This window comes from Phyllostomus discolor, chromosome 5 (assembly GCF_004126475.2).
Source record: "Phyllostomus discolor isolate MPI-MPIP mPhyDis1 chromosome 5, mPhyDis1.pri.v3, whole genome shotgun sequence".
Classification (NCBI taxonomy): Eukaryota; Metazoa; Chordata; class Mammalia; order Chiroptera; family Phyllostomidae; genus Phyllostomus; species Phyllostomus discolor.
In genome coordinates, this window is record NC_040907.2 from 136,433,920 (window position 1) to 136,506,008 (window position 72,089).

General features: G+C 41.5%; 1 protein-coding gene across 1 annotated transcript; it reads right to left on the bottom strand.

The window, feature by feature from the left end:
- Positions 1 to 6,504: 6,504 nt before the first annotated feature.
- LOC114497089 (60S ribosomal protein L7a-like) lies at positions 6,505 to 10,346 on the bottom strand. Its single transcript, XM_028512720.2, is given in 3 exon segments — positions 6,505 to 6,781; positions 6,784 to 7,026; positions 10,214 to 10,346. Coding segments are annotated over 3 exon segments (618 nt in total). The 3' UTR covers positions 6,505 to 6,539.
- Positions 10,347 to 72,089: the final 61,743 nt, after the last annotated feature.

Consider the following 72,089-nt stretch of genomic DNA (forward strand, 5'->3'; position numbering starts at 1 on the left):
TGCATCAATTGGAGAAGGAAAACTACTTGCATGCAAGGAACTGTTGAAAATTACCGGTAGCTGGTAAATTTCAGCAATTCTTCTGTGGGAAACAGAATGAGCAGGACAATATTCTTGATTCTCTAAATGTTTGAAATGCCTTAGCTGGTGGCATTACCTTAACTATGATTGGAAAAATAAATCAACGTTATTCTAACTTTTCCTCCACAAATCCTAAGTAGGAGTGTGTTTAGTGCTTGTCCCTGAAGTGGGTAAGTTTCCATTGGCTCCTGTGGTAGGCTGAGCAGTGAGCCCCTGAGATACCCAGGTTCTAATATCTGGAACATGTGGACTGTTAAAGGACTGTTGAGATGGGGCATTATCCTGCATTATCCAGGGGGACCCTAAAAGTCCACCAATATCTTTATAAGAGGAAGGCAGAGTGAATTTTATGATACTAGGAGAAAGTAATGTGACAATGGGCAGAGAGGAGTCTGACGCAGAGACAATGATGTGAAAATGGAAGCAGAGACAGATTTGAAGACACTGCTCGGCTGCCTTTGAAGATGGAGGAAGGGGTCTTGAACCAGGGAATGCAGCTCTAGAAGCTGGAAAAGGAATCAGATTTTCCTGTGGAGCCTGTGGAGGGAGTGATGCCCTGCCAGAGACTCACTCATTGTTGAAACTAATTTTGGACTTCCTGCCTCCAGAACTGTCCTCGAATACATTGTGTTTTAAGTCATCAAATTTGTGGTGATTTGTTATGGCAGGCATAGAAATCTAATACATTACATTACATTAACTCTTCCTCTTATGACAATGACTGGGGACATGGAGCAGAGGACCTGGCACTTGGGCCATGTAGCAGAAGCACATGAAGGTGAATTTATGGTTTGGCCAATGTGTTGCAGGCATGGGTTGTTCAACTGGATGAGAGGTCTGTTCTGTTGGTTCGCACCTTAACCACAGAGGCTGTTTATAGGCTCCATTTTGTTATTCGCCTGATTCTCTATTCTGCAAATCCTCTGGTTGTGAGAGAAGGATTTAGGGATTAGAGGGACGAACCAGGACTTCATTGAATGGTTCTAGTACAGCACTAGACTAGGGATCTAATACTTTGGACTATGCCTACTTGCCAATAAGTAGCTAGGAGAAGATTTTCAACTTTTTCTAATCTTGTAAAATGGGTTAAAGTTACATAATCTGCCTATGTCATAGTGTCTTTGAAGGCTTAAAGGAATGGAAAGGCCATTTCAAAGGCATAAGAAAAGCCCTTCTCCCTGAAGTTGTTAGATGATACTGAACACGTAGGCATCTGTTGGTGAGCCCTGGGGGCTCAGAGAAGGGTGTTGGGGACAAAGGCTGAGCAGACTGTCCATCTGGGTGGACGGAGGTGGTTGCTCACCATAGGTGTCGGAACCCGAGTGAGCAGAGGAGCGCAGCAGCACAAGTGTGGGTGTGGTGAGGACAGTATTAAAAGGTTGGTTACCGTTAGGGAATTGATCCATATATTAAGGTTAATGTAACCCAAATCTCTATTAAGGTATACATGTTTCTTTTTAAAAAATTTTATTTTTATTCCTTATTCTGTTATAGTTCCTGCTTTTCCTCTCTTTCTCCACCTTTTCTCAGCCCCACTCTCACCCCTCCCAAAGCAGCCCCCCACACTGTTGTCCGTGTCCATGGGTTATGCATAAATATTCCTTGGTTAATCCCTTCACCATCTCTCCTCCCATCTCCTCCAAGGTATCAATGTTTCCATTATCTCAGAAAGTTTCCTCATGCCCCTTCCTTGTTAGTTCCTGTCTCCACCCACCAGGGGGAACCAGTGATCTGAATTTTTTTCCACCATAATTCAGTTTTGCCAGTTTTAGAATTTATAAAGCATTTATATAAATGCATAAAACATAAATGAACAATTCTTTCTTTTAGGTCTCTTTCACTTAGCATTTTTTTGTATTTATCCATTTGTGTGTACATCACAACCCTTTTCCTTTTTATTGCATTGTTTACTGCAGAATTCTATTTTGTGACTATCTCATAATTTGTCCATTCTTCTGTTGATGGCTATTTAGTTTTCTTTCTATTCTCATTTGAATAAAGTTGCTATGAATAAAGTTTAAATAAAAGTCTTGTTTCTTTGAGTATATACCAAAGAGTGAAATTTCTGGGTCATGGAGAAGTGGTATATTTAGTACTGTATGAAGCTGCCAGACCATTTTTCAAAGTTGTATGAGAGTTTTCATTGCTGGGTATTCTTGCCAGCATTTTTTATCACCAGTCATAATTATTTTATTCTTTCTGGTGCGTGTTCAGTGCTTTCTCATCGTGGTTATGTCATTGAACAGCAAGTTGGGGCTCTGCTGCGCGCTGCCACCCTCCAGGTGACATTCCAGAGGCAAGTTTCAGTGAGAAAGGAAAGGGGTCTTTATTCAAACACTTCACAATTTGGAATAACAGCTTTCCATAAGAATTAGTCACTTAGGCCTATCACTTAAGGCTAACTCTAACACCTGAGTTCTCCTAGCATTCCCCCTGTTTTAGTTATCTTATTTCTATAGGGTTGGTTTACAAACTAAAACAACATATGATATAAAAGTTACACAATTCTGGAAGAATGGCAGGCTTCTGCCTCAGAGCTCCTCCCCTCTAGAACACCCAGAGAATAAGCCTACCACCCTCCACCAGCCGTCCGAATCTGAGGCTGTTCCTGGAGTTCCTTCCTGTCTCTAATACCAGCCGTTAAGAAATGCAAGCAGCTGCAAGCATGGTCATCCGAGCATCCTCTAGGACACAGGTGGCAAACACAAGGCCTGCGGGCCGAACGCTGCCCTCCACCTTGTTTTACCTGGTGCAGTGAGCTCTTGCTTAACCGTGGAGGAGTAGTTACATTTATACAGTCCTAAAATTACATTTGGCCCTTTGAAGGCGACTGTGAGGCTGCTGTGTTCCCCCCGCCCCGTGAAAATGAGTTTGACACCCTGGCCTTGGCCCTTCCTAAGTGTATCTTTCAACCTCCCTGAGCAGAAGCAAAAGACTGAGCTGTGTATAAAACAAGGACCACAAAAGTGGATAAAATAGGTAGTTTCTTTCCCCCGAAACATTATGTTTTATTTTCTCCCTAGAATAATATTAAGGGATAATTGAATTTTACCCCCACTGGCTTTTTAGCCACCAGCTGGCAAAGTGCCTGTCCTTCAATAATTTATACAGCAGTGCTGTGGGGACCACATCCATGGTTCACTCATGGTTAAGCTCCATGGGTATAACTTTGATATTTTCTCTTGGTTTCCAATCGACCTTCTCTGCACTTTTAAACCAAGATGATATAAAATGATGACATTATATGAAAAATTTACTTTCTTATTTGTGCAGAGAGGCAGGCTTCATTTTTTTCATAAATAGAAAAATTAGACATTATCAAACATACAGAAGTCCATGTGATACTAGACAGAGTAAGATGTGAGACTGAAGAGCTGATCATGTTTTGTTTCTCCCCTTTCCTGTAACTTTGTGGGAACAGACCAGCCTAAACTCTATGGTATCATGCCCTTGTACTGAATGTTTTCCTTTCTCTCTCTTTTTTAGAGTTTAGTAATTTACTTTTAGAGAGAGTGGAAGAGAAGGGAAAGAGAGGGAGAGAGACATCAAGGTATGGGAGATACATCAATCCATTGCCTCTCACATGCCCCTGACTGGGGACCTGGCCCACAACCCAGCCATGTGCCCTGACTGGGAATCAGACCAGCAACCTTTCTGTTTACAAGTCAGTGCTCAACCCACTGAGCCACAGCAGCCAGGGCTGAATGTTTTTCACGTGTAGGTGTTCCCAGATGAAGCAAGCTTCATGATATAACAGTGGCTGTGGCCTCGGTACGCTGAAACAGATTATCCAAAGACCCCCAAACATCACTGTTCAATGCTATCTTTATAATCACATTTAATTTAGCTTAACAAACTTTTTTTGTCCATGACATGAGTCTAATACTTGGCTAGTGCAGGATATGCAATAGTAGACATGACATAATTTGATATTCAAGAGTAAAGTTTCATAGCGTTCCATATGAATTATTATTATTTTTTTTGCACAGTTGGGGAATTTATTTTCAGTTGGACTCCAATTAGATTGTGACTGCCCACTAAGTACTGACATGCTAAAGAGCATGGAGAAAGTGGTGTTGAGTTTAAAGAACGTCAGCTTCCGACAGATAAATGCGTGCCATTCCCATACCAGTAAGTAAAGTAAGCAGGTCATGTTTACAGGGAATAATAGTGGAAGAAAACTATTTGTAAGGACTCTAGAGAGAATGTGATGTATTTGTAGGTTCAAAGTGTAAAAATTATATACAAAGAGAGTTACGGGGAATCTGAAATAAGAGAATGGCCTCTTCACACCAAATATCACTGGAGAAGACTTGGGGAATACCAAGGGTGATAAAATGAGGACATCAACTTGAAATTGATGTCATCATCATCATCATCATCACCACATTGACTTATTTAGTATTACTATGACTCAGGCTCCATCCTGATTTATGTGTTTTAGTTTACCTAATTTTTCAAGAACTATACAAGATAGGTCCCCTTATGCTGGTTTTATAGATGAGGAAACTGGAGAGGTTAAGTACTTTGCTCAAGATCACACAGCCAGAACGTAGTGGAGGCATTACTCAACCAGATTTTCTGCCTTAAGATCTTAATCATCATACTACCTGTGCTTGCCATTAAATACTCTATATCATATAATTTTCATTTCACCATCTGGGCTCATCCTTCCCCCAAAATCTGTGTGTTATCTTGTGTTTCAGAGTTAAATATGCCATTCAGGTATATTTGTATACAGATAATCATAATGAATGGATGATTTTACCCATTGGTTTCAGAATCCTGGTAAATAGAGTTGATACAAACAACCTCTTTTACAGGATGATGTGTTTACAAGACTTAATTCTTTCTGGACATGCTGGTATTATAGTCTATGGCAATAATTTGATGTCCTTTCCATTTGTAAAGGAAACTACAAAGGCAAGCATATAAAATCAACCACAAAACATCTCTTCTGTTGAAGCAATAGAAATGCCTTTTAAGGTGAGAATACATTGAAAATCTCCAACACTTTCTCTTTCCGTTTTTTTTTTTCCCAGCTGGTTTGAATTGTTATTCTAGTGTCTGGGGTCTCTGGAAAGAACTGCCTTGTATTAAATCAGCTTGATAGCAGTTTTCTTGTTTCACCAGCAATGCCGGCCTGCCAGAGTATTCTGTTCTGTGTAGAATGCTCTTGCTAGCTTTTTAATCATCATCTTCTAAAGATTATTCCCCCTCTAAATAAAAAAAATGAATCCTGTTTGTTTTGTCAGCATGATGTATTTTGAGTATGGTTTTGAATATGTCATTTAAATACGATTTTATTGAAGTGATTATCTTTGGGTTTTCCTTTCAGAACTAGTGATCCCTGTCTGACCATCTAGCTCTTTTGGCTACTCATTCTCCTTCCCCTCCTTTTAAAATTGTGATGTTGTGGCCTAAAAACAGCAAAGGAAAACATTTTTTACAGCATATTTTCCCTTTTGAGTTTTGGTTCCCACTGAAGGTTCAGGGACAAAATGATCCTCTTTTCTCTCTTTGTATTTTGTAAAAATTATGAAATAGTCATTTTTTCTTTTTATTTTGTCTTTTTAGCTTTTCATATCTAGAATTCATCTTATTGAAACAGGTAGGTAGCACTGCTTTTCTCTTAGGTATGTAGAATATTCTTCATTGTTTTGAAGGATAAGAGAGAGAAATAGAAAGGGAAATGTTTATCAGTGGGATCTGAGATCATGTCGAACGATTTTTATTTGTGGGTGAAGTTATCTGTAGCCTTCTCAAAGGCAAGAGTTCAGCTTGTCCCATTTAACACCAATGATTCTATAATATCTTATCCTGGCTTACATGTAGATATGTATATGCATTTTATTTTAGAGTACAATTTTGATAATTCGTTCTTAGCATTGTCTTCCTCTCTCTAGAAGACAGTTGTACTTATCCAGGGGCCATCTGATTACATTAGGAATATTTTAGGGGAATAACTAATCATGTGGTTCTAGTCAAAGTCTTTTGACTTTGAGAATTTGACAAACCTCCAAAGACATTTGACAAAAGGATACAGAAGCCTCACGGAAACAAAGTACCTAGAGATATTTCATACAAATTGTGAGGACAGCTATCCTCACAATTGGTAATGCCCTCCTTTACCAAGGCAGCCGCTCTTTCCTCTCACTCTCGAACCACAGGCTCTCACGTGTCTGCCTCCTTCTTTATATTGCTCTGGTCTGTTTGAATGCAGATTAGTATCATCTAGTTACACATGAGCCCACAGTCATGTGTTCTTTTAGTTCAGTTATATTCTATCTACTGAGTATGGCTGAGGCAGCTTTTGATTTAATTTCTTCTTTTCTTTTTCCTGAAGGAGAGTTTTTATTATTTTTACATACAGAAACTTCCACAGTGCACACTCAGCCCAGTTTGGTGGCCAGTTCCTTAGTCTTGTCCTTTTCCAGATTAGTGATGCGAGCCCCCAATTATGGACCCAGGGCACTGCCACCCCAGTGGCAGCAGATCCCATGGTATCTGTCCTTGTAATTGGTCTGGATAGCTTCCACCAGCTTAGCCAGGGCTCCTTTGTCTTCTGAGTTAACCTGTGTGAAGGCGCTGGTGGTGCAGGTCTTCCTGTGGACCAGACAGTGCAGCCCGACCTTCCCCGTGGTGACGCAGTAGGGAGCCCCCACCTTCTGACACAGGGTGGGCAGGAAGACAGCCAGCTGATGGGACCCATATCATGTGCCATTGCTGCCAGCTGGGCCTTCTTGTTCTCCACCAGGGTGGTGGCAGTGTTAACCCCTGCTCGAAAGACAGGTGGCCTCTTGGTAGGGACACTGCCTTTGTTGGCAGCTCTTTTCTCGGCCCAGACCAGCAATATCTGCTTCCTCTCTTGCTTTGTCTCTGGTTGGTACTTGTGGGCCAGCTTTTGATTTAATTTCTTAAAGAAGTATTTTGAATGGGTGCTGGCTAGGCAGTGGATTGCCAGGTCTTGGCCCTAGTGTGTACTATTGATCCAATCAATCATAGCAATTCTGCAATGGATAACTTGTGTACTTTAGACTCCTTCAGGGTCAAGGGCAGAGCAGGCATATTGACAAACTAGAAGAAGTACTGTGATAGGAACTGTAACTGGCTAAGGAGGTAGGTGGTCTTGAAAAAACCTGTTTTGTTTACAGACCAAATCACCACTCTTGTTTAATTTATAAATAAACACAGCTGTGTGTGTCAAGAAAAATACCTCATCATATCTTTAATCCACTTTCACTGACATTTTAGGCCCTTTGAATTATATTAAAAGCAATAGTCTAGGACCTTCCTTGCTTTGTTGCAAACATTGAAGGCCGGACAGGTTCATGGTATTTGCACAGAAGGAATAATATTCACAGAACTGTTGGGATGTCTGGCATGCTTTTATTCGTGGGTGGGTGAGCCATGCACACTGCAAGCTGTGTGTCTCCCAGCATGTCACATGTCATGGCCTTTGCTTCCCAGTGTGGCACCCATCATGGCACCTGTCCCCTTGCGTGTGTCTCATCATTGCACCCAGCAGGGAGTCCCTAGCTGTTTAAGTTCTAGAGGGGAACAAAGTCAGAAAATTGCCAGAACATTATATAACATAACATAATTCTGTGCCTGCAAGCCCACTTCATGTTATGGGAACAGTTTACCAGACCCAGTCTCAAGGCTATGAGAACACTGCTTATCAGGCCCCTGCAAGGTTATGGAAACACAGCTTCCCTTAGCTACCCAGACACCTGGGTGAGGAAGCCAGACAGCCTCCATCTACTGTGCACTTGCTTTCTTCCTATTTTATTCTTGGCTTTCTTTCTGCCTGGCTCCTGGCCTTCACCTTCTCTCTCCTGTAGATACCAGCGCAACCCCTGAGGCTATAAGGCAGATCTGCTGGTTTTTCTCAACCCTGACTCTTCCCTCTTCTGGTGCCTCAGGAAGGTTATCCCACTTTAAGTTTTTTCAACCCAAACTCCAGTACCAGATTATTGGTATTTGGACGCCCTTCTAGGTATTATTTGAATGTTTAGCTTACTTGTGTGATTCTCCAATGTTTTTATAAAAAGAGTGGTTTTAAACTTTTAACTGGCAGAGTAGATAGTTTCTTATAACTTTGTTGGTCATGTCTCAAAAGTAGGATATAAGTTATTTTCTGAAACATAAATGAAAACTAAGAAGTTAGAAACAAATAGAGCTGTTTTTTAAAAATTTTTTATTTTAATCTTTGTTCAAGTACAGTTTTTTCCCTTTTATTCCCATTCCAGCCCACCCACCCAACCCTCCACACTTCCCTCGCATTACAACCCTCCCCCTAGTTTTTGTCTATGTGTCCTTTAAATTTGTTCCTGTAATCCCTACCCATTCTCCCCTGAAATTCCCTCTTCTCTCCCCACAATAGGGCTGTTACCATGAGAAATCCAGATCAGCAAAGTCATCTTGTCGGAAGGGCATCCTAACCAGGAGGACCTCTTTCCAGGTTCAAGATATTAGTTATTTGCACTTGTAAATTCCTTGTGTTCAGGTTTTTGACTTTTTATCTTGGTTACCTCTTTTTAAAATTTTAATCCTCACCTGAGGACATGCTCATTGATTTTAGAGAGAGGGGAAAAGAGGGAGGGAGAGAAACATCTATCGATTTCCTCTTGTATGCACGCTGACTGGTGACTGAACTTGCAATCTAGGTATGTGCCCCGACTGGGAACTGAACCCACAACCTTCCAGTTTTCTGGAGGATGCTCCAACCATCTGAGCTACACCAGACAAGGCTATCTTGGCTACCTTTGAGGTCTATATGAGAGTTTTATTTGAAGTTCAGAGAAATCACTTCACAGTTATATTGTAGGTTTCTTGATAAATTCACTGTGGGCCTTTTTATCAAAGGAGGGTTTAATAATGAATCTGCATCTTTGAATGGCAATATCAAAGCACAGATGCTCTTCCTCTCCCACCCAAGATGCATGTAAACCTGACATGGGATATTGTGTTCCATCCTGGTCCCAGTACGCTGAGCAGTTCTCTGTACAGCCGCCTGACTGAATCACTTTGTCAGTCTTTACAGTCAGAGTTATGAGAAGAATTGCTCATGGAAGTTTCGGTGCTCAGCCATACTGCACAAAACGATTTAAACTGGAGTCAGAGGGCAAAGTTTGGGGACTGACATGAGCAATGATGGGGTGTCCTGCCTTCCTCAGGGAACTTGGCTAGAACACAGGAGGCTAGGTATGAGGAGGAACACATAGTGAAGTGCCTATGTCACTTCTGGTGACCATGTGGCCTCTTTGGAGCTCCATTTCCTCAGTAAAATTAAAATATTGGGTGGGATTAGCAGTTTCTGGCTCAGGCAGTGGGTTGCTCGGGTGTGTTGCAACTGGTTGCAAGTATGTCACAGGTAATTGGTTACAAGTTACATTGAAAATAGTGAGGTTTGGGAAATAATTTTGTTTTTAAAGAGTGAACTCAAGGCTGTTCCTATAAAATTATTCCAGCTTGCAGTAAGATATGCTTTCATAAGTCAAAGACTAGAGAAGTGTATTAGTTTTCTAGGGCTGTCATAACAAAGGTGGCTTAAAACAAGAAATATTTATTCTCTCACAGCTCTGGAGGCCAGAAGTCTCAAATCCAGGTGTTGGCAAGGTCATGCTCCCTCCAAAGCCAGTAGGCTGCAGCCTGATGAATCATGAATTCTAACAGCCAGTGGGGAACTGTCCAGGCACTTGTAAACAGTGAGCTAACTCAGTGTTTGCTTTCTTGGAGACACAGCTCTCTCTTGAGAAATTAGTGAAACATTCTCCCTAGTTGAGGGCATTAGCTCCTTCCACTTCTGGATTTCTTTGAGGGGAGTCCTTCACTTGGCTTTGTGGCCCAACTGTCAGAGCTGTTTAGAGGGATCTTACTGGAATGATCCTAGGTAACTGGGATTTATCCCATTTTCAAATTGCTCAGAGAATGCATTTTCCTTAAGATCCATTCCAATGCTCAGCACTCCCACTCTCAATAGTTTTTGTTCAGAATTTAATATTTGATGTGGTAGGCTAAGAGAGTTTTCCTCTGTTCTTGCTTAGAGGAAACAGTGATTTGCTCTTCACGCTCCTTATAATGAGCAACAAAATTCAATGCAGACTTCGTGTGGAGGGCCCACAGTTACCATAGGCAGTTAGCCAGGTGAGCTGGGATGGCAGTAGCGCCGGGCCAGGAGCAGAGACCCAACTTTCTTGGAAGACGGCCGCTGCAGTCTGTATGGGAACCAGTGCACATGGCCAGTGGAACCCGTGATCCATGGTCGTGATCCGTGGTTGTGCCCCTCTTCTCTGCCCTAAAGCCTTTTGCGAGACTTTTTGGCATGGCTGCTTTCTGAACAAGCTTGCTGGCCCTTGGTTGGTTGCGAGTTTTCCATGGACTCAGCCCAGTTGAAAGATGCAGCCCTTGCCCCTTGCTGACTGCACCCAGGCGCCCTCCCAGTTTGGTTTATCAGCCTTCGTGCAGTCACCTCTAACCACCAACAACCTGTACATCAGCAATGGTGTGGTTGCCAAGCACAAGCTCAAGCTTTTGTCCATCAGATCACCTCAGCTATCAAACCTCGGCAGAGGCGGAGAACACCTTCTACCAGGACAACCAGTACCTGGGAGTGACTATGGCCAACGCACTTCCTTCGCGCCTCTGTGACTTCCCGGGCCCCATGGCAGAGCGCACCCGCCATATGGAAATGAAGAAGGGCAACCCGTGCTGTGCTGCGCTTCCGTCTCTTCTCTGAGGCCTCGGGAAGCCCCAGCCGCCGCCCGCCTGGACCAAGCCAACCTGCTGTTGTGTCCCACCCAGCAACAGCTCCGGAGCAGCTTGTCCACTATGAGTTCAAGCTGTTTGGCAAGAATACTGTGCTCATGGTCAGCTGTCCATGGGTGTGATCCCTGATGTCTACAAGAAGGAGGTCGGTTTGATGGCAGCCAGATGGAAATCGATCCTGGTCATCACTGCTCCCATGGTCAGAGGTCCGGATCTGCAGTTGATCCTACACCGAGATCTGAGTCAGAACATTCTACTTTAGTTGATACAGAAAATCTGCTGATGGCTTTTATAAGGATAAGAAAAAAGGGAGGGTGATAGCAGTTTTTAACCGTATAATCCATATCTTTGAAGAATAAAAACTAAATGTGAGAGGTTTGTGAAAATAAGTTCCCTACCATGTGAGTGATGTCATAACCACTGGGGCCAGAGAGGAGATGGGTGGTGCACACTTAGTGCTCATGCGCGGGGCATGCCCCAAGCATGTCAGCCGGCATCCCACCCCATTCTTTGGAACCCCAAACCAGTGCCTTAGGTACCGTGCCACCTCCTGTACCTCACAAAGTAAGCGCCAACCTACTGGAGAAGGAGCCTCCCAGTGGTGCTCCAAGAGCCCTGGGAGCCTTAGGGCACCTTCTTCAACTTTAGTGACCCAACTCTGAGTTTATAGATGGGACTTAAGCATAAGAGAGTTTAGAAGGAAGTATTTCATTACGTAAAATAAAAAAAAATTTTTTTGAGCTATTCCAGATGGCAAAGTCTCAGACCTTTGATGAAAGATAGCATTAGCCCCTTTCTCTGGGGCACGTTCTGAGAGAGCAGGCCTGACGTGGGGCCTCCAGGGTTCCTGGAAGGTTGGAGCTGTGGTGGTGGTGGAGCGGTGGGCAGCTCTGTCATCTCCTATTCAGGTAACCTGGGACCCCTTGGAGGTTAAGGCAGTGACAGCCCTTCTCTCACAGGGTTGGTGTGAGGATTCAATAATCACCAGCAGTGTGCCTGATACATGGCATGTGCTTCAAGTAAAGGGCAGCTCTGGCTGTTACTGATACTCTCAGGTTCTGCTGGTCCATGGTTGGCACACTTATTCTCACCACAGCATCTGTGTGCAGCTTTTTATTTACAAAGTGCTCTTCCAAAGAGTTATGGTGTGGGGGAGAAAAAGTTTAAGGTCTTTTCAGGCCCTATGTCAGGGACGCCTAGACTTAGCAGACTTTTCAGAGTTCCCATTGTGTTTAGTTTATGTGTGTGTGTGTGTGTGTGTGTGTGTGTGTGTGCCGGCTGTGAAACAAGGAGCTGAAACAAGCAGCATCATTCCAGCTGCCCCTCAAATGCCTTGTTTAGGGTCACTAACCATTAGGACTGGTGCATCAGTCTTGCCTACCACTGAGACCCATGGGGGCACTTGCCCAAGGTACAAACCAGTTGTCCCTATGACTAGGCAGGCCTTAGAATCCTGACTGTTCAAACTCCCCATGCAGCTTTGGCAGAGTGGGGACTCCCACAGCCATTGTGCAGAGAGGATCATGCAGCTGTGGCAATAGAAAGGAGAGCCACAAGCCTTTGCCAAAGTGGGGACCCCTGCAGTTTTAGAAGGGGGGACCACCACCTGGCTTTAGCAGAGATCTCGGTGACACAGCTGAGGGTGTCCGGAGCCAAGGGAGGCCTACCAGCCTCCGCCAAGACGGATTACTGGGAAGAACTGGGGGGCTGCCTGAGCCACAGGCTTCTATTTCTTTTCCTGAGATACAGTACCCCAGACTGGGCAAAGGCGGGAGGAAGGACTGTGTGAGATTGTGGGTGTTTTAAGGGACTTTGGGATTTTGATGAAGGCATTAGGGCACTACTTTAAGTCTGTATAGCATTAAATAAACATTTCCTTTCCTTTTCATGAATCTCTGGCATTGAGAGATGTCTTTCCTCTGGCGGCAGACATAACGGACCTGGGGAGTTCCTTTTGGGTAATAGTATATTGTCCCAGGCCCCTCTTGGCCCCCCTGGTGTTCCGTAACACTTGCAGAGTGCTGAGAAATGTTTCATTAACAACCAGCTCTGGGGGAGAGGGTTGGTCCTAATGTGTAGCACGTGCCAAATTCCATGGTGTACATGCTCTCTCCATGACTAATTTCAGGCTATCAATGTAACTGCCCTTGGAGTTGAGGAAGAGGTGCTCACTAATGCACCACACAGATATAATAGCTGTAACTAACCTCAGGAGAACATAATAGTAAAATGTAGTCAAATAATTAGGAAGTGATGAGTTTTAAGTATATGTCACTTTGGTTTTAACTTATTTAACTGTAACTTTTTATAATTTAATTTTAATAATGGCTGCATAAACCTAGTGTGCAAAATTCCTGAAAATTTAACAGTCAGCTTTTGTATTAAATATGTTGGCACAGCTAGTACCGTGGACACTAGTGAGTCCAGGATTCATCTTTCACTCTGGCCACAACACCTAGGCAACATTATTTAATAATACAGAAATTATTTGTCTCACAGGAGCATCAGGGATTTTACTAACTAAAAGATATATCTTATCTTACTTGTGCTGAGTTGAATGGTAGCCCTTCCAAAAGATATGTCCAACTGGAACCAATGATTATGGTCTTATTTGGAAAAAGGGTCTTTGCTGATGGAACTAAGGATTTTAAAGTGAGATCACCTTGGATTATCTGGGTGGGCCCTAAATCCAATGACCAGTGTCTTTATGAGGGAAGACAGAGACAGAAGAAAATATGCAGACACAGGGAAGAAAGAGGCCATGGAAAGACAAAGTCAGAGATTGGAGTGATTCATCTGCAAGCGAAGGAATGCCAGGCGATGTCGGCAGCCACCAGAAGGCAGGAGAGAGGCACAGAATGGTTCTACCTCCAAGTCTCCAGAAGGAACCAACTTTGCGGAAATCTTGATTTTGGACATGTAGCCCCCAAACTCTGAGAGAATAAGTCTCTGTTGTTTGAAGCTACCAAGTTCGTGATAATTTATTACAACAGCCTTAAGAAATTAATATACTACTTCATGACAATCAGTCCTGGTCAAATTGGACTCCAAAAAAAAAGGCAGCTTTCAAAATTTTAAAAGCTATAAAATAGTACCTTGGAAAATTATATAACACTATAACCACATATAATCATAGTGTAGGAGGCAGGTGAAATTTAAAGGGAAGAGCAGTTTACTGCTGGTATTCTTCTTTATCCTAAAAAGTTATCTGGTATCTTAATATACCTTACAGGTTAGGCATGGCCAGACTCCCTGGTAACTTGGACACAACCTCAAAAGTGCCAATTGCCAGAGCCTATTTACCAAGTGGGGGAAACAGTTATTCTTAAATTTCTCAGCTACAGACTTCTTTTGTCTTCAGAGGGTATACTCCTATTTAACAGAATACTTATTCTATGAACTGGGAAAGTAAAGAATAAAGGGGTTAATAACTATGATATGTGAATATGCAAGATTGAGGAAAGGTGGCAGATTTGACATTTCCCATTGATTATGTTTATTAATCTGACTACATCATGTGTGGAGCTCCAAGACAGTTGCAGTAGAGTATTAAACTAAGCAGGGACCCTTCAAGATGCAGGGCCTTGTGCACCTGCATGGGTCACATACCCATGAGTCCAGCCCTATTAATGGAGTAGCTAGCATATATGCTGCTGGTAGGAAACTTTGATTCTTACCTCTACTATTCTGTTCTCAAAAAATTTTTCAGGGTTCTTAGTTCCATTTAGAAATGACCTGCCATATATTTAAAGGAAATAAATTCTAATATGCATTGATTTTTTACATAGATATCTATAGAAGTTTTATTCACATTCGCCAAAAAATGAAAACAACCCAAGTATCTTTCAGTGGGTGAATATAAAACAAACTGGTACATCCATACAACAGATATACACTGGGGAGAAAAATGGATGGGAACATCACCAAAAAGCAATACTATGGATGTACCTCAGAGATATTATGCCCAGTGAAAAAAGCCAGATCCCAGAGGTTACATCATGTGTAGGCAAATCCACAGAATTCTGAGTTTCTGCCAGAAACACTGTTTGGGGGACTCTGCCACACCTACCTTGGTATTCTGTGGGCTTGTTTTTCCTTCCATAGAATGACATTGTTACAGGGTGCAGCCAAGAGGGGGGACCCCAAATGGGCATTTGAAGTGGGGTCCAGAACTTAAGGTGTCCAGGAGATTTTAGGATGTCTTCACCCCCATTCCCCAGGTGTGGGTTGGGGGAAGGGACAAATGGAGCAGGGCCATTGAGAGCTGTTTTGCATAGCAACAGCTTTGTAGCTAACCTGTGGCGTGGTCATTTAACATATCTATAGCCTTTGGCTGGTTGCTTAGATATGTTAAATAGCTATGGCCAGGCTCAAGGCCAGAGGGATGGAAAGGGATCTTTCCAAGATGGGACTTGGGGGCAGGTCCCCCGAGTTACAGCACCTGCGTGGGAGCTTGGAGATGATTGGCTCCATGACATGGGGCCACACCTGCCCAGACTTATGATGGCAGTCCAGTAAAGCTGGAAGGATATGAGTTCTAGACAGAGTGGGGACTCTCCCTTCCCGCAGCCCTGAGACAGAGAACCACGCAGCCTTGACAGAGTGGGGACTCTCCCTTCCCGTTGCCCTGGGAGAGAGGACCACGTGCCTTGGCCAGAGTGGGGACCCCCACAGCTTTAGAAGGGGGAACCACCACCTGGTTTTAGCAGAGATCCCGGCGATTCAGCTGAGGGTGCCAGGAACCCAGGGAGGTCTCCCAGTCGAGATGGAGTTCTAACTGGGAAGAACCAGAGGACTGCCTGAGCCATGGACTTCTATTTCCTTTCCTGAGATACGGTACTCTGGACTGGGCAAAGGGGAAAGGAAGGAAGGACTGTGTCTGTTTGTGGGTCTTTTAAGGGACTTTAGGATTTTTTGATAAAGACATTAGGTCACTACTTTCAGTCTGTATAGCATTAAATAAACATTTCCTTTCCTTTTCACAAATCTCTGGCATTGAGAGACGTCTTTCCTCTGGCGGCGGACATGACAGACCTGGAGGTTTCTTTCAATAATAGTATATCATCCCAGGCCCCCCCTTGTTTGTTCTGTCACAACATTAATCCAGAGCAGTGACTTTTCCATTCATTGTTCTCCCAGACTGTGTCCCTGGACAATCCATCTGTGGAAGTGAGCAGGGGTACGTTTGGAAAGAAAGAGCATTCAGTTCCTCTGCACTTTGGACGCCCAGCTCTGCATCAGCTGGAGCAGTTATGCTTTCCTTTGTCTCATGTATTGTTTTTCTAATTGTTGTCAATTAGAACAGCTAGTCTCAAGCCAGCTGTTCTCCCTCCTCAATGGCTGCAAGGAGGGGGGTCGCCACTCTGCCAAAGCCAAGTGGCCATTCTCTGCTAAAGCCGCAGGGTGATTCTGTCTCGCAGGGCTGTGGGAGTCCCCACTCTGCTAAAGACCGAGTGATTCTCCCCTCAATGGCTGCAATGTCTGAGTTTAAATCTTCGCACCAATCTTCCTCTGCAGCCCCATTTCTGACTCCTTTCACCATCGGCTATACTTGCTAGCCCTCTCATATTCTTCCGGCTTTAACGGGCTGCCATTGTGAGTCTGGGCAGGCGTGGCCCCATGTCAGTGGAGCCAATCTTGTCCAAGCTCCTATGCAGGCGCTGTAACTCGGGGGGGACCTGCCCCCCAGTTACATCTTGGTGGGGAAGTCACTTCCATTCCCCTGGCTCAGAGTGTGGCCACAGCTATTTAACATATCTGTGTAACCAGGTAAAGGTTATAGATATGTTAAATGACCACTCAAGAGGTTAGCTGCAAAGCTGTTGCTATACAAAACAGCTCTCAATGGCCCTGCTCCATTTGTCCCTTCCCCCAACTCACACCTGAAGGGGAAGAGGTGAGGACATCCTAATATTTCCTGGACACCTTGAGTTCTGGACCTCATTTCAAATACCTATTTGGGGCCCCCCTCTTGGCTGCACCCTGTTACACTAGTCCTGGGAACCATGGCAGTGTACTCCAGAAAGTTCCGAGCAAGCAACTAGCCTATGACTATGGATACTACATGCCCTGGATATTTAAAATTAATTATGGTTTCTGTGAGCAATTCATGAAATATGTTTAGTTAAATGTGATTAACAATTTTTATACTTATGTATAACTTTACCTGTAAATAAATGCACAAGTCAAAAAAAATCCTTTGCCAGTCTACAAGTCCTCACTTTTGTTTTTGAAAATAATGCCTTTAAACTTCAGATAATAAATGTTTCCATGAGTAGATAGCTGATAGTCTATAAATACTTGCAAACCTTTTATTTGGGCCAGCTCAGGGATAAGATGACAAAGATGCTCTGTGGGGCTCCGCGTTGGCCAGGCTTTTAGCTTGCTCTGATCTCATGAAATATTTTAATATTATTGACCTTTTGTTTTTCCTTTGTTATGCACTGGCACCCTAGGCATTAGCTGGAAGTAAATTAAATGGCCCCAAAGGCCACGATTGTGCAGCCAGCAAGATATTAGAATAGAATTATCTGGGGGTGTTTGTATATGAAAGCAGCCCTCCTACTTTTCATTTCCATTTTAACCTAAGAGGTCTGCCGGTAGCTTGTTAATACCGTTAGAGGGTTTGATCACTCTGCCCATGTGGCTTCTGAATCTGGGATGAATACTTAAAACCCATGAAAGGAAATCATAAATACAAACAAGTGTGACAGAGGAGAAATATACTTCTCAAATTATTAGGAAATATAACCTTAGGCAGTGCTGAATTAAAAAAAATAAATCCAGACGTAGGATAAGGAGAGACTTTATTTGAAAAGACTATTGCAATTAGAGGAGGGCATTGTTACAATGAGAGGGAAGGAACTATTGCAATAGGAGGACACTGACCATAAGATATATAATATCTACTTAAAGACCAAGCAGAAAGGGCTCATTCTGTAACAGGGAGGAGTAAATAAGGCTAGAAAGAACTGGGAGTTGGTGGGGTGAGCAGGCAGTGTGATTGAACAGCTGAATAGAAAATGGCTTTTTTTGTGGTTAATTAATTCTTAGAAGAAGTTGTTAAGGGTGCCCCTCTCTCCCCTTGCTTAAGCTCCCAATGCTTGCCTAAGCTCAAGGGTGGGACAAAGTACAAGGGCCTGGGGGAAGGAGAGGAGCCTGAGGAAAGTTTGTCAATGTGTATCTCCAATTAATTCTGTTTCACTGAAGAACCCTGACTAACAGAGCTTCTATGAACATTCACGGGCACATATTTTTGTGTCTGTTAATATAAGCTTTAAATTTCTGGGATTAAATGCCTAGTAGTATGATTGTAGGGTCATATGATAAGTGAATGTTCAGTTTTTGTTTAACTGCTAAACTGTATTTTCAAGTGGCTATATTTTTTCACATTCCTGCCAGCAACATAAGACTGATCTAGTTTCTCTTCATCTTTGCTAGCATTTGGTATTTCACTATTTTTTAAGCCATTCTGGCAGGTGCATAGTGGTATCTCATTGTGGTTTTAATTTACATTTCTCTGATGGCTGATGATATTGAATCCCTTTCATGTAATTATTATCTATTTGTATGTATATTTGGGGAAATGTCTATTTATGCCTTTTGCTTATTTTCTAATCATATTGGCTTTTCTTTTTTATTGTTGAATATTGAGAGTTCTTTATATATTATAGATACAAGCTTTTTGTCAGATATGTGGCTTACAAATATGTTCTTGTAGTCTATAGGTTGTCTTTTCATACTTTTAACAGGGACTTTTCAGAGCAAAGTTTTAAATTTTGATGAGGTTCATCATTTTTTTCTTTTACACATTATGCTTTTGCTGTTCACTCTAAAATCTTTTCACCAAGCACTAAGTGCTATAGATTTTCTCCTCAAAGTTTCACAGATTTATGTTTCATATTTGATTCTCTGATGCATTTGAATTTTGTATAAGGTATGAAGTTTAGGTTGAGGTTTTTTTCTTTCCTAGGATACCTAATTGCTCCAGTACCATTTATTGAAAAGGCTATCCTCCTCCTTTGATGGAATTGCTTTTGTACCTTTGTTAAAACTCAGTTTGACATATTTGAGTGGGTCTATTTCTGGGTTCTCTGTTCTGCTCTGTTGATCTGTGTGCCTAGCCCTTTGCCAATACCATACATTTTTGACAACTGTAGCTTGACATTAAGTAGAATGATTTTTTCCAACTTTATTCTTATTCTTCAGAATTATCTTACAAATTTTAAGTTCTTTGTCTTTTTATGTAAATTTTAGAATAATCTTGTCTATGTCTATCAAAAAAGTCAGGCATTATTTTGAAAACCATGTGTTCATCATTGAAAATTTAGAAAATGCAGATGCTTATCTGTAATTAGATGCAGATATAGCGTTAAGAAGAAATGTTACAGAACAAACAAGGGGGGCCTGGGATGATATACTATTATTGAAAGAAGGCCCCGGGTCGGTTATGTCTGCCGCCCTAGGAAAGACGTCTCTCAATGCCAGAGATTTGTGAAAAGGAAAGGAAATGTTTATTTAATGCTATACAAACTTCAAGTAGTGACCTAATGTCTTTATCAAAAATCCTAAAGTCCCTAAAAAACACCCACAAACACACAGTCCTTCCTTCCTTCCCCCTTTGCTCAGTACCGTATCTCAGGAAAGGAAATAGAAGTCCATGGCTCAGGCAGTCCTCTGGTTCTTTCCAGTTAGTACTCCATCTCGACTGGGAGACCTCCCTGGGTTCCCACCACCCTCAGCTGAGTCGCCGGGATCTCTGCTAAAACCAGGTGGTGGTTCCCCCTTCTAAAGCTGTGGGGGTCCCCACTCTGCCAGGCCACGTGGTTCTCTCTCTCTCAGGGCTGCGGGTGTCTTCACTCTGCTAAAGCTGTGTGGCTCTCTCTCCAATGGCCGTGATCCTCTCTGCACCTCCACAGCCACATGGTTCTCCTCTTCAGGGCTGCACATGGCTCTCCTTCCTAAAGCAGCATGGTTCTCCCCTCAATGGCCGCCAAGTCTGGGTTTTAAATCCCCACGGCCAATCTTCCTCTGCAGCCTCATTTCCGACTCCTCCCACACTCGGCTTCACACCAGAACTCGTATCCTTCCAGCTTTACTGGGCTGCCATCATGAGTCTGGGCAGGCGTGGCCCCATGTCCTGGAGTCAATCATCTCCAAGCTCCCACCCAGGCACTGCAACTCAGGGGACCTGCCCCCCCCCCCCAGTTACGTCTTGGTGGGGAAGTTACTTCCATTCCCCTGGCTCAGGGCATGGCCACAGCTATTTAACGTATCGAAGCGACCAGCCAAAGGCTATAGCCATGTTAAATGACCACGCTAGAGCTTAGCTGCAAGGCTGTTGCTATGCAAAACAGCTCTCAATGGCCATGCTCCATTGGTCCCTTCCCCCAACCCACACCCTGAGTGGGGAGGGATGGAGACATCTTAAAATCCCCTGGACACCTTAAGTTCTGGACCCCATTTCAAATGCCCATTTGGGGTCCCCCCTCTTGACTGCACCCTGTAACAGAAATGCCCCAGGAGATCTCCGTAGGAAAGTCATCGAAGTGACAACAAGGCCTGTGGCACTGCCCTGTTCTCCAGACTAAAATAATATTTCCTGATAGCATTTCATGTGCTGGGTGCTATGCTAAGAATTTAACCAAACATTATCACATTAAATCCTCATTTGAACACTGGAAGAAATGATCTGTATTTGATTCTTGAGGAAGCTGAGACTCACAGAGGTTAAGTAATTTGTCCAAAGTTACCCATTTAACAAGTGTTAGAGCCACAGTTTTAACTATAATCACACAACGCCCACTGTAATTGAGTAGCTGCCTCAGCTGCCATCACCCGCTCACTTTGGACGTGCTCCCCATGCTGAAGCACCTGTTTCTTGCCTCTGTGATCTTAAATATGAGGTTTCCTCTGCTAGAGATGTCCATTTCCCTTTTGACTGCTTGGGAATTTATTTTTCAAAATATAGCAGGTATTACCTCCTCTAAGAAGCCTCTACAAGCAGCTTCCATGCCCCACCTCCTACCCCCGCACTTTGGCTTTATTCAGTCTCTCCCAGCAATTGGAACTACCTTGTATGTAGCTCTAATTGCACTCACTACTGTTCCAACTTATTTATTTATATGTGGTCTCTGAAAGGCTTTGAGCTCCAACAAAGGCAGGAACCATATTTTATTTGTGTTGCTCCAGCAAATAGCACATTGTCTGGCCACTAGTGACTTTATAGACTTATCAATTTAAAAAAATGGAGGCTAATCACTGCCTATAGGCAGAGGGCATAACTTGGATGCATGTAGAGATCAGGCAGGTAACAAATATGTGAGCGGAATGAAAATAAGACTATAAGGAATGGGGGAGCCTCTTGTGAATGATGAAGCTTCACTTAGAGACATTCAAATTAAATCTGAAAAAAGCATCATGCCAGGTCAGCCAAAAATACCTGTAGGTAGAACAGGCATGTGGGGTGCAGATTTTAAATCCTTCCTTGAGAGTTTAACATCTCATTAGGGGGAAAGTTTTTCCTAAAAGGAACAAGATTATGACTGGATAAACAAGAAAAAAAGGGTTGACCCACAGAGCTCCGGCACGGAGCAGGCCTCGGGAGCAGAGCAGACTACTGGGAAAGTCACAGGTCACATCATTTAAGTGCGTTCCCTCATCAAAAGCATTTGCATCTACTTTATTTAAGCAAGTATTATTATATTTTCAAAATAATAAAACATAAACATATATATTCTACATAGTTTATGATATTTATTAGAATGTACATACTTATATTCTTTATTCAGGGTGTTATACATTATTGTTTTGAAGATTTCCATATATAGTAGATACTAATCCTTTTTAGTTCTATGGGTTGCAAACACCTCCTCCAAACTGTAGTTTGATGTTTCACTTTGTAGTATCTTTTGTTGTAGAGAAGTTTTAAAATTTTACACTCGGTTTATCAATCTTTTTTCTTATGGTATATGTTTTGTTGAATTTTACTTAAGGTCATAAAGATATTCTTGTATCTGTTATAAATTTTTTTTCTAGTTTATCTTTTATATACTAAGTCTAAATTATATTAAAATCCAGTTGGGGCCTGAGGTAGTAATCTAGTTGTATTGTTTTCCTCTAGGATATTTGCATTGTCAGGGTAAACTAGTTACACTGCAGTGGCAAATTAAGCTATGAATCTCAATGGTTTAACAAAGGCTTGTTTCTGAGTATACGTGTCCCACACTGGTGACCAGTCATGGGTGGGGTGAGCACAATGGGTTGGGTCTCTGCTCCATAAAAGTCTCAAAGACCCAGACAGAAGTGGCTCTGCTGTTTTCTTCCAGAAGGCACAGCCTCCTCTGTTAGCACTGCCGGAGGAGAGACTGCAAAGGAGATCTCACTCCTGCAGTCTTAGAAGTTTCTATCACTTCCGTGCATAGGTCGTTGCCATAACCTGTCATAGGCCTGACTAGTTTCAAGGTGGTATGGAAGTGTGGACTTTAGTTGGTCCTAAAGGAGAGAAAAATTGAACATTGTTGAAGACTGTTAATATATACCAACTTCACTGTTCCAGCATCATTTATTGAATCATCCATCACTCCCTTGATTTGTGATGGCATCTTTGTCGTGTTACATAATCTTGTGTTCATTCAAGCAAGAATTTATTTCTGAGCTATTTTGTGCCATTGCTCTAATGGTCTATTCTTGGTAAATACTATAGTTTCAAAATTGCTATCCCTGTACAATGTCTTTATGTTAGAATGGTCGGTGATGCAGGCTGTGAAAGAGTTCACAAAGAGAAGTGCATAAAGCAAAGTTTTTTATTTTTACTTTCCCAAGACAGGGAAAGGGTTCTGTGTGGTCAAATGCACCAGCACCAGCACCAGCCCTGAGGGCCAGGGGCTGTGAGCTTTTATCAGGGAATGGGGGCAGCTGTAGAGCAGGATGATTCAACTGGGCTGCCACTAGTTTTGATGTTATCTTCGGGTGCAGATATCTTTCAGTGTGGTCTGGTATGCCCTGTGTTGTGGGTTCTGGAGCCTCTGAGCCTTCAGGGCTCTTCCAGGAATTTTCTAGTCCTGGCAATATGGCTCATAAAACGATTAGGGTCAGTCATGCTTTATGGGGTCCAGCCAGCTCTGGGAGAGAGGGCCTGACAAAGGGGCTTTATATATAACATGGTAAGTCACCTACATAGTCCCTTTCCTTCAAAATTGTCTTTTTGCTTATAATTTGCTGGTTTCTTCTATATAAATTTTAGAAGAAGCTTGTCAAGTTGAATGAAAGCACCTGTTTATTAGCTTTTGACGGGAAGTTACATTTAATTTATAGATTAATTTGGTAATGTGTGACATTTTTAAGATTTTGAGTCTTGGTATCCATAAATACTTAAAATTTAAGTCCTTTTATAGAATTTTGTGTTTTTCTCAATACAATTCTGGGACATCTTTTGGTAAATTTATTTCTAAGTATCTTATAGATTAAATAATTTAAATGGTACCTTTAAAAACTACATTTCCTATGTGTGATTTATATATTAGAATATAGTTCTTTTTTAATATTAATTTTATGTTCATCAGACATCTGAACTTTCTTTTTGGCCCTCATTTTTGGTTTATAGAGTCTTCTGAATTTTCTGTATAGAAAATTATACTATTTGCAAAAAAATGATGCTCTTCTTTTCTCCCTATTCTTATCCTCTTTCCTTCCTTCTTTCTTCCTTCCCTTACTCACCCTTCCTTTCTCTTACTTTATTCTCTCTTCCAATTTTCCTCTTTCTTTCCCCTTACTTTCTTCTCTCTGCACCTATATTCTTTCATTTAGATTTGTTCAAGCATGAGGGCAGGCCTCTTTTTACAGATTTCAAAAAGGATGCTTCTACCATATTATTTAGTTTGCTGTAGTAGATACCTTTGCCATGGAAAGGAATTCTCCTTGGCTCTGTAATCTGCTTAGAGTTTTTGTTGTCAAAAATTGGCGTTGAGTTTATTCCATCAGGTTTTTTACCAAAAAAATCTGTAGCTTTTACTTTTCTTCCAAAGCTTTTGTACTTGGTCATTCCATTATCCTGGAGTTGATTTCCAGAGAATGTTTTCAGCTAGTTATGATTTTTTTAATCGCAAACCAATGTCTTAATGATTTGATGTCCACAGACCTTTCTTTTCCTATAACTTTCATTCTTTCTATGTTCTATATTCAAAAATCTGCCTCTGTGTTTGAATAAAATCTATGTATCCCCACGAAATTTTTGGCCAATAAGAATGCTAGGGACCAACTCAGAGGACAGAACAATAAGTTTAGGCTGACCTATTTATTTCAAATTGATGACAACACAATAATTGATTTTAATAATATTATCAGAAAGTTTTAACTTATCTTCATGAGATAAAGCCTCTCAATATTCAGACAGCATTTTTTTTCCTTAGCTAGTAAAAATTTACAGAGTGAGCCAGGAAGGGGCTAAGAGGACAAGCAATTATTTTCTGTTTCTTTTGCAATAGTTGAAACTACCTCTCAGCTCCTCCCACCCCTGAGGCTTGCAGATTCATTGTAACTACTCAAAGGCAAAGGTGCCCTTTCTAGAAGTTTATTTGTCAGCAAAGATTATAATGATTCACCTGTGTCAGTTCTTCCACAGCTACTCTCACACTTGTCCCATAACTGTCAGTAAGATTTTGTTGTTAACCATATTGCTATTTAAGTTTTTTAAAATATATACTTTATTGATTATGCTATTACAGTTGTTCCCCATTTTTTCCCTTTGCCCCCCTCCACCCAATACCTCCATCCCCTCCAGCAGTGCCCTCTGTCCTCCAATTCATGTTCATGGATCATGCATATAAATTCTTTGGCCACTCCATTGCTACTGAAGTTTTTCAGAGAAATAAAAAGATAGATTTTCTTTTATAAAAAGAATTAGGGTTAAATCAAACAACAGTTCTAAAGCTAAGATAATGTCTTCTCAGAGTTTACATCCAGATATTTTAGTCTGAAGGGCAGAAGCTTCTTAGACTCGAGTTCCTGGCTGGTTTACTGATTCAGTTGGATTAAGTGGGTGATAAGCTGCCACTGTCATTTTACAACTGAGAGCAGACTTTATCTGTGAATATAAATTGGTGACTGTACGGCATTTAATCCTAAATATCGCCTGGGTAATAGCAGTTCGCTATCTGAAAATGTAGCCAAATGTCCATTTGTGCACTTCTGAGGTTTCATGTTAAATTGGTACAGCACAGAGCGCATTGAAATCTTCTAAACATGTCATAAAAATATTAGTCCTTAATGATTTTCTTGAGAGAAAGTGAAAAATGACCATATATTAACCACTTTTCCTTTCATAACAAATTGAAAAATGAACTCCTACAAAAAGTGGATTTAACATGGAACCAGCTGAGAGTTAAGATGCTTTCCCACCCCGGAGACTGAGGAATGTTGTCCATACCTCCATCTGCTGAGGAATATATCAACGCCAGTTTCATCACTAATGACTCAGCAGACGTTTTCAGGTTGCCTTCCCACCTCTGTTCTTTTGTAAGTAAACTATTGTTAGAAGATAGTGGGTGTTGAATGTACACCCTGAAGTGATAACTGAAGCCAGGGCAGTGGCTTATTTCAGGCCAGCGAGACTGTACATCCCCAAGTCTGAGGGCTGCTGGTAACACTGTTCATGATAGAGTCTTGCCACATCTGGAAACCTCAATTATCGCCACATCAAAAATTGTACATAACATTCATAGCATTCCTGGTCCTTGAACAGAACGTGAGGGAGAAAGCAGAGTTAATGCTCGTGAAACCATGAATAATATTTTTTCATCCAGTTTTCTAGGCTTTTGGAAAGTCCATTCCTCCAAAAGTACTTATTACACTGGAGAAATTATTTCTTTGGCTCTACAGTTCCTAACAGATTCTGAACATCTAGACGGTAAGCACTTTCTTATATTCATCTCTCTATTTCCAGTTCTTGGGCATATAGATCGCTCAACAGCCCTTGGGTGGGAAAATGTCATATATAGTAATGGATGCCTCACCTCTTTCCTCTACCAGTTATTGCCTGTTAGTGTCACACTTCCTTCCTTCAGGCAGCTAAGCAGTCTGTCTTGATTTCCTCCTCGAAGGAACGATGAAGAAGATCATGGTAACACAGGAAGAAATCTTGAGTCGTGAGGTTCAGTATCACAGGCCCCAATGCAAAGACAAGGATTTGAAGAGGCATGATGAAGATTCTCCTGACTGTGACAGGAGTAGCCAGTGCACCGGAATCAGTCAGGTCCACAGAGGAGTCTCGCTCCCTGCCTGTCCTCCCCTTGTCCAGCCCCAGCTGATTCCCAAGTACCAGAGAGGGGGTATACATAGTTCAGGAGTGACTTTTGGGACCCAGACACATTCAATGATGGATGGATGATGGCATCAAAGACCAGATGCTTCTATACACTTAGTACTGTAGAAACTCACCCAAGTACACACAGACACACATACTCCAATATCCTGAGAAAAGGATCAGGAGGACCTGAATCAACTCAAGTACTGTACCCACCATTCAGTGGAATTAAGAAAATTTAAAAATAAATAATGTTTTTACTCTTTAATTTGAGGACTAAAGTATACTTACAAGCTACATGTATTTGTCACAGTGTGAATATTTACACATATACTTTAAAAGTATTTTATTTCTGAGATCAGAGTGAATATTTTCTTGGTGAAATAAGGATGTACTTATCCCTGGTTTTTCCAGCTGTCAGCTATGGCCAAGGCGAGTATTCAGCAAAAATATGGTGTGCCCCAGGGATGTGACAGAAAGGTGGGGTCTTCAAGGAACAGACTTAAGACTCCCTCATGAAGCCTTTTCTTGACCCCACTTTGAGTTTGAGCCAGGTGGCCTGCTTGGTTCAACTATGATAGCCTGTTCACTTTCCATTACAGTGTAGTGCAATGACCTGTTTATGTTTACAATGAACTTGGGACAGTTGTAGTTTATACTTATTGCTAATAGCAATTCCTTTCTTTTTAAAATTGCTGCAGGTAGCAGAATAAATTTGGGGATCACTCTCCTTATGCAGCTCTTTGTACCCATGTCTTAGTTATCTTTCTACCTTCCGCATGTTGGACAGAGAAGCCGATTGTGGGCATTTATAGAAGGTTTACTAAAAAACTTCATGAAATGTCAGGAATAATTCTCTGCATAGACCATAAAGAAGGAGAGATTCCAAGCAGCTATATCAATCAGGGTCCTTGCAAGAAACAGATGGCTCACTGAAAATGGGTGATTTGAGGAGAGTTCAATAAAGGACTAGTTGCAAAGGTATGGAGAGATTTTGCTAAAACTCTAGGGTAATCAGCTACCCAGAGGCCTGTATTATTACCAGAATCTGGAGTGGGGTGAGAGAGAGGATTTGGGGGATCTAGGGAAAGAGGGTTGTGTGGAGAGAGTTGCATATTAGAAGCTGTGATTGGCAGTTCAGAGTTGCAGCTACCCCCACGATGATGCTGAGGGAGAGTGTTGGTCTAAGCCTTATTCTCTCTCTTCCTTCTTTTTCTTCTTTTTTAAGGTTTCTAGTTCATGCTCCCATTTAACTGAACTCAACAAGAAGCCAAAGTCAAGGGAGCCTTCCAATATACTCTGTACACATCCTGAGACACAGCATTGTAGAGATGGGTGGAGAGTGCGTTTGAGGGTAAGTGGAATATTGCAGCAGTTCTAGGGAAAGAAAATAGAGGACGTGGGGGAGGGTAGAGGAGCTTAAAACTCTCTGAAGTCAAGAAATGTGACAGTAACAATGAGAATTTTCTGTGGCTCCTGAAACTACTGAAAGCAATGACCATATTTTGTACTGTTCGTATGTTTAAAATCTCCTAGTACATTGTAAGCTCTACAAGGGCAGAGACCACCAGTGTTAGCCCTAGCAGGTCCTCAGATTCTGAGTAATTATTGACTGAATGAATAATGGAAGATTTGCTGGGAAGCCATGAGGCCATGTCAGGGAGGATGCAACTCAATCATGAAGACTTCCTACCTTAAGCCACTGTAAGCCCAGTAAAATCCTTCAAAGGATGGAGGTTTTTCAAAGATGCAGAAACTGATAGCACTTAATTCAGTGTCCAGGGAAGAGAGAGACTGTACTCAGTGGATCTACTTTTCTGTTCACATGAAAGGAGTTATCTTTAGTTAGGAAGGACTGATTCTCCAAACTTCATCATAGTGTTCCCATTTTGGACTATTTATAATGAATTACTCTATGTTATATGTAATTTTCTGTTATTTAAGTTTTGTCCCAACACTAGTCCAATAATCTTGAAACAAGTCAGAGAACTGAACAGTATGTCTGACCCGGAGCTCATGTACTCTCTGGAATGCTGGGCAGATTGGTGGGCACAGGGGTGGGGATCTGATGGTGTCTCGGTGTATTTCAGCAGAAGCAAAATTCTGTGGAAGTACTGTCCATGGAGGGAACTCAGGGAAGGCTGCACTAACACAGGTGTGTCACTGTGCAGCCCTGCATGGCACTCTGTCTACTCAACAATACAGTCCAGGTTTTGTTGCAAAATTAACCAGAAATAATGGCAAACAACCAGCACCTGGCAGAGTGAATGGTGAATGTGCTCAGTGAATAGTCCCTGAATGTTGTGAGGAAGAGTCAAGAGTCTTTAACCATTTTTTTTGTTTTTATTTTTCAGTCATGTAGGCACAGCATAGACGAATCATTTTTAATGTTTTTTTTCCTGTGATCTTTCAAAGGCAGTATGAAGTATTAGAGGACAAGGTTTAAATCCCTGCTTTGTGATCTTGGGTGAGTTGCTTAACCTTTGTTGGCTTCAGTTCACTCGTCAGCAGAATGTTGATAATAGTAGTATCTACTGCCTAGTATTACTGTGAGGATTTAACAAATAAATATAAATATAAGTAAAGCATAGCACATAGTAAATACTCCAGAAATGTGAATTATTAATATTATCATTAATCAGTGAAGAAATATGAATTCAGCACACTCACTTGATCTCTAATCTTGACACAGGTAAAATCCAGTCATTTTTAAGGGACCATCTTGAACCTGGAAAAACACTTTGGGAAATACCTGTCTTTAGTACTTGGTGTGAAATGAATACAAGGGAAAAGGATGGCCTTAGTAAATAATCGAGGTATATAAATAAAAATATATACTTCATTCCAAGCTGAAGTAGTCAGGTAAATAAACTTACAGTTGAATTTTGGATGGAGCTAATGGAAACTAACCTATAGTTGATCCAGGAGGTGGCTTGGCATTCCTTACTTGGCTGTAGGTGAACATATCATAGGTGAATGCTTATAATGTTGGTGTCCTGGATTTCTAGCCCACCGGGGAGTTTGTGATGCCGAGACTCTGCCCAGAAGAGCTGCAGTAGCAAAGGTTCTGCCTCAGAGATCTGTGATATGCTGTACTCACTCTTTTAATGAAAATAACTTAAGAGAGAAGAGCAAAATTAATGCCTCAAGATATGAGAAAAGATGAAGTTATGACAGTGAATGAAGACAATGAAATAATAGTTATTTATCACTATAAAGAAAATACCATAATTATTACTCTATATAATCTCATTTAACCCTTGCTGCAAGCCTGCTTGGCAAGTATCTCCATTTTATAGTTGAAGACACAGCAGGTGAGAGAAGATAAGTAACTGGGCACTAAAGGTGTACTGATATCTAAATAACTTGGTTAAATACAGCCAGTATGGTAGACTTGCATAAAACATATCAGAAGTGCTGGACTAATTTGAGAGTCCTAAGTGGTAGAGTGAGGCTAGGTGCTCCAAAAGCTCAGAATCCTTCTGTAGCCCTCTGCCACCCACAACCCCAAAGTGGTGTGGAGATCCTGTGTCCTTCACTAAGAAAGATGTCTCTGCATGTGCCACAGGGGTGATTTGCTAAGTGCTGAAGATAAAAATATGGTCATGAGACAGTCCAGGTTGTTGTCATTGATTTATTTATAGTAGGATCTGCAGTCTCTGGCTTTGTTTCACTCAGTTCAAACAGAGCTCATTTGTGAAATCGAAATGGGTGCTATTTCAACCACAGGGAAGAGTCATCAGGGCAGTTTATTACTACCAAGGTATAATAAGTTGAAGCAAAGTGGGAGATGGATGTGCTAGGAACTACCAGCACTTCCACCATTGTGGCTTCCAGTGAAAGGTAACCAAGCTATGTTTGGAAGGAGGCATCTCAATAGCCACTGACCAATCTCCATTTCTCTAGCTCACCAGCATTTAAATCGCTGCTATTAACTGCTATCTATTGTGTGTCTATCTGCTATATAATAAACATTTATAAGGCAACTTCCAATCCTTATTTCTAATCCTCACCATAATATTGTAAAGCAGCAAATTTTACTCCCATTTTATAGATGAAGAAATGGATACGAGTTACATAAAAATCATTGACGGACTTGAGATTCGAACAAAGAAATGCCTAACTGCAAGACATCAGCATCTCAAGTTGGCTCTGGTCCTTTAATTGGGTATTTCTGAGACTCTGTAATGCAAGGAGGTGGGCCTACCTAGGGTCTCCAGAGTGCAGGCTCTGCTGTGAAAGCCAACTCTTCAAAGTGCGTGCATCATGGATAATAGGATGAATTTAGAGGCTGTGGCCCTGCCATTAGTCAAGTTGGAGTTCCAGGGTTGACTTGGTGGTCAAGAGACTCTATGTAGGTAGCAGATGGTCAAAAGTCACTTTAACAAATTGTCACAGCCTGGAACACATCAGAAACTTACAAATTCTAACTTATTAAATTTCCTTATGGAAAGATATTCAGCCCTTCCTCCCAAACATTTGATTTTTAAATTTTAATTTCTGGGTTATTGTGTTGTACTTCTTCCTTTCTGGTCCATTAAAAAATTCCTGAGGAATAAGTGGAGGGGAGAAATAGTCCCTATTTAAAATAAGTGCCAGCAGTGAATGAGACAGCAGGTGCAGTTGGTAAATTTAACTTAATGGTGGAAATGCAAGTGGAAAATTATGCTGGAAACTCCCTATTTGATAAGCATTTATTTTAATTACAATGCTAAGGACTTGTTAATAGAGTTCTTTAACCCCAGATCTCATGCAGTAGAATTATTTTGTGGAGATACAACCAGTATATTCAAGCTGACTTACTAAATGTTGTATGTTTCTCTTTGGTCATTAATTGTGGCTTTGGCAAGGTGTGATTGTTTGCATAATTTTGGTTATAGTAATATAGGAATCACTGGTTTGGAAATAACTAGAACTATATTAGGACCAGTCACAATGTTCAAAGTCTCTGTTTTTCCATTGATAATTGAAGAGGTGTCATAATAGATAACACCTAGAATTTCTTCCATTTTCACATTATAAGTTGTTGGTATAGAAAATAATAGTTTCAAATATTTTTGGTGGAGTAAGGGTGATGTTATCTATTGGTTTAGGAGTTTTTCAGAAGTAGATTTTTCATTTAGTTTGAGCAGACAAAAGTTTAGAGAGGAAACCAGAAATATTAATGTTTTTTCTTTGGGGAATGGGTGTCCTATGGTATTCTATCAAAATTTAGTACTTTCCATTTGGAAGCAAGGATTTCTTGACAGAATGGATGGCCTTTCCCCTCATACAGAGAGTGAGGTGTAATTGGTAGCTTGATGCCCCGGGGTTCAAGATTGCCCCTTTCAAAAATGGCGGTCAAGTATTTGAGGAGCAATAGACCCTGGCCCCCTTCCCCTACTCTCCCTATCACTCCCTTCCCCCAGTCCCTCTTTTTGAAAAAGATGATATTGATGTGCCACTGAACAGGTACATTTTGGGGGATTAAACATGTGCTTTAGCAATAGGTGTATGGCAGTTTATATACTACTTCCTCATACATGCATAATTAATAGTAGTCTTGATACTGGAAAATTATAGCCCAAAGTACTATTGATGCAAACACTCTTTACTATGTACCAAAGGGTTAACCAAATAACTCACTGCAAACCAAATCAATAATAATGATACAAAATGAATAACAATTTATAATTTATTCACTTACTTAAAAATTTTCCCAGCTTTATTGAGATATCATTGACAACATTGTATAAGTTTAATGTAGACAATGTAATGATTTGATATATGTATACATTATTAAATGATTACCTTAATAAGGTTAACTAACACATCCATCACCTCACATAGTTACCTCCCCCCCTTTTTTTTGGTGGTGAGAACTTTCAAGATCTACTTTCTTAGCAAATTTCAAGTATACAATACATGTTCTTAACAGTAATTTGAAATTAAAAATAGAAGTAGCAGCAATGGAAAACAATGAAAAAACAACACAATGGTTATTTTGTTCTGGTAGGAAACTTGGGATTTCAAGCTACATACAGGTGTCAAGTGGGAGCCTTGCCGTTCTGAGTTAGGTTTTTCAGTAATCTTTTGTAACCTGTGGCATGGGAATTCCGGATTCTCTAATGGTGACAGACGCGGTGGTGCTCTGCCAGCTCCACCTAGAACCTCTTGTATCCTCTTATCCTTTGTGCACTTCGTCCCTGGCTTCTGTGTGCTCTTGTTTCTCTTGCCCACACTGTGGTTCTCTAAGGAGGCCTGCCTTCCAGGACTGGAGATGCTCTGCCTGCACATCAGAAATGCCAGGGAATTAACATTCGTCCAAGGTGCGTGTTAGCCCATGACCTGCAGATACCTAGTCAGAACCAACCTTGTCTTGAATCAGGACAAATTCCGGGGTGTAGCTTACATTTCTGAGTTCCCCTCAGGATCCGGATGAAGCTACTCCCTGGGGGACTTTGTCTGAAATCTCATCCTTGCTTGGCTTCTGCTCTCCTGTCCACCTTCTCCCATTCATGGCTGGTTACCACTGGAAACACTTCCCAGATGAATTGTTTGCATATGAGTTCTTTTCATCTCATGGTCTGCTTTGAAAGAACCCAATTGAAAAACTTTCTATAACCGACCTACAGGTTACAAAAAAGTGGAATGTGGTTTCGCATAAAAAATTATACTTAGCTGCATAAGTTCTCACAGAGCTTTCTGAGACTTTGAACAGCAACATATGCCTTTAACTGTTTTGATTTGAAAGCAAAATCAGCAGTAAGTGGATCAGCATTTTTTCCTAGGGGCTTATAATCTCTAGAGTACACCCCAGGCTGTAGGAATCTGAGGATAAATCCCACGCATTCAATGCTTCACCAACCCCAGCTGAATATTATAGAGTAATTTGCCACTTTAGGATTATCCACACATTTCAACATTTGCTTTGCTTTGAGTGTCTGCTTATGATGTTGGTTAAATATGACATTGTGAAATTAGATTGCTCTCTAAAGGCAAATAAAAATTCTTTGAAGTTTTGTTTCCAAGAAAGTGGGTTTTGATGGAACAACATCTTGACAAACAATGTCCACTTCCATAGTTAGGCCACTCTTCCTCCAAACTCTAGTCTTATTTTACTGAAGAGCATGGACCCAGCATCATAAAGAAGTCTCACAGGGCCCCTAAAATAACCTGTCCCCTGAGCCTTATGCATCCAGGCATCCAAATGTTTTGTAATGTTTTCACAGCAGGATCCTCCACATTTTGAGTGATGTTGCCTTTTGCTGGAGTCTCGCAGTACAGCTCTTCCACCCAGTTGCACCCAATTTCACTGATCAGTAGCTCTGGCTTAGCTTCACCCTCATATATTCAATAATTCAGTTGGCAGGTGCAGAGCAGACACATATGAAATGGAACTGCAACATCTTGGAAGAACTAGGAAAATACAGTTTACTCTATTTGTTCTGACATTTAATTTGGATATGAGGAGGATTAATAGTCTCAGCATATCCTGGTATTAGATATATTCATTATTTAAAAAAAAGAATTAGCCCTGACTGGTATGGCTAAGTGGGTTGGGTGACATCCTGCAAACTGAAAAGTCACAGATTTGATTCCTTGTCAGGGTGCATGCCAGGGTTGCAGGCCAAGTCCCCTGTTGGGGGCATGCAAGAGGCAACCAGTTGATGTTTCTCTTGCACAGTGTTTCTTTCCCTTTCTTTCTCCCTCCCTTCCCTCTCTCTAAAAATACATTAATGAAATCTTAAAAAAGAACTACATTCTTCTTCTTCTGCAAAATGGTTTCAATCTGTCGATGCCTTTAAAATATCAGAGATGTCAACAGATTGTTCAGATGGGGGACATCGCTGGGCCATGAGGTTGGTCAAAATTGATCCAGCGTGGGAACAGACCAGAATTTGAGAACAAATGAGCATTGCCCCTTATAGAAGCATCTTTCTGAAATTGCACCCATTCTTGGTAGCTGTCATCATGTGAAGACTTAAAAAAATTTTTTACAGATAATTTTAAATTTGCAGAGAAGTTGTGCAGATAGTAGAGGGAGTTCTCCTTCACTTAGCCTCTCCAAATGTGAACATCTGATATAATCACATTTGTCAAAACCAAGGAATTCATATGGGTACAATACTACTGTCAGTATAGGCTTTATTTGTATTTCTTGTTTTATAGGACTGTTTTGGTTCCAGGATCTAATCTAAGACCCCACATTGTAGGTGGTCTCATGTCTCAGTCTACACAGATACTTAAAAAAGTCTTTTCAGAGGATATGTATGTAAATTTGTGGAGTTGGGCTGCCTGGGTTGCAGCCATGGTTTTGCTACTAATTAGCTCAGTAACTCTAGTGAGTTATTCAAACTCATTGTACCTTATCTGTGCCTTGGGGATATTAATAACACATCATCTGTACTTGAGAAGACTGATCATATTAACGTCATATGGCGGTGTGGGGATTCATGAAGTGAGTTTATGCAAAAGAGCTTAAAACAGCACCAAGCCCATAAGTGTTTAGTACACGTTATTTTTATGGTTATTATTTTCACCCTGTGTAAGCATGTAGCTATCATATTAATTCATTTCTTATGTGGCCACAGAGTATTCCTTTATAAATAATTATTTTAGTGAATAGATAGTACAAGCACATAGTAAAAAATATTCCACCAAAACTAAAGAATGTGGAGTAAAAACTATTTTTCTTCCCCTTCCCTCTCTTCCCCATCCTCACCCCATCAGATAATCACTGTTACCATTTCTTGTACATCTTCTGGAAATGTTCAATACATAGAAATGCATTTCTTTAAAATACATCTAGAACTTGAGTTCTGGCCAAGATGGAAGAGTGGGTAGAAACCCTTCACTTCCTTGTACAACCAAAAGGAGGATAACAACTAATCTAAAATTAATAAACAACCAGAAGCACTAGAAAATCAAACTGCATGGAACTCTAACAACCAAGGAATTAAAAGAAAAAATCAATCAGAGCAACCCGAGTGGTAAGGCAGCAGGCCATGTGGGTCAGCAGGCAGAGAAAAACTAGGGCCAGTCCAAGGACCGAAGTGGTGGGGGCTGGCTGTGTTGAGGCGGCGGGCTGCACAGGTGGGGCTGCCTTAAGGGGAAACTGAGACTCAGAGTTGATAGGGCAGTTGCTACAGTGAGAGAAACTTCCGGTCTCACGCAACATTCCCTCAGACAAGCAGGTGAGCCACACTGTTCCCTCTCTGGTGCCTCCACCACAGGGAGCAATGCAGTGCGGCAAAGAGGGTTGTCCTGCCCCTGTGAATACCTAAGGCTCTGCCCCCTTTCAACCTATCAGCTGCACCAAGACAAAGAAATATGGCCCAAATGAAAGAACAGAGTATAACCTCAGAAAGAGGACCAAATGATGAGGACATAGCCAACATATATGATGGAGAATTTAAAACCCTGGTAATCAGAATATTCACAAATCTGATTGAGCATGGTCGAAAAATGAAAAAAACAAATGAAAGATACCCAAAATGAAATAAAGGAAAATATTCAGGGAACCAACAGTGACAGGAAGGAAACAAGGACTCAAAGCAATGATTTGGAACAAAAGGAAAAAATAAATTTCCAACAGGAATAGAATGAAGAAACAAGAATTCAAAAAAGTGAAGAGAGTCTTACAAACCTCTGGGACAACCTGAAACTCTCCAATATCTGAATTATAGGGGTGCCAGAAAGAGAAAAACAAGAGCAAGAAATTGAAAACTTATTTGAACAAGTAATGAAGGAAAACTTCCTCAATCTGGTGAAGGAAATTGACTTCTAGAAAGTCCAGGAAGCTCAGAGAGTCCCAAAAAAGTTGGACCCAAAGAGAAACATACCAAGGCACATCATCATTAAGTTACCCAAGATTACAGATAAAGAGAAAATTCTAAAAGCAGCAAGAGAAAAGAAGACAGTTACCTACAAACGAGTTCCCATATGGCTATTAGCTGATGTATCAAAAGAAACCTGGCAGGCAAGAAGGGGCTGGAAAGAAGTCTTTGAAGTCATAAAAGGCAAGGACCTACATCCAAGAATACTCTATTATACCTAGCAAAGCTTTCACTTAGAATGAGAGGGCAGATAAAGTGCTTCCCAGATAAGGTCAACTTAAAGGAGTTCATCACCACCAAGCCATTATTATATGAAATGTTAAAGGGACTTATCTAAGAAAAAGGAGATAAAAAATATGAACAGTAAAATGACAACAAGCTCACAACTATCAATAAATGAACCTAAAAGAAGAGAAAAACAATGAAAACAAAAACTAAGCAAGCAACTAGAACAGGAACAGAATCAGAGAAATGGACATCACATGGAGGGAGTTCAGTGGGGAGGGGGAAGGGAGGAATCAGGGGAAAGGTACAGGGAAGAAGGAGCATGATTAGTAAGCATAAAATAGATGGGGAAAGATAAAAATTGTATAGGAAACAGAGGACTCAAAGAACTTATATGTACAACCCATGGACATGAACTAAGGGTAGGGGGATGCTGGAGAGTTGTGGGGGCAGGTGGAGGGGGGATAAAAGGAGAAAAAATTGGGAAAGCTGTAATAGCATAATCAATAAAAATACTTAAAAATAAAATATATCTAGAACTTTTAAAAATGTGGTGAATACTAAAGGCTGAATATTATCCAGAAGGAAAAAACTAGGTTTATGTCATTCATTTCTTGACTAAAAATATTATTAGCTGTATTTTGTTGAACACTTACAATGTGGCTGGCATTCTGCCATTCTTCCTCTCTAACAATATATTACCTCACTTAATACCACAATAATAATAACAGTACTACCTGTGCAGTAGGTCCTATTAGTGTCCTCATTTTATAGTTTAGGAAACTGAGGGCTAGAGAGACTAATTAACTTCCTCAAGGTAATCCAGCTATTAAGTAATAGAGCAGTAAAAAAGTTTCAGGAAAAAAATTAGAATCCAAAGACATTAAATTTCTTTCTTCGAGTTCCTTCTATTATTTTACCTTTGCTTTCTGTCTCTTTTTACATACTGCCATCTTTGTCCTCTAGAAAGAGGTCATATTCTAGACTCTTCCCAGACTTCACTTTAGCTCATCCTGTGCCTTCTTCTCTTGTTTGCTCTTTCCAAAATGCTCCTTTCATCAAGCTTTTTGCTTGCTCAGAAAGCCTCATTAGCGCTTCACCTCCTAGAGAACGAAGTACAAATCATTTATCCTGGCCTCCTCGGCCTTCCATCATGGGGCTTCATCTGAGCTATCTGAGGCTCTCCCACTGGGAGCCCAACACATTGCATCACACAGGCCAACACTGAACACACGCTTGCACAATTGAGTAATTGATGGGTTTACCTGATAGAAGCTACTCAGCAGTTTTTTTAAGGACAATCTGGAAATAAAAAAGAACTTCTAAAAAATCCTCTTTTCTAGAAAATGAGGGGTTTTAATAATTTAAATATCCAAAGTGGGTGATTTGAATAGTGCAAAATTACATTTTCTATGACCTACATTCATGGTATTGTTTGGAGCTACAGATTAATTATTGATTGAAAATTTGGGAAGGTGAACAGACAGCTATAAATTCTAATTTCTTATTCTGGTGAGCCGCAGTTTGAGGTGCAGCAGTACTTCTGCTCAGATACTGCCAAATCTCAGTGTTTTTGTTTCTGGTGGAGCAGACTCTAACAGCTTGATGTCGCCTCGGAAGGAAAGGCCTGACGTGAAGGGTACAATTTACTTGACAGTGTGGAGAATGGAAACTCACCATCATAGAGCCAATTGTAGGAAACACAAAGAACTCCCTGCTAAGACAGAGAAGTTTAAATATTGCCCTGTTTCAGGGGAGTCACATCACTGCTTGGTGATAGTGTTTCCTGTTGAGAATTTGGCAAGGGATGTTCGCATAATGTGGCAGAGTTCCGTATATTGTTGGAAGAATGGATTGCTGGGACGGTTGCACGGATGCCTGTCTGCCCACCAAGTTGGTAGTGTCTAGCTTGCTAGGATTGAGTCCCATCCACACGTTTTCTATGAGAATGTTTTGAGCTCCCAGATTGCTGCTGTATGTCTTCCTAATCTTTTATCCCAAGTGCACACCACATTTGCCGGCATAGAATAGGCACAGGGAAATGTTTGTTTGGCAAGTAAATGGATGCAAACATTGTTTGCCCATGAAGGACTGCTGCAGTATCTTGGTGTTAGAGAACTGTGAAATGTGCAGTAGGAATTTATGGCCAATGAAGCTCCTCAGTGATACCCAGAGACCCATAGGGTTAGAAATAATAACTCAAAGGCATGCTAGTGATGGACACGAAGGATTCTTTGAGCACCAGCAGCTACCTGGCATGTCATGAGTTAGTCCTCAGAAGGATACTTCTGAGCAGAGGGGCCAATAAACTTCATGCTTACTTTACTCTCTGACTCATTTTCATTTTGATCTCTTGATTTCCATGGGGAAACTGAGGCAGTATGGTTATTTCTAAGACATGTCAATGACATTTCTTACTTGTCTTCTTGAGGAAATACTTCAACATTCAGGAGCTAGGACAAACTGTCAACAGATAGGACCATTGGAGGACTTCAGGTGAGTAGAGAAATCAGTTATTAGAGTGGGTGAAATGATAGGATAGGGGAAGTTTATGTTCAGCTGCAGACTTAATCTGTTTTCTATTGGCCTCAATGGTACCTGTGGTGAACACTGTGGTGGACCCCCAGACAGAGGCGCTCATGCCCCCAACTTGTTGATGGCTTATAGCTGAGTCCTTCTCCAGGAGTTGCCGTTGGCAGAAGAAAGCTGCCTTGCCAAGCTTACACCCCCTAGAGGCAGCCTTAGCCAGTGACTGGTAAATGATGGATATGATATAAAAGCTTGGCCTCCTTGCCTCGACAGGGAAACTCTGAAGGGTGGTCCCGATGCTAGAGCTTCCAGGAGTGTCCGCTAATGCCTCTGTCACAGCTGTGTCCAATCCTGCATCTCTCATCCCCTACAGCTCTTGTTCCCCAAAGCAATCCCTTGCAAACCTCTTGCATGCAAGTCTCAGAGTCGAAGAGCCTGTTGTGTGGAGAACCTGAGAAAAATGCTCTTTTTCTTCCTTTTGCTACCTTCAGGTCTCATGAATTTCCATCCTTTTCTGTATCAAAACTTGTCCTCAGGAAGCAGTACAATAATTCCTTCATGCTAATATGCAAGTGTAAATGTAAAAATTTACTCCTTCTGCAGAGGTATTTGCATTTTAATGGGTGCTAGACCCTTAGGATGAAACAATTAATGAGTCTGTATTTCACTTTAAGGCTCAGCAGGGGAGCATTTCTGGGTGCCTGAAAGGAGGCACCACCCAGGTGCCTCTGAAATTCTAGCCCTCCCCCCAGCCTGGTCTCCTGGTGGTGAGGCTGCTCCCTCCACAGAAGCCAATGGCTCGTCCTGGCCCTGCATCTGGCTCTGTGTCTGAGAGCAACAGTCCTACTCTTGGCACATTGGAGGAGAGAAACTCAGCTTTTCTCTACCAGCGTTTCCTTGGCCTTCACCATGGGGACCATCCAAGTTCTGTGCTTCCTCTAAATTCAAGTATTTTCAAGATGGCAGAAATCCAAAGTTAAATATATTTTGAGCAGCTCAATGTTTTCTGTTACTATATCACCTCCCCAGCCTTCTGGGCATTATTCACTTCTTCTATACCACTGGCGCTTTATGCATCTCTACAGGGTACTTTATGCTCTGTATTTTCATTTTTCTAGTTACTTGTTAGAGATTCATTAGCCTTTTATGATAGTAGCCTATTAATCGTCACTTCTCAATCCCTTGTTCTTGGCCATTAGGTTGGCACATAGCAGTTTCTCTGTAACTGTTTGAAAGGATAAGTAAATAAAGGAGCATCTCCTGTGTGCAAGATACTCTAAAACACACAGGGGAACCAAAATGATACAAGTAGCTAACGGTGCCTGACTACTTATTTAACTGTAACCTTGAACTAGCATAACACAGGATGCAATTATAAAGCACCTTGATGTTTGCTTCTGTATAGTCCCCTAAGTTATTGGTTATGTTTAGGTGAGACAAGTAATTAAAATGCCCATTCCTATGTTATAGTAAAAATGTTGAACTTGATCTACCATTGAGGCTTCTTCCCTCAGCACAGGCCTGACAGATACGCAGTTAGAGAAGTGTGTGTGGGGAGCTTCCTCCTGATCCTCCCCTAATGTCTCTCCTTTTCCTTCAGACATGTTGCTCATTGTAGTTTCTGGGCCCCACTGTCCCACCTCCAGAAACTGGGGCCGCATGCCTGTAGTTCCCTTGGTGTGGCTGACGTGTTCTTTTAGCTTGTTGCTCATCCTTCCTCAGTGCCTGGCCATCCAGTGGTTCCTTCTTTCTCCCTCAGGTGACCCTCTTAGGCAGGCTCTAAGACAGTCCAATGCTGGGTGGCTTTCTTGTGCTCTTTCTCTCTCTCTTGACCCACTTCTCATTTAAAGAAAAACCCTTCTGTGTTCTCACAAACTCTGAGCCCACTGACAAACTGACTCAACCTCCCCTCTTTTGATTCCTTTGTCATCAGCTCCTGGCAAGTCCCAGGGCTGGGCTTCACATTTCTTAGACGGGTGACATACATTGGCCCACTGTGTTCTCCAGATGTGAAGGACATGTGAGCTTCCTGGGTGGTCGCCCTGGAGCCTCCCTCCGTGGACTTGAGGACAAAGGGTAGGTGCCCATTTCTTTCCCTCCGCATACCATCTGTCCATTTAAAAATCTCTCTGCATTCATTTCCTTTCTTTTTAATTTCTCCAAACATTTTCAGAGATGGAAATGGATGGTTATTGTCTTCTGTCTCCTTTTTGGACATCCTGTGTGGTGTTCCAACTACAGAATATGGCACCTATTGTTTTTATGTATCAACTGAAGCTGAGAAAGGGAAATTCTACTTTCACAGTCTGTTATTCTCTGTGCCAGGTGCCAACTTCAGCTTTATATGCATTAACTCTTTAAAACACAGCAAATCTACAGATGAAGAAATGAGGTACGAGGGGTATAAGCTGCCAGATTTCACTCAGCTAGCAAGTAACAGAGTCAAAACTTAACCCCCCCGACATTCTGAATGTGAAGCCCATGCTGTTAATCACCGCTCCACTTCCTCTCCTAAATGAGGCACAGAACAGACCCCGAGGAAACGTACAAGCTGGCAGGGAGGAGATGAAAAAGAATTATATAATTGTAGGACATAAAGTAACAAAACAGCATATGAAGAAAATTCTAGGCAGGTTCAAAGACAAAAAAATACCACATCCAATTTGGGAAATAAGAAAAGTTTTTACGGAGGATATAAGCTTAAAAAATGACAAGACCTCTACTGGTAAAGACAGCAGGAAAGGGAGTCCTGGCCGTGGCCATGTGGAGGGGCTTCCGGGCTGGTGGGAACCCAGTTGGACAGATGCAGAGGGTGGCTGGGGGGGCTGTGGTGAAGAGACTGAAACGTCACAGCAATGCTGTGGCCTGAAATGTCAGAAAGACAAGGGTAATGGGGAGCAAGCAAAGACAGGGAAGAGATGCAAGAGACATTTTAGACATAGATGAGAGGACCGGACAGCTGATGGGATGGAGGAGAGATCAGAATGGAGGATTCAAGACCCGGGGTTACTGGGAGAACGAATTACATGGAGGGAAATGGGGATGGGAGGAGGATGTTCTCCTCTTCTTAATTTTGGTAAAATATATTGAATTGAGATTTTTGGGTAAAATGAATATTTAATGAGTGTTTATGTTCTAAGCAGAGTATGAAGGCATATTATTTCATTTAATTTCACAAATAAAATCTTAGTACACAGGTTTAAAGATCTCATTTTGGCTTTTTGTTTCATTGGGTTCCTTGAAGCAGGGACTGTCTGTCCTATCCTGCAGTCTCAGAATCCAGTGCAATGTCAGGCACGTAATACAGGTCCTTAATAAATATCACAACAGACGAACACCCGAACTTATTTCCTCTGCACATATAGCATGTGCTCCTGTCCCTCTGGAACATATGAGGCTGAGCCAGCTTTCAGGCAGCAGCTCTGGGAGGAAAACATGCGGCCCACCTCTGGGTCTGTCTATGTTAAGTCAGAGCGGCTAAGCTTTATACCTTAGAGGAAGGGCATCTTTTTATTTGTCTTGTCATTGCTAATGCTGCCTCTGCTGCAGGAGATCACACCCACAGGTCAGATGGAGGGGAAGGGGATCTCCTATCTGCCCCCAAACTATCTGGAGCACTTAGGAGCTGTTGAATGCATCTGGGATAAGAATCCGACAAAGACTGACCCGTTATCCACGAGGCCATCAGCCACTTTGTGGATGCTAGCTGCAGTTCACACAGAGGCTGTTAGGAGTTAGGTTATTGGGATTTGTGTTTTTGTTGAGTTTTCGTTTTGTCATGTGCCCTCAGAGAAGTGGGGCTAACCTACTGTCTGTGGTCTGGGCTGATGGTGCTGGATAGGCCTCTGTAAAGTGACTCATGTGTGTTTTTCTGAGCAGTTGCTATAGAAAAACCTTCTAAGTGTTGGGGCATGTTTGATGGTGCTGATGGGTTGCCATGGACACATCTGCACAGTCTCACACATCTTCCCCGCAATGAGCAGCCCATAGGTTAGTGAGAGGTGCCTTCAGTTAATGATGCGGTCCAAGCCCATGAGAATAGGACTTCATTGCTATAGTTACAGGATTACTTCAGACTGAGATTCACCCAGGCTGTCCCAACTTAGTAAATGATAACACAATTCTTTTAACTGTTCCGGTAAAAATTTTGGAGTTATCTTTGACTCCTCTCTTTCCCCTCACATCAAGCCCTTCAGAAAATCCTGTCAGCTCTTCTTCAAAATATATCCAGAATGTCACTTCCTCTACCTGACTGCAACCTGTAATTGGCTTTTGCTTGAATTGTTCCAGTATCTTGCTTGTACTGTTAGGGTAGTTTTCTACACAGTATCAAGTGGACTCATTTTAATATGTAGTTAAATTATTTCCTTCTTCTATTTTAAACCCTTTAAGGGCTTCCCATCCCCCTTAGTTGGATATATATGTGGATGTATTGCCCAGCTGACTTGATTGATCTGGGAAGAGAATGAACAAGTGCGCCCTAGGACCCTGTGTGATTTTTTGGTGAAGAAAAGTTCATTTCAACTTTTAGACCCTAGATGGCACTCTGGGACCATGCAAAGGTTTGCCTAGCTTTCTTTTCTTGTCATTTCTTTCACGAGGTCCAGATTTTGCAGTCATTTTAGACTGAAACTTTTCTGGATTTTCCAGTAGAAACATTCTGAAAATTCTGCTGCTTGAGATGATGAATCACCTATGAGGTTGGGGGTTCAGAGTTGGGTGGGGTGGGAGAAACATCTGGGGGCTTGTGTTCCCTGTAGGGACCTGGGTTCGCAGCTGAGGGATGTCTGGGTAGAAGCTTTGACATTCAGGAAAATAGTACAAAGTCTTATAAAGTTTTATCCAAATCCATCGTACTCACAAAATATCTTATTTCTTCTTCTGAGGCTGAGGACAAATTAAATAAATTTGTAATTTATTAATTAAAAATTCAGGTACTGTTGGTAGATGGTTGCAAGTATATGGGTGGACATTGAGGGTGGAAGGAGCCAGCTCTTCCTTTGAGGTGTGGGAATTAAACTGTGTGCATATTTGAGTGTATGTGTGTGTGAGAGAGAGAGGAGAGAGAGGTTTCCTCATGACTTAGGGTCATGGGGTTAACCAAGTGGAGAATGGGTCCCGCTCTTCTGAAAGACCAAACCCCACCTCCATGTTATGAGCTATGAGGGGGCAACTGGCTCCTGAAGGGGCCCCTGGGCCTCTCTTGGGGCTGTCACTGGATATTGCGGTCACAGGAGAACCTGCCGCCTTCAAGGCTCTGGGAGGGCCCAGTAAGGAGGCCAGGAGAGTGTGTCCTGCCTCATGTCTTCCCCACATCAGCACACAGCACCTCAGGACTTAGAGAGGCAGGTGAACTCCCAGTTATTCAGCCTGCATCAAAGGGCACCCAGAGGCGTCAGGACAGAAACAGAGTCTGAGCTGTCTCTTGCAGCAGGTCTTTGGTTGACATCAGTTTCTTCGGGGAAGGACAGAGAGCTCAGAGAGTTCCCTCTGGGCATCTTCTTTTGCCCTTACTATATAATAAAGGTTGAGTTTTAGCCCCTCAGCAAAGGGAGTGATGTGGAGCAAGTTAAGACATAAAACTTTATACAGGTCAGTTTCTTCATCTGAGCTGTCAAAGAAAAAATGTACGGAACAGGGTTAAATAGCCAGGGAAAATGTTCTTTGAGGCTATTGTAATAGGGGAGAGAGAGAGATTGAACTCCACTCTGCTGAGATAAAATGCAGGAAAGTCTTTAAGTGCTGGAGTGAGCTAGTGGATAAGAATGGAAGGGCATTAGGGGGTAAGCAGGTTGGTCAAGGTGATGAGGGCATCTGTGTTTGCTAACTGGCACATTTGCAGAATTTAGGTTGCTACCCTCCCTCAGAGGCCGGGAGATGGGGGTGCCATCTTTCCTGATGATACTACATTTCAAAGGAATGGCTCCCAGATCCTTGAGAGAAGATTTATGTGTCCAGTGGGAGAGAAAGAATTTAGGATTACAAGTTTACTAAAGTAAATGCTTTGAGAAAGGAGAGAGGTCAGGGACCTAGATTCAGGAAAAACCTGTCTAAGTTTCAGTCAAGCTCAGGTGCACGTTGAGGCCATCGTGGTCAGCACAATGAGGACAATGACAGCACCAATATCGTAGGAATCATGTAGGGACTGCATGACATGAGGCTTGCAGAGTGTGAACAGAGTGCCCAGGAGGGCAAATGGCAGCTGCTCTGTTGCTGATTATTAAGATATTGACTGACAGAAATATTTACTTTAGCCCTGATGACCTCTCTGATACGTAATTTGTAAAAAGAGAATATAAAATAATCCTTGTTTTTTTTAAAGATTATTTATTTATTTATTTATTTTTAGAGAGGGAAGGGGGGAGAGAGAGAGAGAGAGAGAGAGAGAGAAACATCAATGTGAGGTTGCTGGGGGTCATGGCCTGCAACCCAGGCATATGCCCTGACTGGGAATCGAACCTGCGACACTTTGGTTCGCAGCCCGTGCTCAATCCATTGAGCTATGCCAGCCAGGGCTATAATCCTTGTTTTTGAAAAGCTAATTATATATAAATAAGATCAATTGTGTCTGCCCATATGGACATGGAAAAAAAAAAGCTAGAGGATATATTCTGGAACCAAAAACAAACGAGCAAACAAACAAATAAAGAAACCACTCTTCTCAGAGCTTAAATTCTAAAAGAATATAGGCAAACATTTATACATACAGTCTGTCACATAGGAGAGTAACATCCAATGACCTAGTTATTTTTTCCAGCTTGCCTGCTGTCCAGCAGGGTAAAGCACGTAGGATAACGTCGGTCGGTCTCTTGACCCTGGCTCTGCAGGACTTGCTACTTATTCTGAGGCTGCAGCTGTTGACTGTTGACTGTATAACACATTTCCTACTCCCTTAAAAGTTTGGGGACATTTCTGGCTGTTTCATCTTGGCCTCCCAAGAAAAGTGTTCTTTCTAAACAGTGTTTGACAAGAGCTGCTATCTGTGTAGAAACTGAGCTGCTTTCTTTTCCAGCATTAAACAGAGACCAAGATGATTAAATGTCAGCCCTGATCTTTCAAAGGGGCTCCTTTGGAATGGAGTGTTTCAGGAGCCGAGGAACTGATTCCTCCTGGGTTGTCTGTCACATGCTGAGGTAGGAGAGTCCTGGACGGAGGGGCCTCTGAGAGGGCACAGTTGAACGCAGGCCTCAGGAGACAGAGGCTGCGAATCTTCCCAAAAAACGATCCTGTTTTTAATAACAATGCAAGAGTGTTGGCTTTTTATAATGGAAGAAATATGTGTCAGACTTAAAAATGTTTAAGTCTAAGTTCTTCTAATTTATTGTTTTCCTCCCTTGTATGAATCCACCCTGCTTTCTACCGTAAATCCCAGTGTTGTATAAAATGTACTAACTCTGACTCCAAATTCTTTCATAGGAAAGATCTCATTTAACCCTCACTGCATCCTTCTGTTGTTATTTTACAGAGCGTTGCTCAGGTTACTCCTTGGTTAGAGAACAGATTTTAGGGCCACGCAGATACTCTAAGTTCGAATCTACGCTTGCTCTATTAACACCATGGTGCCTGTTAATTTTCTAGTTTTGGAAACAAACATTTAGTTATTAATTCTCAGTAGTTAACCTCTCTACTTCTAGTAGCCAGAGATAATGCCCCAGTTAATAAAAATATGATTTTTGTGGCTTACCTTCCTCTTCCTCTAGAGAATCAGAGAAGGAAACAGTTTTAACTTCATTTGCAAAACAATCTCCCACCACAAATAAACCATTTAAAAGTGTTAATTGGTGGCAGTTCAGTCAGTGGCATTTAGTTCATTGCGATATTGTGCATGATGTTCTCCAAAATATTTTCATCACCTGAAGAGGAAATGCTGTATCTATTAAGCAGTCACCCCTCCTTCTTCTCCCCTCTACCAGGTCCTGGAAACCACTAATATAGTTTCTGACTGCATGGATTTACCTGCTCGGGTTTTTTCATGTCAATAGAATCGTACAACAGGTGACCTTTTGTAGATGGCTGTTTTAACTTAGGAACCACTTTTAAGGTTCACCCATGTTGTAGCATGTATAGTACTTCGTTTCTTTTTATGACAAATAATATTCCACTGTATGGAAATACCTCCATTCATGGACACGGGTTGTCTCTATCTTTTGTCTGTTGTCAACAGTGCTTTTTAATGCTAAATTTTATAAAATAATTGCAATGATTGAGTGGCAACATAATTTTCACTTACCCCCAAATATATAGGGATGGTTAAGGGAATAGTGCGTTATTATGGGAAAGAAATAAGTGTTAAGCTGTTTCATATTTTCTATGTGTATGTGTAGAGTCTGAAATGATTTGAGTCACTGAGCGCCGAACCTCTTGAAACATCTCTGCATTTGAGACATGGGACCCTTTTGTTCCTGTAGTGTTACTCTTCAGCAAGCAACATGTGCCTTAAAAACCTTTTTCCTCCCGGTGAGGTGATAAGAATTTGTTTTTGGAAGACAAGGTCAAGTCCCACTGAAGCAAGAGGAATTGTCAAGGCACACTAGTGCTCTGCCCCTTCCTGTGACCTGCTCACCAAGCAGACCCGGGCCCATCCATGTGGCACCTTGGTGAATGACCCAACAATTAATGCTGGAAGGAGTGGATCTTTATTTTCAACATTCCAGCCTGCGAGGGACTCAGAGCACCTCAGCTCAGAGCCCTCTTTTCCCATGAGACCTAGCACTCCCCATTCTCCCCACCAGGCTACTAGCCAAAAGCATCCCTCAAAGTTTCCCATGTCCTCATCTGTGCAGGGTCTGGAATACATTGCCATTGGCTTCTATATAATAGTTCAAAAAGGCATGTGCTGTGTTCATGCTTTTCTCTGGATCACTCTGGATAATGGTGAAACTCAGGAAACGCACAAGTCTTAAAAGTCCAGGCAAAATCTAGGTGCAGCAGGAGAGGATCTTGCAAGGAAGTCCTTTGCAGCTCCGGAGTCAGTAAGAGCAAGCACAATCATAGCAGCAGCACCTCCTTTCTTATTAGTCCAGCCCTCACAGCCTCCTTCCTCACTGTAAACTACACAGCTGCTTGCTTACTTCTCCCTTCTTGCTACAAGCTGCATCATAGCTCTCTCCTTCGCACTACTATTCCCCGCATAACCAAAAAGGGAATGGCTGCCACACTTGAGTTTAAATCCTCACCCTGAGCTTCCTCTGTAACTCCATTTATGGCTCTTCCCTCAAAAGGCTACGTTTGCCAGTCCTCTGGCATCTCCTGCCTTTGCTGGCAGTCATTGTTAATCCAGGCAGGTGTGGCCCCAGGAGCAGAGCAATTGCCTCCAAGCTCTGAGGCACAGGCCCATCTCCCTGGCAGCACCACTGTTTAACATAACTATAACACTGGTCAGCTGTTATTGGTATGCAAAGTACCCCCCAGCCATCTGCTTCCTCATTCCCCATCAGCAATGGCTGTAGAGGCTTTGGGATGTTTTTTTTCCTATATTCCCCGAGGGCTTCTCAGCCTTCACATCCCTTACAACCTGACTGGGCTCTGTACCACATGCTCATTTTCCTTGTCATTTTAATGTCTGATTCCTTCATGACTGAGAGGTCGACTCTGGGATTATTGAGAACAAACAGTGGCCCCACTTGTCCAATGGAGCATGCCATGGGCAAGGTCTGAGATAGAAGATGAGGCCTTGTTGTCAGTAGAACTGTGCTGGAAGACCAGAGGGCAGCTCTGGTAGCTGACTGTGCTTGGTCATGTGGGAAGAACAGCCTGACCCTTGCAGGGGCAGCAGGTAGCTGATTTTTGAGTCCACGGTTCTTGCTGTTAGACATGGCTTTCAGAATTCTCATGGGACTGATTTTCTCAACAATGAGAAAACTTGGCAGGCAAGGACGTAATGACAGAATAACTGCTTTTCTTTCTCCACTCTTAGCTTGCCCTAGAAAAAAAATGAGTAACATGAGAAGCAAATTTTCAAACATAAAGACTGTTCTATTATTAAAGCCACCTGAGGGTGATAAATCACAATAATTCGCAGTTCTGTGAAATCAGGAAGTGCCCATTGAAATTGGCTACTCCTTCGCCACGTGTCCCTTTCTGATCACGATTGCATCTGACTGAGAGGCTTCCAGTGCTTAACTTATCAATAAAATCAACAAAATGAATGGTCATAATTTATTCTCAGTTAATAAGTCAATCTAATTTTGCATGATGTACTTATGTGCTTTTAATGACCATAAGCAATGGCTTGTTATTTATGAGCTGAAGTTGATGAGGCAGACATTTCCTAAGTTCTTACTGACTATTAAAATCACATTATAATGTTAATGTAACCTGATTGTTTCATTCCTTCTTGGCATAAATGTAAAGTTAATTTTGTTAACTATCTTCTAAAAAACCCAGGCTGATACATGTAAAAGTTTGCAATGATTCATTTACTATATTTGTATAGACATTTTGAAACACTTCCCAATTTTGTCGGTAATAGCAATGTTTCTCCAGGCCAGGGGAGTTAGCAATAATGATTTGTAGAGAATCAGACTCAGCCCTTTGTGAAGCAGGACATTTTTTCATGTACAGGCTTCCCGTTCAGTAAATTGCATTAGGATTGTCAAGAGCAAACATTTACTGGAAGCACATTAATAAAGCATGTCATTCACAACCCCAGTAGCATTTTAATTGAGTTCTGCAGAATTCCAGAAGGTAAAGGGCTGGCTAAACCATTGCACCTCTTTGCTGTTCTATTTCTGATGTCCTCATTCTCCACTAGTAAGTTTTATCTTACATAGTCATTCGGGACAACCCTTTGTACAATGAACCCAAACCTACTTAATTAAGTTCTGTGTTGTAGGGCCTATTCTCAAGCCATCTTTAGAAACTCTTTTAGGAGGTATTTCAGTTTGGTTTTTGTCTATATATATATTATGTCTATTTTGTGTATATGTGTGTGTATATATATATATAGTAATTTCTATTTTTTTCGGCCTTTGCTTTTATTGTTAAAGAAATGGACTAGATAGTGCATTTGTGATTTGATGGCTAAAAATATATTTTTAAATAATTTTATTTTAATTATTGTTCAAGTACAATTTTCTATCTTTTACTCCCATCCCATCCCACCCACCCAGCCCTCCTCACCTCCCTCCCATTTCCACCTATCCCTAGTTTTTGTCCATGTGTCCTTTATACTTGTTCCTGTAAGCCCTTCCCCTTTTCCCCTGAAATTCCCTCCCCTCTTCCCTCTGAACACTGTCAGCCTGTTCTCTATTTCAGTGTCTTTGGTTATATTTTGCTTGTTTCTTTGTTTTGTTGATTAGGTTCCTGTTAAAGGTGAGATCATATGGTATTTGTCTTTTACCGCTTGGCTTATTTTGCTTAGCATAATGCTTTCCAATTCCATCCATGCTGTCGCAAAGGGTAGGAGTTCCTTCTGTCTTTGATAGTTAAAGATCTTAGTGGAACTGTTACAGAACAACACAACAAGGGGGGCCTGGGATGATATACTATTATTGAAAGAAGGCCCTGGGTCCGTTATGTCCGCCACCAGGGAAAAGATGTCTCTCAATGCCAGAGATTTGTGAAAAGGAAAGGAAACGTTTATTTGATGCTATACTAACTTAAAGTAGTGACCTAATGTCTTCACCAAAATCCCAAAGTCCCTTAAACACCCACAAACACACAGTCCTTCCTTCCTTCCCCCTTTGCCCAGTCCAGAGTACCGTATCTCAGGAAAGGAAATAGAAGTCCATGGCTTAGGTAGTCCTCTGGTTCTTCCCAGTTAGAACTCCATCTCGACTGGGAGACCTCCCTGGGTTCCCGGCACCCTCCGCTGAGTCGCCGGGATCTCTGCTAAAACCAGGTGGTGGTTCCCCCTTATAAAGCTGCGGGGGCCCCACTCTGCCAGGCCGAGTGGTTCTCTCCTCAGGGCTGCAGGAGTCTACACTCCGTCAAGTCCGCGTGCTTCTCCTCTCTAAAGCAGCATGATTCTCTTCCTCTTAAAGCGCCATGGTTCTCCTCAATGGCTGCACATGGCTCTTCTTCCTCAATGGCTGTGAATGGCTCTCCTTCCTAAAGTAGCATGCTTCTCCTCCTCTTAATGGCCGCCAAATCTGGGTTTTAAATCCCCGCGGCCCATCTTCCTCTGCAGCCTCATTTTCGACTCCTCCCACACTTGGCTTCATATGCCAGAACTCGTGTCCTTCCAGCTTTACTGGGCTGCCATCATGAGTTTGGGCAGGTGTGGCCCCATGTCCTGGAGCCAATCCTCTCTGAGCTCCCACGCAGGCGCTATAACTCAGGGGACCTGCCCTCCCCAGTCTGGGTGGGGAAGTTACTTCTGTTCTCCTGTCTTAGAGCTGATCACAGCTACTTAACATATCTATGCAACCAGCCAAAGGCTATAGATATGTTAAATGACCAACCCAGAGGTTAGCTGCAAGGCTGTTGCTATGCAAAACAGCTCTCAATGGCCCTGCTTCACTTGTCCCTTCCCCCAACCCACACCCTGGGGTGGGGGATGGAGACATCCCAAAATCTCCTGGACACCTTAAGTTCTGGACCCCATTTCAAATGCCTATTTGGGCCCCCCCCCCTTGGCTGCACCCTGTAATAGAACTGCATTTATTAATAATAATTAGTTATTTTGTGCATGGTAATCTGATAGACAAATTCCTAGCTATTATTATAGTAAAATAAGTTTTTACCCTAGGGACAAATCCTAACTACAAAGTTAGGGTATCTTTATTTGAGAATGTTGGAAAATAGTGCTCTATTCTCCTTTTTAAAGGTGTTTTTTTTGTGTGTGTGAAAACTTTATAGTAAGTCAGTTATAGTTTTTTTTAAAATGCAGATTCCAGGAAAGAGATTCAACACATAGAGTAGAACCGAAGAATCTGTATTTGAAGACATTAGAACCTGTGTTGCTGTGACATAGATGGTCCTCAGCACTTAAAGAACTACTGCATCCACAACCTCGCAGTTTAATAGTAAATTGTTGTCAATATGCACTTTTTCTTATTTGTTGCCTTTGGTAAATTTCAGTATTCTTTATGAATTCTGGGCATCTGCTCCTGATATTTTTCAGAGTCACAATACTTTTTTAAAAATTCAGTTTTTTGAATACTCACCCTAAATCCTGAAATTCTCAAGTTGTAGTTGCCTCCATGTGATTTTAAAATTAAGAAATGAAATAACAAAACAAGTTTACTAGATATAATAGAGTGAGTCATGTCTGCTTTTAATTTAGTTAAGAAATGATGTTAAAGAAAACAAAAATTTCAATGTAGTTCAGGGTCGGGGGTGGGGAGGCATGGGGGAGCGTATGAAAAAAACCAAACCCAGCCCGTTAATTATGTATTAAGTGAGACTCTCCAATCCACAGTGCACAGGTAACATCAAAGCTCTCTACTAAAATGGTTTCTTATTAGCATTTAAGTAAGATTTTTATCTAGTTCTATCACAGTCAGAGGCTGAAACCAAGGCAGTTTAATAAGCACCTCATCACTGAAGGTCAGGGCCCCAACAGGGCCTTAATTAGCATGTGGAACATCTTAACATTTGAAAAACTTATGTCAAAGGAACACTTCTTTTTTTTGGTGCCAGTTTGCTTATATGAACAAAAGAGAACATTAAATATCTTGCAACTGAAGTGTAGCATATATTTTCTCCCTGTAATTTTTAGGTATTTTCTGTGCTCACAGTTTCTCTGCTGTTAGAGCTGTGTCATAGGGGGAATGGTGACAAGAGAATCAGTCAATCATCGCCATGCAAGTGAAGCCAATTTCAGAATTTTTTGAGGGAGCAAAACTCTGCTTTTAGAAAGCATGAGGAAAATATGAGAGTCTGCAGGCACATAAAGGTTTTGAGTCACAACATACAATGAGCATACTGGAGACTATAGGAATGACTTCGAACATCCAGGCTATTTTGAGTGTCTTTTATTTTTAAAAGCTTATTTTAATAATCTGGTTAGCTCTGTTTGATTTACTTTTTGTTGTTTAAGTATGGCTTTGGATGTTTTTTGAGGGGTCCTGAAATCTCTCTGACCCAAGACATTTTACACGTGGCCTGCCAAGGGCTCTTAAACCAGTCCTATTTTTAAAAAAAGTTAAAAAGGCACTTTCTATTGAAAATCCAGTTCAGTACAGTTTTCTGTGTTAGGTTTGGGATAGAGATGGGTAAGTGACCTGTTACTTAAACATTCAGTCTTCATTTATCAGATGAGCCACCTCTTATTTCACAGATGTTTGCAGAAAGAAGGTCCCATATTGGCTCTGCTGATAGCTACCTGTTTGATGTTAGAGAAAACACGTGACTTCTCTGGCTTTCATCTTGCCATGAATAAAGTTAATGTGTTGGAGTTAAGGTTTCTAGGATTCTTTCAACTCAAACAACCTATTGGTTTTAGAGCTCAAATTTTTTTATTAATGTCTCTTGTTGAATTTTCTAATTTTTTTCTGACCCTGATCTTAGATCATACTATTTGATATTTGCAATTAAAAATTCAATTCCAAGTAGGAGAATTTAATAGTAAATCTACAAAGTACAAGGACCAATAAATAGCCCTATAGATCAGCTCAATATTCTCAAAAAGTTTTCATATCAATTATTATTATTCTTACCAGATTTTTGGAGATGGTCCTCATCTCTAATCTATTACTTCATTGCTCATACAAACTGAGGGTCAAAAACTAATGGACTGCTGGCCATATACAGCTATTTCATCTACTATACTTGTACTATAACGTGTTTAAATTTTAGCCACCAGTTGGGGCATATGATCTTTAATTTACTGTGATACTGGCTGTCTGTATTGTTTGCACCAAGTCTACTTCATTCATGTACACTACCTGCCTAGCATCATGAAAACGTTGAGTTTGTATCCCCTGTTAAATGACAGAGCAACCTTACCTTCTAGACCAGTGCTCTCCAGTGCTGTCTGCGTTGAAGATGCTCTCTATTTTTGCTGCTTAATACTGCAGCCACTGCTACATGCAACTTTTGAGAACTCTAAATGTTGCTAGTGTGACCAAAGACTACATTTTAAAGTTAATTACATAAAATGCTATTTAAGTTCATTTAAATTTCCATTTAAATAGCCACACATGAATGAAGAAAGATATATAGAGAAAAATAGCTACTTGTGGCTGGTGGCCATGACATATTGGGCAATGCATCTAGACTGCTTGCTCTGGTTGTCTGTTTCTGTGCAGCAAAGCCCCTAGACTTCTTTTGCTCACAGATTCAGTGAGCCTGGCATTCAGACAGGGCTCACAGATGGCTTGTTGGAGCCTCAGCTAGGAAGTTTCAAAGAAGAGGGTGATTCAGACAGCTTGGGGTGGACTCATCTGGGTGTTGCTTCTCTTATGTTTGATGCCTGAGTTGGGATGAGTTGTGGACTGGGTTTAGCTGGGATGATCAGCCAGAGCACCTACGTATAACAGTTGTTTGTGATTCAAGCTTTTCACATAACGGTGTCCGAATTTTGAGAGGGAGCATCCAGACAGGGTGTATCCCCTAAGAACCATGGGGAAGCTGTATGGCCTTTTCTGACCTGGTTTCAGGAGTTGTGCAATGTCGCTTCTGTCTGCCTCACTCTATTGGTTGCAGACAAGCTACCAAGACCACTCAAGATTTAATCAGAGGGAGATTGGACTCTACCTCTTGTTGCAAGAGTGACAATATCATGATGCAGAAGAGCATGTGGGATGGCAGATGTGGTTACCATCTCTGAATATATAGTCCACTACAGTCTATCTTGTAGTCATGGCAATACACATTCCTCCCACATGCAAACAACACTCATCCTTCCCCAAGCCCCAGTGGCACCTCCCATATGACATTAGCACAAAGCCTAGGACCTTATTATCTAAACCAGTTCAGGTGCAGGTGTGGCTCTTTGGCTGTTGTTCTTCCTTCATGTAGTACTTTTCCCTTTGATGGTGTGTGACCTGAAGAGACAAGTTATCTTCCCTGCTTCCCCTCCCTGGCACCCAGGATATGTGGCAGCCACAGTAATGGGAAAATGTTGGGAACAAGAAAATTAAGAACTAAATGTGACCTTAGTAAACAGAAACCGCATTGTAGCTAAAAGGAACTAACAAGGGAGACAGAGTACAGGATGTAGTTGAGCAAACGTCCTGTGTCGTGCAAATGTTCTCCCCTGGGTATGCTAGATAAGCAATGCTTTGTTTAGTTTTAAAAATTTGAATTTTACCCTGTTCCCGTGCGCTGTCTCTGTAAGCAAATAGCTACCTGCCACATCAGCTTCTGTGAAACGCTTGCTCGCTCGCGCCAAAACCCCTATATAAGGACTTAGCTGTAAGTGCTCAGCGCAACTCTTGTCTGCAGCCCTTGGGGGTACCGTGTCTCCGGACACTTTGAGAGTTCGCCCCTGCGCAGGTTAAACTTGACCAATAAAACAACATCTTTGATACCCTGAAAGTCTCCGATATTTGTTCTTGAGTTTGCTGGATGCAACAGAAAACTGAACTAGGCATGCCCATTCAAAGAGGAGAGGTTGGGGAGGAAGTGAGAGGAAGTGCATAGGGCTCACTTGTCTATAGCAATTATGAAATCCAGCCAGTCTACACCCCCAGTTACTAGATTTGGGCTTAGTACTGCTTTGGTGGCTCTTGACTCCACCCTGGTCTCTTAATTTTGCCTTTTGAGTTATCCAATTTTTTTCTATAAAAAATTAGGTTATGTTTGTAGCCGAGTAGTTTTCTCAGCCTGATTCCTGTTCACAGAAGTTTGAGGGTTTAAACATTTCATTTTGTACTGTCCCTGTATCTTTCAGTTTGGGCTGATAGCGCTTACACTTGTACACTCCTCTTGAAAATTTTGTAGATTCTATGACTTTATGGAAGTTCACTCCATTAGACAAAAGGCACAATGACAAGTCTTTTGAAGTAGGGTCCTTCTCTACCTTGAGGATCCTACTGTTTAACAGGAAGCACGTCCCACACATATCCTTAAACTCTTTCAAAGGGCTTAATCCATCCAGCTCAGCCATTCCCTGAGACACCACCTTCTGAGGCATAGTGAGAATCTTCCAGCCCAAACTGGATTTGATCTTGCACTGAACCCTTTCCCAATTTCAGAATCTTTGCTCTCTAGAGAGACTTGAATTGAGAATCAGTTTTATTATTGAACCTAGCAAGTCCTGCCCCATTTACAGTATTGTACCTCTAAATTCTCCTTGAAAATGGAATAATTCCCTTTTTAACACCTCTCTATTTGTACCTTTTTATACACAGCTAAGAGAAACCAGGTGATATTTTTGATGCTTTGCCCACAAAATGTCTCAGATCTATCAGTTCCTTAGATAATTTCCACATTATTTCAGGTGATAGTTTTGTAAAACTTTCTTTCTCTACATAACAAAGGCCCCCTTTCCTCCAGTTTCTAAAACATGTTCTTCCCTTTCCTCTAAGCTCTTATGGATAGTCTCTTAGAGGCCTATTAGTCTTTTATCCCTTGCCCAATCCTCAGACCTCAAAATGATCCATGTTTTAGTGGCATAAAACAAACTTAAAAAAATACCCATAGACCAAAAAATTGTGTAGGGCACAGTGGGCATGGCTTCTGTTCTCTTTAGGGTGTGTGGGGTGTCAGCCAGGCAGCCTGGGATGGCTGAGGGCTGGAGTCATTTTAGAGGCTTCTGCGTTCACATGGTTTGACACGTGGGCCGAGAAGACTTGAAGGCTGGGCTCAGTGGAGTGCATTAACTGGAGTACCAAACATTGGCTCTCCATGTGGCTTGGGTTTTTTTTGCAGCATGGCAGCTGGTTTTTAAGAAGATGTGTGTAGGGAGGGATCGATCAACCAGAGAGCTAATGCTGCAAGAGAATTAGGTGGGAATTGCATAAACTTTTTAGGTAGAGACTCAGAAGTCACACAGGATTACTTCTATTGCATTTTATTGATATTGGAGTCTGTTACGTCAGTTCAGATGTAAGGGGGGATTAGACTTTACTTTGTGATGGGGGAATGGCAAGGTAACATTGCAGAAGATCATGTAAGTAAGATAGGAGAGATTGTTGGGCCGTCTTTGGAAAATATAGTCTTTTTATACTGTGTCAAAATCCTTTATCAAATGAAGTATGGATGGGGAATCTTGTCATAATAATTTCTGGTTAAGACTTTAATTCTTTAGACGTAGGATAGTTAGCTATGTGAAGAAGCCCACCAACCAAAGATTACCAGGGACTCATTTATGGTTAAACAAAATTAGGCTCATTTAACTTACTGCAGCCAGGAAGGAGCATATAGAAGAACAGTTGGGCATTTTGATAAGAAAGAGTTGGGGGAACTTCTAGAATTTGGGCTGTACTAGCTAATTTTATGTAGGGCTTAACAGAGTCTAGTTCTGGATTGGCTGCTGTCAAAAAGTGAGAGTAAAAAAAAAAGAAAAAAGAAAAAGTGAAAGAGTAGCTTTGATTTTTATCTAGAGGTACAGGGATTAAAATGGGTCATTGTTCACTGGTCAAGAAGCAGTAGTTGCCCTGTGAACCAGGACAAAGGGACGCTCAGGTGTTTGTGAGATTGGAGGGCACCCTGCCTCCGTCTGGTTTCAGACACGGTCACCGCACAGTCCTATCTTTGCCTTGTTGCACTATCTCACAGGGCAGCCTCGTCCAATTCTCATTTATGTTCCACAAAAAGCTGCTTATGTTTTCTTGGGAACATTAAGATCTAGCTGCCATGTGCTGAAGTGATTTTTTTTTTTCACTTTCTCACAAATAAAAGTAATCTTTATCTTCTAATGAATAGCCTTAGGCATAAATAAACGGATTAGAAATTAGTCCCTAGTTGTGATTAATTCACCTTGGTGAAGTTCAACCAAGAAGCAGGGAGATCACTTCCCATCATTATCCATTGATAAATAAACCAATAAACTTATTGGTTAACCAATAAATCAAATTACTTTCCACTTTCCAAGTCTGGGTGTCAAGTGCTTATTTTCCCTTCAGTTTCTCGTGTGTCAGCTAAGGAGGGAGAACAAATGAACCTCAGCTAAGAGCTGAAAGCTGGTATAGAATTTAGGATGTGGTAAGAGGCTTTAGGGAGTCCATAGCTGTGGCATCTTTTCAGTCCTTTGGAAATCAAGGGATGATAGAAGAATTCTGGACCTCCACAATGACTGCATCAGACTCACTGGACAGAGACTAAATCTTAGAGAGTGCAGCACACAGAAAACTCTCCTGGCTGTCTGGTGGCATGTTTGCCCTTGTGGCCTGTACAGGTAAGGCTTACACTCCTTTTATCCCTTTCATATTTGTGGATGGAGAATTTAAGCTACTATGTGAGTACTAGGATCCCATCTGAAAAAATATGTATCAATTACAAATAAAAATGGCATATAGGTCCTCAAAGAAATCCTTAGTCATAGTACTGCAGAACGTATTATCAGATACTGCTTTGAATATGGAGTTGCTTTGATGTTGAGTGAGGTAAGCATGATTTGGTGGTCCCTGACCTGGGTAAGTCTTTTAGACACAAAATTCCTAAGAGCAGAAGGGCAAAGGATGTGCAAACACCAGTCTTGTAGTAATAATAGTTGTTGCTATAATGTTGCTTGAAAACAAAGCTCCTGCCTGCCTTCCCAGTTCCTATTTCTCAGAGCAGGATGGGCCCTGTATGGATGGAGAAAGCAAGGATAGGGAAGGAAGGGAATCCTCCACTCACAGTCCCAGCTTTCTCAGGCCCTTTTTCACTCTTTTTCCCATTCTTTCTGCAGAATCCAGACCTATGGCTTATTTTGGGTTCTTTTGCTCTAACCATAAGCTCTAAGAAGCCCAGGATACCCGGAGTCTCATTTTCTTTGATGATAAATTAACCTTTGCTTCTGAACCACCAACAGATCCACTGTTCTTACCCATATGCACAGAGTCTAAAGGAAGAAGAAAGACTGAGAGAGGATCCATAGGAAGATTTCTTTCTTTCCTTATGTATTTGTACAGTTGTACAATAATCAGAAAGTTGGATGCCGATTGGACACTACATATTGGCGAAAACAGAATGGATGGGAAGGCAGAAACTCTGATCAGAGGCACCAAATTGCATGAAGGAGAAGAAAGTGGTCCCAAGGTGTACAGAAGAGGATGAAGTGGTGATGAAGATTGGGATGAGACCCAGCTGCTGCTGCTCCTTACTGCTCACTCCCAGGATCACCTGTTTCACACAGGCACAACCCATCCATCTGTCTGTCAGAGGTCCCTTTTGAGGCTCTGAATACGGCTTGGAGGTTGGCAAATACCATAAGGGGTTAGAGAGGTGGGATGAGGCAGCTGCTGAACTTGCTGCCGTAAGTTTTGCTGGTAGGGAATCCGAAGTCTCATGCTGCTAGAAGCCTGGTGGCCAGATTCTACAAAGCAGCATGTTGCTACCAAAATGTTTAGCTTCAGAAAATTATCAGGCAGTCCTATGGTAGGTGGAATTCTACAAATGCCTCTTCTCTGCTCTCCCCTCCCCCAAAGACCCCTGTCTCCAGTCAATCAAACACTAGTCTAACGGCTGTTGTGAAGAGAATTTACAGATACAGTCATAGTCCCGAATTGTCTGACCGCAAAGCAGGGATGTTACCCAGGTGGGCTGGTCCTGATCACACAGGTTCTTTCAAAGAGTGGCAAGTCAGAGAGATTCCAAGTCCAAAAAGGGTTTGACTGGCTGATGCTGACGAGAGGTGGAAGAGGCCACACAAGAAGGACCTCATTTCGATAGCTGCAAGGAACTGAATTCTACCAACAACCTGAAGGGGCTCAGAAGCCAATTTCTCCAGAATTTCCAGGAAAGGAATGCAGACCTGCTGACATCTTGGTTTTGGCTCTGTGAGACCCCAGGCAGACAGTCAAGTTGTATGGTGCTGGACCTCTGACCTACAGAACTGTGAGCTAAAAGCAAGAGCAATTAAAGCAGAGATTATTACTAAGCCCCAAAGCTGATTTTCACCAGCAGATATGTGCTTGTTCAACCTACGTTGTTTGCCCATACAGGATTTTAAAGTTGATTTTGTCATTAATAACTTTTAAATGCAAAAATTCATGTAATATGCTAGATTTCTAGTTCCTCTTGAAAAAATGGAATTTCTGGCAACAGTGGGCCTGCTTTCACACTATTGTTCAATTGCTGGACTTGTATCCTGTCGTATGGTGTTTTATGTGCTCTCCATTGTGCCATAGCCTCCACCAATCCCTATTGTAGTTCTGATACTGAAGCTGAGGGTCATTTGCCATTTATCAATTCATACAGGGGTGGTACATTTCACTAACAGGGTTGTTCTAAGCTCCTGCAGTTATTTGGGCCAGCCAGCCCCAACAGCCACAGGCAGCGTTTATAGTGTATACTCAATGAACTTAATAGAACAGAAATGTCTGGGAATTCGAGTAGACACAGTAGTTGGTGGAAATGAGTTACATTTTTGAATGGTTTCACAGAAGTGGTAATGCTTAATAGCATTTCAAATGAGGCTTGTGCCTGGTTTCTTAAGATGATAGGATAAAGTATTCTTTATGAAAGAATTATTTGTTCAAAGTCTTAGCATTGCTAGTTGAATACAAGTCACATTTATTGTCAGCTAGAAGTTAACCGGAGAAGAGTTTTCAAGATATGTATGTCCATTGATTGCCTCCTGAAAATTTTTCTGTCTTGAGATTTAGATTCATATAGTCTGAAATAGGGGTACAAAATGAGTGTTTGGTGAGAGTACTATAGGAGGTTCTCATATGTACCCTCTCCCTGGACTTCTGCTTTGAACACTACTAAGCTAGAGCATATTAGAGATGAAGGTAAATGGAGGGGAAGATCAGGACTTTCAAATCCATGGCTGAGAGCTTCTGATTTGAAAAACAAGACACCTCAGCAGCAACCACCATGATGATTGCGTGCCAGGCACTATTCTAAATACTCTACGTATAGGAAACTCATTTAGTGTTTGTAACAACCGTAAAGCAGGCGTCATCTCCAGAGAGGCTGAGCAAACTGCTCGAGTCGGGAAAATGAGGTGAGACCCAACCCAGGCAGCCTGGCTCCTGAGCCCTTCTTCTTTAGCCCCTGTGCTATTCTGTGGTGAGCCCTGAAGTGATCTTTGGAGGAGAATGGCCAAGTCTGAAGATGAGGGAGCTACCTCTGTCTGTGTAAGATGACTTCCGGTGAGGAAGGCTGAGGAGGAAGGGAGATTTAATATGATTCTTTGGGTTAATGCTTTCATTCTTGCCACCTGGGATTTTACCATAAGCCTGTATGGCCTGGCAATGATCTATGCAAACTGCGGCTGTTTAATAAAAAATGAGCGTGATTTTGGGTGCACTTTCTGTGCTCATGTATAACATGAATGACCATTAATTGTCCTTATGATGAATCATCCTAAGAAAATAAGACTACCGGTCATTTCTCATTTTAACTGCTTACTCCAAACTCATTTTAAAAAGACTAGTGATGAAGGAAATATTCTTCTATGGCCTCACCTTTCCACTCATAACTAGAAGTTTATTGTTAGAAATGCACTGCACTCACAACTTCTCACTTCACTCAGTAAAGATGGAGTTGGCTGGTATAGCGGCTCCTAATTATAGGTTGTCTCTGAGTCAAGGCCAGCCCCTGGTTTCTTCTGCAGTGAAACAGCTGCCGCCTGCTGAGTTTCAGAAGCCACCTTGTTCATTATTGTTTCTGGTGCCTGAAGCTATTAATCATCAGGGGGAAATGTCGATTTCATTAGAGATAACAGTTCTGTAATAGCAACATTCTTATTTCAGAGCAGTAAATATATTGTATTTGGGCATATTTGTGTGAAGCAGTTTCAAGCCAAATTGATCACAGATTTTGAAATGAATATTCAGGAAATTCACTCTTGCCATAGAGGAAGGGATAGGGATATCTTTTTAGTTTAGTTTAATTTAATTTTTCAAAACAAGGTTCCATTTATTCACAACATTTGACAGAGGGAAAGCAGTGCTGATTGAAAAATTGCTTTAAATATTGCAATATTTTTGAGGGCAAATTTATTATGTCTTTGTTTTACCCTGAATGTAGTAACCATTAAATGTGTACAAAACTTGCAAGGAGATTGAAATGATAGACACAAGCCATTTTTCTTTTCAGTATGATCCTTCTTTTTAAGAGTACTGGGTGTGAGTTCTGTGCAATATTCATGGACAGCAAACAGCTAGAGCAGGCAGGAGGAAATTTCCACCCCATAAGCTCTTCCAGTGAACAGATAATCACTAAGGTGCTATTTATTGGGACACCTGCCTGAGCACTTGTTAAAAGCTCCCAGGCCACATTTACTCCTGGGCATGACCGTTTCTTCCACACACATTTATCCTGAGAGGCATCTATACACAGAGGATGGAATAAGTTTCCTGGATACAGCCAAGATTTAGCTTAACAGAATCCTAGATTTAACTCTGTTACATATTCATATGAGGTATCTCTAGAGTTATGCTTGATTACCTGTTTGCTCAGGATAAAATTTCCCAGAGAGCAGTACAAGGGTAAGCAGAGGGGAAAGTTGAAATGGGAGAGCTGGCCTGTATCTTTTTCCTCAGTAGTGTCCACTTATGTTGTTAACCATTTACTCTGTTTACACCTGCCTTGCTTTGTGGTAGTGTGTGTGTGCACACACATGCATGTGTGAACATGCATGAATGTGTTTCTGAACTAGGACTGCAAGATTCCTAAGAAACTGGTAGCAATGAAAGGAGTTATATTCTTGAATGCCTCCTTGGCGGTGAAGGGACTTCCTCAAACTAGGCTGTATTTGCGACTTGTGCTTTGTAGTTTCTCTAAAAAAATTTCTTTTTGTTGTCATTAAGAAGGATTTAGCTAGGAACTCCTGAAAAACATTTCTTAGAACATGTTTCATGAGTTCAGACCATAAAATAAAAAGGGAGTGTGTGTACATTTATTGAGGCATGACTTGGATAAGACATTTTATATTTTCCTTTTCTTCTCATCTTCAATCACTGCTCTAGCTGCTCTTTTCCTCCCGCGCGCACTTCATGCTGTGGCAGTGCTCTACAACATCCTCTCGAAGCTGCTGTCTCACCGCTAGGAGTGTGCTCTTCAAGGATATCTCATGCTTGGTTTTCTGATGCCCAAACAGAGGAGGGACTCGACAGCCTTCTACTAATACAGGAGTGTGAGGATTCTGACACTGCACTTATTTCTGGCCATAAAGGAAAGAAAGACCCTAGGAGAGCCAAGTAATTCCCCGTATAAAATGATGCCGACAAATACAATCTTGCTTTGGCAGAGCGGAAAGCCAGCTTCGGTTGGAATGTGTCCTGCAAACACGGCATCACCGAGCCAGCTGGTAGCACTGACTGAATCAGGTCTGTGCCTTAGCACGGCAGCCTGTGAGCTGTGTGGGAAGTAGAAAAGCTCTGAGAAACACCCGTGGCCTTGGTGTGAAGGAGACAGATTTTTCCTGCCTCACTTTGGAGCCTATGCCTTTTCTGTTTACAGTGGCCCAAAATGGCAGGCTGACTGTGGTGAACTAATAAAGCCCTTAGTAGGACTGTATGTTTCTTGGGTGCATTTGCCTTTTCCTTTTCTTAAGCAGCCTATGTTTTAAACAACTAATAAAAAACAGTTAATAAAAAAATGACCTTAGCAGGCTGTTGCAGGTAGTGTAGTAGAAAACGAGAAGAACAACATGATCCTGCTGCAGGAGTGAGGCCCGAGGCTGTGCTTGGCTCTGTTCCATTGCCGGGCGATTTCCTTCTTGATGCAAGTGAGCTCTTTGTGGTGACTCGTAAAATAAAGATACATATCATTCTCTTCATAAAGAAGGCACTTGGGACTGTTCTGTACGCAGGATCGCAGTTCAGTTTAAAGAGCCAGGCAGTAACACCAGGCGAGAGCACTTTCACCTCTGATTTCCTGCTTCAACCCTTTACTTTAAAATAACACTGGCTGAGCCTGCTTCTACGGAGTTAGACTAAACTATCTATGGCTCTAAGTGCAGCAAAATTGATACAAGTATAATTCCTAGTCACTTATCTTTTTCCCTCCACTTTCCCTACCTCCTGAGATGGAAGTGAAGCAAAGCAGCAGACTGGAATTTTGAGCCCGGTTCTCATTTCTGTCATTGGTCAATGTGATCATGGATTATAAAAATATGAATAAATTAATAATGTGAAGAAGACTATGAGAGAGAACAATTTTTTTTCAGATTTATTGAGGTATAATTGACAAAATTGCAATGTATAAAACATGCAATGTGATTTAATATACATATGCATTGTGAAAAGATTCCCTCCACTGAGTTGATTAACACATCCATCACCTCACATATCTACCTGTTTTCAGGAGCACAGGTGGGGGCAGTGGGGAGAACAGTTAAATTCTACTGTTTTAGCAAATTTTAATCATAAAATAGTGTTACCAACCATAAATCACCATGTTATACATTATATACTCAGATCTTACTCATCTATAACTGAAAGTTTGTACGTTTTTACCAGCTTCTCCCTATCCTCACCCCTCAGCCCCTGACAACTAACATTCTACTCTCTGCTTCTATAAGTTTGACCCTTTTTAAATGAAGATTCCACATACCAGTGATACCATGCAGTATTGTCTTTAAGAAAACAATTAAAAAATTCCCTAATCCATCCCACATTTACTGAACATCTATCTATACACGCCAGGTGTACTAACCCAGGTAATGTTATTGGTTTGGAAGGACTAATCTGCTTCTGGAATTGTTTTCTAATTCTTTTCATTCATGTTGAGGGGCCATAAAGTACAATGTTTAATCTCTTCTGTTTAGCAGTAAAACGAGTCTGCACTGGAATTCTAGCCCTGAAATTTATCTTCTGTGATCTTAGGCAGGTCACTTAACTATTAATGTTACAGAACAGACCGGGGCGGAGGGGGCGGTGTACGATATACTATTACTGAAAGGGTCCCCCACTTTTCCCCGGTTCCCCCCGACTACATTCACTTTGCCCGCTGCCATAGGAAAGATGTCTCTCAATGCCAGAGATTGGTGAAAAGGAAAGGAATTATTTATTTAAAAGTTATATAGACTTAGAGTAGTGACTCAATGTCTTCATTAAAACACCAAAGTCCTTTAGAATACCCACAGATGCACACAGTCCTTCCTTCTCCCTCTGTCCTAGTCTGGGGTACTGTATCTCAGGAAAAGAAGTAGAAGTCTGTGATTCGGGCTTCGGGCACCATCAGCTGTGTAGCCGTCAAGATCTCCAGTTAATCCAAAACCATGTGGCATCTTCTCATGGCCCACCAGCAAGAGTCCTTTCACCCCTTTTCTTCTAGGCAAAGTCTCTCCTGCTTCCTAAGCCATGTGGCAAAAGGGAGTACCCCAAAGCTCCCTTTGGTCCTGACTCTCACCAAAGCTGTGGGGTTCCCACTCTGCCAAAGCTGCATGGCTCTCCCCTTCTCCAAAGCCATGGGGTTTAAATCCCAGCACCAGTCTTCTTCTGCAGCCCCATTTCCGACTCCTTCCACAATCAGCTACACCTGCCAACATTCCCATATTTGTCCAGTTTTACTGAGCTGCCATAGTAAGTCTGGGCAGGTGTGGCCCCATGGCATGGAGCCAATCATCTCCAAGCTCCCATGCAGGTCCTGTAACCAGGGAGAGCTGCCTCCCAGTTACATCTTGGGTGGAAGTCACTTCCATCCCCCTGGCTCCAAGCATGGCCACAGCTATTTAACATATCTATGAAACCAGTTAAAGGATATAGATGTGTTAAATGACCATGCCAGAGGATAGCTGCAAAGCTGTTGCTATGCAAAACAGCTCTCGATGGCCCTGCTCCATATGTTCGATCCGGCAGCTCAGACTGGTGGTGGTGAGGACATGATATATATACTTTTCTCTAATATTTCCTGGACACCCTGAATTCTGGACCCCATTACAAATTCTTATTGCCCACCCCCCCAGCTTGGCTGTACCCTGTTACATTAAGACTTAGCATAATAAAGGACTCAAGATACAGATTTGCTATGGAATAAAACAATACATGCAAAGTGCTTCGTTCCATGTCTAGAATTTAGTAAGTACTTGATAAATGGCAATTGTTATTGTTATAACATATCTCTACTATTGGATAGCACCATGCCCAAAACAACCTCTCTGAGTAGGCAAAGAGCAAAAGTGCATGGTGAAATCCACTACTTAATGGGAATTAATTAACGGGGATATTACAACTAAGTTAATTAAAAGACTGATCTATTAATTTTTTAAAAAGTGTCAATTTGTAACTTTAAAACTCACACTTAGCCAGAAATATGCTAACAAAACATTTAATAGTTTCTGTTTTAATAACAGAGAATGATAATCAATAATTAGTTTGTTGAAGCTGATGAAATGGTATTCTTTCCACTTGCTGGGACTCATGCATAGTATAGAAACTAGTGAATAATTAAAAAAAATTTCTGCCATTTAAACTCATGAAGCAAGTCTTTAATCAGGAATCTGCGTAAAACAATAACAAGAGAAGTTCAAACACAAGAAATCAAAGCCCCATCTGTGGCAGGGGCAAGGTGAGTCTTAGCTAAAAACATCCACCTGCCACTGAAATCTGAAAGCCGAGAAATCTAATTAAATGTGGATTTTCACTGGTGAAACACCTAGGGGCCTGGCAAAAAAAGATGTAAAATAGCTAGCTGTATAGCAGTGTCCTTGACCCCTGGTGGTGCTGTGACTGTTTTCCTGTGGACTTTGCCCCCTGCCCAGAGGGCCTGGGAGGGAAAGGAGAGTGTGTGGCTCCAGGGACACTGAGCCCTGCCCCCAGGGAGCCTGGAGTTTACCTGTGAGGAATTTACCTGTGTTTTCATTCCTCATACTATTCTTTCTTCCGTCTGCTACCCACATTTCTCGTCGTTCAAAACTCGTCTCATCCTCTGTACCAAGACTTCACCTTGCCTGAGGATGGCGCCCTCTCTGCTCTCCGAGTTTACAGACTGCCCCGCACACACCTCTGTTGAAGCAGCATCATACTTTTAAGTTTGTTTGAGAGCCCCTTTCTCCCATTAAAGGTTAATTTCTTTTAGGGAAGAAACTATGTTTTCTTCAGTATTTTCCTCTAGTCTCTAGTACAGTTCCTGACATATAGTATTTGCATGGGAAATGCTGAATTAATTAGTAAGACAATATGTCTTTTTAGATAGGTTAGTGCTCAATTTTAATCTTGCTAATATTAGTTAATTTATTTTTATTTTTATTTTTATTTTTCATAGATAGTACAAAGGGAAATGTTGCCCAGGCTTTTATGAATTATAAATTCTGATGCTGTGATACAAATAAGTTGATATAGTGAAAGGTGTAAGGAGGAAGAGTAGTAATAAAATGTGTAAATCACATGCAAAAGTTATGTGCCAAATACATAAAAAATGTAATTTATAACAGTGTAAATAAATGTGTTTAAGCTGAATTATCTGCTCAACACTTTAGGTTTTATAACCTAAGAATTAGAATTTGCTTTTTTCTGTGCTAACCTTCTTCATACACTTATATTCATAGCAAATATTTATTTTCTTAAGTGTTTCCTTGAACATTTAGCGTAAAAATGCATCAGTTTAAACAAACATTTACACATTATTGAATTTAAATTGGTACATATTTCAGAGCTGCCTATTAATGTCATGACAATATTCATCTTCCTTGATGCCACATAAATTTATTTCCCTAATCCAATATGAAATTTATTAGTAGTTTAATGCTAACCAATTTTGTCATGAGGAGTTTTGTGTGAATGTGTCCCTGTGTGGAAGGCTCAAGGCTTTAGTGAAAATGGGAAAATCAAATACACATTGTTCAGAATGTGAAGGCAGAGGATTTCAGATATTTATGGGAATTTCAATATTGTGCAGAAAAGAGTTAACAGCGTACTCTTTGACAGACCTGCTGAACAGGCTGACCCCTGGCTGCATCAGGGAACTTGGATTTTGAGAGGGTTTCCGTCACTTTAGCCAGTAAATGTGGCTCATTGTGACTAAACCATGCAAACAGTATGGTTTATGATGAACATTGGCATTCCTCTGGAAGTCTGGCATCTTGGTGTGTGCAAGGCAGTGGGGTGTCGCTATGATAAACCTCCAATGAAGGCCGTGGGCACTGAGACTCTGGTGAGCTCCCCAGTCCAGGAAACAGTTCACATGTTGTGTCCCAGACCATTGCTAGGTGATTAGGCACGTCCTCTCTGACTGCCCTGAGAAAAGACCCTTGGCAGTTTGTGGCTGGTTTCCTCTGGACGTTGCCCCATGCACCTTTCCGCTTTGCTGTTGTTCCTCACTAATAAGTCATAGCCATGAGTCCAACTCTAAGCTAAATCCTACGGGTCTTCCTGGTGAAGCATGGAAACTGGGAGTAGTCTTGGGGGACTTCTGACATAATACATTTTTTTAGTGGAATTGAATCTGGTCCTTTAATATTATCTCTACATTATGTGAAAATGAAATATTTGTTAACTATTCAGTTAATTACATTTTTTAGTTAGTAAAACCCTAACATTTGGGCTTAAGTTGGGTTCTGACTTGTACTTGTCTATGATGCAATAGATGTGACCTCAGAATTGGTTTAGCTACTTCTTAATGGGTGTTAAGATACAAAGAAAAGCAATAAACTCTTAAGCCCTGGCTGGCATAGCTCAGTGGATTAAGTGCGGGCTGTGAACCAAAGCGTCGCAGGTTCTATTCCCAGTCAGGGTACATGCCTGGGTTGCAGGCATGACCCCCAGCAACTGCACTTGATGTTTCTCTCTCTCTCTCTCTATCTCCCTCCCTTCTCTCTCTAAAAATAAATAAACAAAATATTAAAAAAAAGATACAAAGAAAAGTTGAAAAACTTCTGCAAAGCAAATTTCATCCAAAGTAATTTGTAGTCTTATTTTTAAGCAAGTTGTGCAACTGGTGGAAGCCTTTTGGTACTCTTTAGGTGTATTCAGTGATCAAATTTATTTGCAGTTTGCTTTTATGGACTCTAAGTTTTTCCTCAAACTTTTGTTTCATTCATCCATTATCTTCCTCAGCAAAAATTCACTGGTGGTAATTGACAGTCAGTAGGACATATACAGAACTTGTCACAATATGCCTTCCATTTAGTAGTGAAGAAAGATGAGTGACAAATATGTGAATGTTATAGACTTTGAAAAATAATGTTTGGGTGGAGTTCAGCCTCAAGGAGTTGGAGGGTTCCCAGAGGAGTTTGTCAGGACACAAATGGTGACCACCCTGTGCAGTGGACTAAATGCTGGCTCCTGAAAAGGCATGTCTACCAAAACTGCCATCTGCAGAGGAAGCCTGGATGATTAGAAAACTTAATTAAGGGAGGTCAACTCTTAAAGCTTGGCCTTTCCCAGTAACACTGGGTCTAAATGAGTAAACAAATGTGATCTTTAAATCAGCAAAACTATGTGCTTTCTTTCTAGGGTAAACATGAGTGTGTGTGTGTGTGTGTGTCCCTCTAAGTGCAAAACAGCCTTTAAATTGACACACTTTGTGGTGGGACAAATAATGCCAGCTCCATCCTTCCACCCCACCTCCCTCAAATGTCCATGCCCTAGTCTCGTGGCCGTGAATGTGTTATTTTACATGGCTTAAGGGAATTTGCAGGAGTCATGAGGGTAACAGATGCTAAAATAGGGAGATTATTCTGGATTATATTTTGGCCCAATCTAATCACACAAGTCCTTCAAAGCAGAAATTTTTCTTTGGCTGAAGTTTGGAAGATGAGACAGAAAAGGAAATCAGAGATTTCAAACGTGAGCAGGATTGAATGCTCCGTTGCTGGTTTTGACATGTATGGGGCTACATATAAGGGCTGGAGAGAGGACAGACCCTGGCCGACAGCTGGCAAGGAAATGGGGACCTGCGTCCTGTCACTAAAAGGATCTCAGCTCAGCCAGCAACCTGAATGACCTTAGAAGGGGATTCTTCCCTTGAGTTCCCAGTTATAAATGCAGATTTGCTGCGGCCTTGGTTTTGGTTTAGAGAGTCTTGTTGGATGTCTAACTTAGAGAATTTATAACTAATAAGTGGGTATTGTTTTAAACTATGGAGTTTTTGGTCATTTGTCACAGCAACAATAGAAGAGTAATATACTAGGGCAATTCTTTTCTAATATTTTTTTCATTAAACATTTTTTCAAGTTGGTCTAATTTATAGGTAACCATCAACATTAGGTCTAGGACACCTTTACATCAGAGAAATATTGAGAACTATTAAGCAGACAGTTTCTGGTTTTGATGTTTAATGTTCATTTTATGTTCACTTATTTACAGTTCAAATTAAAGATGAACTTGTTAGAATTGATTTTTTTATAGTTTGGGTAAATTAAAATCCCTTATATATTTTATGTGTTTTCTGGTAAAGAGAAATTAAAATTTCCCAATTACCTTCTCTGAATGACAGAGATGTCCCCAAATGCATGTGTCCATTCACCCCAGTGAGCAGCAGGGGCCTCCTGGGCAGCGGGCGAGCTCACAGAAAGCACTGGGACAGCCTGGTGGCTCCTGCTGAGGGGCTCCTGAGATGTGCTCCTGTTTGTTAGAGGTAAAGCTTGCTTACTGTCTGGGAAACCACACTGCACAAGCAGGAGGGGAGGGCGCGTCTGCGCTCTGCACGAGCAATTTCATGCAGTTGTCCTTAATATAAAGGGAGTAAATTTTGGGTTTCATGTTGCCCTGGATTAAAAAAAAGTCTGTCTTGCCATTACAGAACAGAAATCTGTGTCTTATTTAACACTGGTGGCCTGGCAAGGTAAAATGTTGTCCCTTCTCAAAATTTTCCAGCAAGTGTTATTTGCTATTCAAAAATGTGCTCAGAACTGATTATCTTTTGGCAAAACAAGAACATGAAAGGTAGGAACTCAAGTGTTCTTTTTTCATTTTCCTTCTGTTGCATAATCACAGAGGGAGGTAATTGTACTGGTTGACATTGCACGTGGACAGGGTATGTTCAGTGTTTCTGATGAAATTTAGTACAGAAGGGGCGGGGCTCTTCTTTGTGCTGGCACTTGAGGGAAAACTTGAAGTTCAAAACAAATTACAGGACGATTCTTGGATTGAGCTGGAGTGTGGTGGTCTCTTTACTCCCGTCTTTACTTACTTTCTATTTGAGAATTCGGACGTTCAGTAAAAGTAGAAGAATGCCTGATGGTAAGTGCATTAAGTGGAAGAAATTGATGAGAGGAAAATCTGAACTGAATAAAGTTAAACAGGTTTATATGCTGCAAGTTTTTTTCAGAGCCTGTAGATGCCAACAATAATAATAAACACACACTGAGCACTTATATGCCAGGTATCGCTCTAAGTGTTTTGCATGTATTAACTAGGGTAACCCTATGACAATGCTGTGCAGTAGGTACTATCAGTATCAGACCATTTTATGCAAGAGGGTACTGAAGCCAGAAATAGTAAATTATTAGCCAAGAGTTGGGTTGCCCAGCTTGTGAGTTTGAGGGCTGATCAATTTACTTCACTGTAACCTTCCTACAACCCTTTTTGCTTATGGAATCTCATGGGATTAATGTTATGTGAGACATAATTTTGGAAACATCAAAGTAGACAGAACAAAGTGAAGGAGAGTTAAGTAGGGCACTGCAGGACAGTTTGTACTTTTTTACTGTAGGAAAACGGCATTTCAATAACTCCAAAACCAGGGGAAGCCATCCCCGTCTCAGGGGCCAGATGTTCCATGATTACGACCAGGATTCAGCACTTTAAAATCTGTAATCTTTCCTCCCAGACAATTTCATGCCATATCTGGTAAGTTGAGTGTGTGGGGGCTGGTATTTTAAAGTATTTTGAATAAAGAAACAATACATTCTAACACATACCACACACAAAAACATTCTTAATTTTAGAACCATGTTATTAAATTTAGTGTACAGCCTTGACCCCACTAGCCACAGCCTAAATCTGACTCTAAACAGATTATAATGAATTGTAATAAGCCTGTGTAAATTCTCTTTCTCTACTATAAACAGATTCTAATGAATTGTGACAAGATGTATAAATTCTCTTTCTCTACTATAAGGTTGTTTTTGAAGCATATGACTAAGGAAATATCCATAAAATATATGATAAAAATGCTTATCCTTATAATCAGAGAAATGAAAATGAGAATATGAATTAGCATTTTTCGCTACCTTAAGAGCTGGTACATTGGACAGTTAATAATGTATAGGGTTAATAATGAAAAGGTCCTTTCATGCATGGTTGGAGGAAATCACTACAATATTTTTGAGGGGTCGGTCCTGTGGAAGCCTCAAGTAATTCGATATAGATGTACCCTCTGATTCAGACATTTCTGTTGTTTCATCCCCAGAACAGTCCTCCATTCTTCCTTCTGTGAAGCCACATTCCAAACATACTTTGTGGAACAGCTCTAGGTGTATTATTGTATCATTA